Here is a 65,291-nt window from a genome sequence, read left to right as displayed (position 1 = left end):
AGACCCTGGCCATCTCTTGCTTCTCCTTCCAGCGTTTGGCAAATTGGTGTGCCCCTAGGCTCTTTCCGGATACGTTTGAAATGATGCTCATTGGCACAAACGGTTGGCACCCGATTGCGAGTTCAAATGGACTATGTCCGGTTAACTCGCTTTGCTGCAGGTTGTAGGAAAACTAGGCCACATCTAGCAGCTTTGGCCAGTTTTTCTGATTTGTATCAACAAAATGACGCAAATATTGCTCCAGCAAAGCATTCACACGCTCAGTTTGTTCGTCAGTCTGAGGGTGGAAGCTAGTAGAAAAATTCAAAGTTGTGCCCAACAACTTGAATAGTTCAATCCAGAATTTACCTATGAACCGTGGATCTCGGTCACTGATAATCGTGGTCGGCACTCCCCAATGCTTGACCACATGGGCCATGAAGGCCCGAGCAGCTTCTTCTGCGGTGCAATTGTTGGAGACTAGAATGAACGTCCCGTATTTGCTGAACTGGACTACCAAGACGAGAATCGAGCCTAAGCCATTTCTCTTGCGAAGGCCAGAAATGAAGTCCATGGAGACGGATTCCCATGGTCTTTCGGGTATCGGCAACGGATCCAGAAGTCCTCCGGGTCTTCTTTGCTCCACCTTGTCTTGTTGGCACACCAAGCAAGTGCGAATGAACTCATCCACATCTTGTTCCATGTCTGGCCAGAAGTACTGTCTAGACACCAGTGTTAGGGTTCGTTTTTTACCCAGATGGCCAGCCCAAAGGGTATCGTGGCACTCCCGCAATAGGTCCCTCCGCAGGTTGTCGTGCTTTGGAACATATAGTCTGCCCCCTTTGGTTTTGAGTAGACCATCCTCCAACCAAAACCGTCGAGTTTCGCCAAGTGCTGTTGATTGCACAAGATTATAGGCCTGCGTGTCCATCCGTGGGCCAACTCGAATTCGATCGAGGATAGAGATACTTACCTGGCTGATAGCTGCAACACCTTGCAAACGAGAAGAAGTGTTGGAGTTATTACTAAGTATTGTGTTCGCCTCCATAGGGGTTGTATGGTCTGCTCTCCGGCTCAAGGAGTCCTCCATCGCGTTCGTCTTTCCCAACTTATACAACATCTCGAAATTGAATTCTGCCAAGAAATCTTGCCATCTTGCCATCGTGCCTGCTTAGGGGATAACTTCTTCTGGGTGAGGAAGTAGCTAGACGCCACATTGTCCGTTCGAACAACGAACCTTGACCCGAGCAAGTAGTGGCACCAGGTGCGCAAGCAATGCACCACAGCGGTCATCTCCCTCTCTTGGACTGTGTACCGTTGTTCTATCTCGTTCAGCTTCTGACTCTTGTAGGCAATGGGATGGCCATCCTGCTCCAAGACACCTCGAATTGCGAAGTCGGATGCGTCTGTGTGCACCTCGAACGCTTTGCTGAAATCCGCAAGCTGCAAGACGGGTCCCTCCATCATGGCTTGCTTGAGTGACTCGAAAGCACGTTGGCACTTGCCCGTCCAGTGCCACTTTTGCGCCTTCTTCAGGAGGTCCGTTAAGGGAGCCGCTAAGGCTGAGAACCCCTTGATGAACCTGCGGTAGTAGCTAGCCAAACCAAGAAAACTACGAAGTTCTCTTACCTTGGTTGGCTCGGTCCATTCTCGAATGGCTTGTAGCTTTGTCTCGTCCATCCAAATGCGACCTCCTCCAATCCAATGGCCAAGGAATGATACCTCCTTTAGGCCAAAGGTGCGCTTCTCCTTCTTCACGAACAAGGAGTTCTCCCGTAGGACTCGAAACACTTGACGCAAGTGCTGCAAGTGCTCCTCCATTGTGCGGCTATAGATGACAATGTCATCCAAATACACCACCACGAACTTGTCCAGGAACGGTTTGAAGACCTCATCCATAAGCATACAAAATGTGGCTGGTGCGTTAGTTAAACCGAATGGCATCACAAGGAACTCGTATGATCCGTACCTAGTGACGCATGCTGTCTTCGGTTCGTCTCCTTCCGTAATCCTGACTTGATAGTAGCCGCTCCTCAAGTCGAGTTTTGTGAAGACTCGGGCATCTCTGAGCTGGTCGAACAGATCGGCAATCAATGGTATGGGGTACTTGTTCTTGATAGTGATCTTGTTCAAAGCTCTGTAGTCGATGCATAGGCGCATAGAACCATCTTTCTTGCATTGGAATAAGACCGGTGCCCCGTAAGGAGCTTTGGATGGCTGAATGAACCCCGCTTCAAGCAGTTCGCCTAGTTGCTTCCTCAACTCCTCCAACTCCTTAGGCGCCATGCGGTAAGGGGCTTTTGAGGGCGGTTGCACTCCAGGTTCCAATTCGATCTTATGATCCACTCCCCTTCTTGGTGGCAGACAAGGGGGTAGCTCTTTTGGCATGACATCCCTGAACTTGTTCAGGACTTCTGTCATCTCCTTGGGAATCACTTGGGCCATGTCTTCTTTCACCTCACAGAAGACCGCTAAGTAGGAGGAATAGCCCTGCTTAAGACCCCGCTTAAGCTAGAGGGTGCTAATTGATTCACTATTTTTGGTTACATTGGCTTTGAAACCATTGATCATACAAACCCCTCCCTCGTCGAGAATACCTACTACGCCTAATGATGGTAAAATGAAAGCCTTACAAGTTGTGAGGAAGTCCATGCCGAGAATGACCTTGAAGTCATCCATGGGTACGATGGTGAAGTCCAACTTCCCACCCCATTCTCCAACGTTGGCAAACACAGCCTTGGCTACCTCTGAGACTTCCCTGGCTGCAAAATTTACGGCTTTCATTTTGCTGCTATCTCTTGTAGCCTTGAGCTTCAGACGCCTCGCTTCCTCTTCCGAGACAAAATTGTGAGTAGCCCTTGTGTCTACCATGGCCTTAACTTGGAATCCATTGATGATGACATCCAAGTAGAGAAGATTGCGGTTCGGCCTTGCCTCTTTGACACTCGCTTTTGGCTCCTTCGAACGAACAACATTGAGCAAGGATAGTGCCCCTATCCGCGGTTCCTCTTTTTCGCTCTCGAATTGGGCAACATTTAACAATTTCTTCTTGGGGCAATTTCTTGCCATGTGCTCCCCTTCGCAAATGAAACATTTAAAAGGGCGTTTGAAGGAGTTACCTTTGTCATCCTTCTTCTTGCTGTTGGTATGGCGGGTGTCACTGGGTTCGGTCCTTTCCCTTTCTTTCTTTGGCTTCTTCTTCTTTTTCTGGCTGTTGTAGTTGTTGTCCTTGCTTGGCCGAGTAGCATTGTCCTTCGACTTTCGCTCGTACTCGGTCAACTTTTCAGCCGTGGCTATGGCTGCAGCCAAGGACTTTACCTCCCTTCTACGAAGTTCGGTCTTGGCCCAAGGCTTTAGCCCGGCCAGAAAGGAAAAGAACCTATCCTCGTTGGACATACGAGGAATGCAAAGCATAAGAGAAGTGAAAGCTTGGACGTATTCTCGGATCGTACCTTTTTGTCTGAGGGCACGCAACTCCTTCCGAGCTTGGTAGTCTACGTCCTCCGGAAAGAAATGGCGTCAGAGTTCTCTCTTGAAGTCTTCCCATGTTTCCACCGGTGCTTCATCTCCTTGCTCGCCCGAAGTCCTTCTCCTCCACCAAAGTACAACATCTTCCGCAAGTAACATAGATGCAGTGCTGACTTTGGCTTCTTCACTGGTTAACTTTGAAGCGTTGAAATATTGTTCCACTTGCCAAAGGAAATTGTCTATTACCTTTGGGTCGCGTTTTCCAGTGAAGGCTTTCGGCTCCGGTATCTTGATCTTTGCACCTCCTTGCGAACCTCCTCCATTCGCAAGGGCTCTTTCGCATAAGGTGAGTCTCACCCGAACTTCTCCCGCAATGGTCTTGACCTCTTCGTCGACCCTCCTGATTTCTGTTCGCATCACGGCCATAGCACTGTGCACGTCGTCCTCGTATCCTTGCAACCATTCCGGGATAGGTGACCGTGCATGTGCAATGTCGTTCACAAACTCCTCCAGTCTTGAAAACTGATCCTCCATGCTAGCAAGTCTGGACTCGAAATCGTAAAAACGTACATTGTTTTCAGAGGGTGACTCCATACCTCTTGCTGCTACATCACCACTTGTGGATGCCATGGTTGGAAATTTTGCTTTGATACCAGTTGTCACGCGGTTAGATTTTGGCTAAGTCCGTCTAGCCAAGCAGAATATCTACCCCGTGCGGCCTAGCTCTTCCCAAGAACTAGTCAGCCTCCTCGTGCCTCAGATCTTCTTCCCAACCTCCCACACTCAATGTTGCAAGACAAAGGGACAATGGAAAGACCAAAGAGATGGAAGAGAAAAGCTCAACTCTATTGAAGGCTAAAACTCTCTATACACTTGGAGAGCAATGAATGCAAAGAATGCTCAAGAATGCTTTACAATGGAAGAGGCCCCTCCTATTTATAAGCTTCCTCTCTGGCCTTGGAAGGCTCTAGAAACTCTCAGAATCGTGCCAGCTGTCCTTGGCCTTTAGAAATTTCTAGAGAGGCCCAGAAAACCCGTCAGATCTGGAGATTTCCGCTTCTGGCGCCTTCGGGAGTCTTCTGGAGTCTTCTGGCGCCTGGCCACGTGCGCCCCACCCGCCCCGCCTGGAGTCTGTGCGCGCGGGCGCCCTGCCTGGAGTCTTGCGTGCGGGCGCCTCGCCTAGAGTCCTGCACGCGGGTGCCCCGCCTGGAGTCCTGCGCGCGGGCACCCTGCTTGGAGTCTGGGGCGTGCGCAACCCCGCTTCGCCTACCTGGAGTCCTGGTCGCGTGCGCTTGGAGTCCTGGTTTGCGTGCGACTTGTCTAGCCTTGGGTGTGTTGCGCCAAGGCATGTGCTAGGCTTGCCGGCGTCGCACCCCAAACTTGAATGGCTGCCATACGCGCTTCCTCTGCCGTATGCCCATTGCCTTTCCTTGTGCTGGAGCAGTGTGGTGGGCATGTGGGCATGCCGTCTGGTCGCCCCTCGTCTCACTTGTACACCATTTTTTAACAAGTTAGTTGAGATAAACTGAAATTGAAAACTTTAGAAACTTGTAGGAGTATGTTGCTTTATTTAAGATGCATACTTAAAAAGAGGAGTAATTGTTCTTACAAAAGAAAGGTAATGATGTCCATACCCAAGTTAAGCCTGACAAACATTCCCAGAAGTTTGCAAAAACTATTCAAACCTGGCCTTTAACTACATATTGGTAATAACCGATTGGAATAGCCTTCTCACCAGCACCCCAGCAACCTTTGAGCAATAAAACACGTAAATGGAAGTGACAGTTACAACTTCCAATACCTAACCGGAATTCATAGATCTGCAATGTTCCAATGCTTATTAACAAACTATGTAAAAATTAGGTAGATGGATTTTTTTCATCATATAGGATGACTTACTCTACCACTTTATCGAGTTCCTCTTTGGCATTGCCTCCATTAATTGTTTCTTTTCTGTATAAGAGGGATGAATGAATCTGAATCAGCTAGAGGTGTGAGGTCTTGTTGACTGGTGTATGGCATGGAGAATAACGTTAATAATGGGAGGTTCAGGCTGGCGTAAATGGAGAAAAAAATAATCTAATATGGTTGGCAGCATGATAATATTATGGCTATTTGTTACTTGTAAAGTAATTTTTTGGGGATGATCTATATCTTCAGAATCCCTATAATAAGATTGTAATAGCAGGCAACATCCAATTCTTTATTTGGGTTTCTAGATTTATTTTCGGTTTTTAAATTTTATCCCACTAACTTGATATTTCTTATTATTTTTTATTTTTAATTCCGGTTCCCATCCATTAGACAGCTACTGTCAGTAGTTTTTAATAGAAAATATACCTCAGGAAAAGACTTTGAATTTCTCCATAGTATTCCTACATAGGGAGAAATGAGTTTGAAGAGCCTTTTGGCATCAGCTGCGGTGAAAGGGGTGACAGAGGCTCGTGCGGCAATCTTTGGGCATGTGCTGAATCCTACAGGCCAGCGTTCTGCACACAAAATTCTCAGGAAAAAGCTCATTGGTGAGAAAGTTGCTTCCTGGTATCCCTTTGACATCAAGAAGGCTGACCCCCATGTCATGGCACGTCAAGAGCAAGAGTATGATTTTTCAATCTTATTTCTTATGTGAAATTAGTGTTTCTGACATGGTTTAGATCCATGCATTTCTTGCATTTGTTTAAATTCCTGTACAATCTTCCAATTAGGAGTGTGTGTTATGTCTTAGTTTCTGTTAATTGGCCATGTTGTTGTGGGGTGAGCTTTTAGACTGATCGATGAAGTATCTGTTACTTATAAAATTTTTGGTTGCTGACTTGGGTATTGCTTCATTAAGAAATTGAAGGTTAGTTGTGGACACCAAAACATGGCTTCGTAAGAAACTACAGTTTCCTTTTTCCACACTGAGGCATTATTTTGGTGGAATTTTCATGTCTGGTAGTTGGAATTAGCCTTGCTTGAGCAGTGGAACTATGAAAGTTACAAGTCTAGTCAAATGTCATTACCATTTTAGATCTTGATAATACTTAAAGAGCTTAACTAACACATCATGTTTTAGATCATGAACATTAAAAGTTTTGAAAGCGATGTGTTATCGTTAAAAAAAAACTGAAAAAAGTTTTGAAATCAAATTTCTTTCCCAATTTATGATGTCATTTCACCTGTTGGATATTTTCAATGCTTTATGTTGAAAAATATGAAATTGAAGTAATAGAGGAAAAGAGAAGAAAGAAGAAGAGAGAAAGAGAGAATGAAGGGAATGAAGAAGCGCAGCTAGGAGGCTGCACATGTTAGGGTGAGAACTCAACTCTAAATCAATAATGCCCCAGATTACATGAGTTCATGATACATCCACTTTAAAACTAAAGGAAGTTTAGAAAACAAGATATACTAGGGGACTGACTTCCTAAAGTACTATGTGGCTCTTGGAGTAAATATTACATAGGTAAAATGACCAAAAGACCCCTGAAACACATTATCTAACACTTTAACTGTACAGTCTTATTTGATACAGTGTTAAGATTACTCTGAAACTGGAATCAACATTGATTCCTCTAGCAATTTATTTCCATTTTGGAAATTGTCTCTAAGTGAACAATAATGTTTTCACATGTGGTAGGCATATAAGTCAAAGACTGGTCACCTATCAGCATTGCAAATAGTGGGTGCAGCGCACTTATTTGGTTGCCTGTTTAGATGTTTGCGTATTTTCAGGCTATAACTGCCTCAAGCAGACAGTAAGCCAGTCACTTAGAGGCTTGCTTTGATTAAAAAAGTTGTTCTATTTCTATAAAAAAAGTTGATTTATTTTAGTTCTACTTTTTAACAGTTCTTTGGAACCTTCAACATAAAGAAAAAAAAACGAATATTACTCCAAGTAGCATTATGGCTTCATTGAGGGATTAAGTGAAGTGCTAATGGCTAACATGAGTGGCTACCTTAGGCAAATTGGAGAAGCTTGAAATGTTCTTCAAGTGTTCAAGCATCCACAAGGGTTACATCCTCCAAACCTTAGTGAAATTCCTTATTTTAGACCTGGAAAAGTTGATGTGTAATAAACTGAGTTATCGATTCTGTTATTTTCAGGCGTCTGTCAAAGCTGGAGATGTTGAAGCGTCGTGGCAAGGGTCCACCGAAGAAAGGACAAGGAAGGCGGGCTGTTAAGAGAAGCAAGTAGAAACAGCACTCTTCGATATTCTCAAGTAGGAAGAACACGCTTAGATGTTTATTAAACATAAGTATCTTCTTTTGCTTCTCTTCTTTTTTGTCATGGCATAGATTGAAGATGTTTATTAACAAATGTTAGTAGTGGTGAGTTGTCTTATTTGTAGTTAGTAGTGGTAACAAATGTTTTAGTTTCAAATCACCTTTGTTGATCTTAGGTGAAAGGAAAATGGAAGAAAGATGTTTGTGACCTCTTTTCAGTCTTTCACTGTTTGGAATCTGTAATTATGCACTCATAGGTTCAAAAGAGTAAGGAAGGAATTCTTAGTCACTTACCCTATGAAAATGAAGCAACAATGCAGGCTGCTACAGATGATAGGGTAGTTTTTGTGGATCATACTCAATAATATTTCTGGGATTTCAGGGACAATAATACTATTGTCCAAGAAACGTTTTGAGCACAGCTTGAAGAAAATTTATTTATTTGATGTACTTGTTTTAGTTGATTACTTTTCCTGCTGATTTTGTTCTAAGAATTTGTGCTAAGACGTTTGTCTAAGAAAATAAGCTAGGCCCAACAGTCATTGTTGGACAGTCCTCAGGTGTGCAGAATTCAGCAAGAGTGCCATAGAGCAGATTCACCTGGTTGAAGAAATCCACGGCTGAAAATAAAAAAAAAGTCCAACAACTTCAATTCGGCTTTCAGTTCAGCATTAAAATCATAGGGGGCAACCAGGATGAGATGAGATAAATTAGGGCTATAGAGAGGGGCGGTGAGATTGAGATGATAGAAATTTAGGGGAGGCAGCTAGAGAAACTGAGAGGGATGATGGCTGGGAAAAACAGAGAAAAGAGAGACGGAGGGAAAAGAAGCAGGTTGAAGCAGAGAGGAAGAGAAGCCGATTGAAGCAGAGGGGAAAAGAAGCCGAGGAGGGACGAGGACACAGAGGAGAACCATCGAGCGGAGAGCAAGTGCAGGTAAGAGGAGAGTGGAGAGCATGAGCCAGAACAAAAGTCGAACGGAGATCAAAACAAGCCGAGGAGGGACGAGGAGACGGAGGAGAACCATCGAGCGGAGAGCAAGTGCAGGTAAGAGGAGAGTGGAGAGCGAGAGCCAGAACAAAAGTCGAACGGAGAGCAAAACAAGCCGAGGAGGGACGAGGAGACAGAGGAGAACCATCGAGCGGAGAGCAAGTGCAGGTAAGAGGAGAGTGGAGAGCGAGAGCCAGAACAAAAGTCGAACGGAGAGCAAAACAACGAGTGAAAGTGAATCCACTGGTCTCATGGAGTGAATTCACTTTCACTCTCTACTTTCACAGTGCACTAACGATTTTTGGGCCACTTTCCCTAATGGAAGTAATCACTTTCACTTACAGAGTGCACTAATAGGTATTTAAGCATATATAAATAGGAAATAGGAATGACCAATAAAACAGTTCCGCTGCTTCCTCCTGAGCTCGTTTCCTACCAAGGTAGTTCATCATTCTTTCACCTTCTCTAATGCATTTTCTTTCTCAACTAATTCTTTATTTTACTAGGGAAGAGGGTTGAAGGTACTATACACTGTAGTACTACAACTTTGCAAAACTTCAAAAATTCCATAAGAAGTAACATTTTCACAGTGAACAGAACACACTTCTGCAAAGAAAAAAGAAAAAAAGAGAGTATACCTGCAAAGCTTTTGAAAACTAAAGCCTAATTTTGAGCAGCATAATATTGAGGAGCCAACTCAGGTAACCATACCGGGTCAATTCTTGTTATATTATGGATATAGTTGTGATTTGTCCGAACAAGTTCATTAAAAATGATGCATTCTGGCTTTGCCCTGAATAATACTGAAGAAGGATGGATCTGAACCATCTGACTGCTTGCCAGAGCCCTGGAAAATGATCAAAAGCAATTACCTAAACGTATCGCAGTTCAACTTCTATAAGCCAGTGGGTAATAAAATAAGAAAGCATCAACAAGCGTGACACTTAGCATCACTGATCCAGAAGAAGAAAAAGAAAAAGAATATAATGATGATGACAATGCAAGCATTTCATTTACGAAGTTATGTAACAACATTATTTGGTATTTCTTTTTTATGATGTTCACCTACAATCCACAAGAAAATAAATTCAAAGACTCTAATATACTTCAGTAACTCTAGGGTTGATGGCTCCTACTGCCTATTGAACAATTCTAAAACTATTTAATGATCTCAGAATCTCTTAACCTCCAACAAAATTCTAGACACCAAATCTGGTAGGAAGCTGAAATCGCCTCCTAGAATCTGCAATAGATATTTCTATATCTAGCCAAGAAAAATAAACTTGGAAAAGCAGCATTAAAGGAGGAAAAACCCAGCCAACAATCCCGCCAAAACCTTACATAAACATTATTCTAAGCATGAATTCAGCCAAGACATCTTTTAGCAATTTTATCAGGAAGAGAAAATTACCAAATATGTCATCACTTGTGTTAGACTCCACAAAGGTTTCAAGGATCTTTGAGGTGAAATGATTATTACTAATTGGAACCTGGTCAATACCCTCTCCATCCAATCATGGGTGATTGTTTCTTGCAACACATCCTCCAAGAAGAATTGAGCTCAATTTGATGGTTATCCTCTTGAGAAAACAGGATCTGCTGAGGGTAATTCGTTCTCAAAGTTGTCCATCATCTCTTAGCATCTTGGATTCCATGACTGCTACATTCATGCATTGTCACAGGATCATAAAATCTTCCATAGGTGTGATGCTTGAAGTTCAAGGAAACTCTAAAACCATAATTAGCTTGTGTGAGAATGGCCTCAAATCCCCACCTCCCCTCTCTCATGATTGTGCTTCCCTTTGGAATCATGTATCCCATCCTGCAAATTCAGTTACTGATTCTTTAGGGAAGAAAGGAGTCAACCACCAATTCCTTTTTGCAAGCAGCTGCTGACCAAGCTGATGCTGTTGTAATCTTTTTGCCCTTGGATAATAGAACCATCACCACTTAAAGAATAACAATAGTATGATAATACGAATACTAATACTAATAAAATTTAATTTATCTGTAGAATCAGACTAATCTCTTGAATTAATTGTTTTTCATGCAGAAAACAGCTGAAGCAATTGCTGATTTCTGTTGCCTTTCTCCTCTTAAGGGACCATTAAGCACAAGCTACCTCTGCTCTTTTAAAATAGGTGAGGAAACTACTGTGAAAATATGTAGTGCTGCATTTGTAGTATAGGTAGGAAGGAATTGCCTGATAGGAAGGGACTGCCTGCATTTCAAGCAAAACACTATCAAAATTGACATGTTTGATGAAGGGTCAACAGAGTAGCAATATTTTGAAACCCTCTCCTGAACCCTCCACCTCTCAATACTAAAAGTAAATGTTTGATATTTCTATGGCAGTCTTCAGACAATCTGCTCTTCGAGGTTATAAACATTCTTCTCGTGTGAATGTTTCCAGCCCTTGAGAACGTTTGATTCTACTAAGCCAGAGGGTATGATGCTCTTCAATGGCCTAAACCCATGCACTCAGCATTTATAGGCCCTTGATTGACAACAGTAGTTCCTCAAACATTACATATGTGTGCCAAAAGCTGAAGTCCTCAGCACACAAGAGCAGCTGAAAGGATGATACTTCTGGGAATACAAATATTGGATAAGATACGCGAGTCAATATACATATTACCACATCAAGTGGACCAGCTAACATCAATTCATCTCTTTTTTTTTTCTATAACTCTCACTCTCAAACAACTAGCTTGAGACATCTAAAACTAAAGATTGGACTTTCTTTTACCCATCTCATCTATTATTAAATTATTTTCTCTTGTCAATACTTCCCCTTCCATCCAAAGCCTAAACTAACAACCCAAATCAGGACATTGAGAACAAACACACAGACCATAGAGAACAATAACAAAAGCCACAATGAGCGCAAACAATTGCTTGAGTTGGCTTCAATACCATGATAAGTGGTGCTGACTCCTCTCAAAATGACCATTAAGAGAACTTGTTATTCAACATACCTCTCCATTCATTACTTTATACCAATTGGAATGACTTATTGAAATTCTGTTCCGAAAATTAGAGACATTGTCTCAACTCAAATTCCTAGATGTCTGAACAAATAGGAACAAAATGTACTTTTCTCCAAAACAATGTTCATACACATCATGAAACACAGGGAGAATACGAAGAACATCCAAATCTTATGCAGGATGGACAATAAGTATCCCTAGGATAATTGAAGTCTACAATAAAGATTGGATTGAGTTCCAAAAGAAATCCTTCATCTTCCAGAAGGAACTATCTGTAGACATACAGGATACCGACTCAGGTACTTTTTGCTACAGATTGTTAAGTGAATCAGATTTAGCAGAGCTAAAACAATTCAAATATGTCCATTATGGACTAGTTCGTATAGGATTAGACCCCTTAACACGAATCAACTAAAATTTACCCTTCATAGCTATCGTAGATAACTCAGTGAAGAATAATTTTGAAAAAGCCCTACTCGGAGGAGTTAGAGCAAATTTTGGATTAGGTCCAGTTTCTTTTACAACCTAGCCCAATCTACAAATAGATTTAGATGACAAGCATATCCAAGATACCTTGTCCCTAAAAATCTACACAGACAATTGGTCGAAAAATGGAATTCAACCAGGAAGATGAGTTATGCGCATACTCATATGCGTAGTAGCCAGAGGAATCAACACTGGAAAGGTTCTAGTTAAAGATTCAAAGAAAATCACAGAATTAGTCAAAAACATTGAAAACTTAACCATAGAAGAACTCGACCCTCGAGAGTTAACTTGGCCAACTGAGTGGGTAGTCCAACTTTGGCACCCAAACACCTTCCACTCTCCCAAAAAACCATAAAGGAGATAGAAGGAAAACTAGTGATTACAAACGCTAGGCCCAACTTTTCCCTCGAATAGGATAGGCCCTCTACCTCTATTAGTAGAGCCTCAACAAGTTCCCATTTTGAAGGAATAGGAAACCCAAGGCCCAATGCCTACGTTCCACTTCATATCGAAGATGGCACATAGCCCATATAAAGCCTTGGGCCCATCTATAGGAAACAGTGACATCGTCACTTATTCCAATCAAACCTTAGAGTCTTATGGAAATACCCTTAATAGGTTAGAAAATGTTGTTGACAATCTACAACAGAAATTTGATTTCCTCTATGATGAACATAAACATAGAGAAATAATAAAATGTCAAAACATCCTAGAAAATATTCTAGAAAAAATTGACGATGGAAATAGTCATGTTTTCTTTAAAGAATTAATAGAACTAAAACAAAGTTTAGATAATCTAAACAAAGATAAAATGCACGAACTTCTCACCGAAGTCTTAGCATTAAAAGAACGTTTAGGTTCTCCTAGTCCCTCAAGGTATAAAAGCCCTTTTACACCTTGGACTCCAGAATAATCTACAAGAAGAAACTTTTAGATCGTCTACAAAGAAAGAGAGATGGCCTTGTCTTTACTCTCTTACTAAGAAAATTCTTCAACCTGAAGATGACACAATCCCATCAATGGTGATGTATCATTACCATTGGGAAAGACATACTGATCGCATCCACAAATTAAGATGCAAGATCAAAAGAATTAAACAAAAGCTAAACCTTTTAGCTTTATAAAAATGATCTATAGAGAAAGACTATTAGATCGAATACTTCTAGTACGCATAACCAGAGAAAGAACCCTGCAAGCCAGAGAAAATCTCAGACCAGCAAATGAAATTAAGATAGCTTATAATGAGTATCAGGTTGCATGGTGGAGATTAAACCGTAGAGCAATTCTACTACGGTGCATGCTAAGAAGACTTCAAAGGAAGCTTCAAGAATTAGCAATATGAATGAGTTTTTCTATTTAATGGCTATGGAAACTCCATTACCTTTAGGCCTTCCAGACATTACCGGATGGCTTAAGAACCTAGTGTACATAGCATCTTGCCTAACACCTAGGAAAAAAGATCTAGAACACTATGCTTTTAGGATCACTTAAAAAACATCATCCTCAACAAATGATGAAGTTTACGCAGAATATAATACTTTCGATCACCAACCGATTTATTATGTTCAAGAGGAAAAACCTTCCTCTAGTAAACAAAAAGAGCAACAAGACAGTGAGCCAGAGGCATGGGAATCTGACGAAGTTGCAATAGAAAATGCCAAGAACACAGACTACTCTGCTAAAGACAAAAAGGTAGATGATCTTGGTAGAAGATTCAAAATGTTTCATGGTAGTAACCAACATGAAGCAGAAACTTCAAGGGTATGAGATACCCACATGGAAGACAACTTTCGAGACAATTTCCGCGATCGCATAGCGGATAACTCTCAAGAAAGAGAAAGTTTCTCCCACTCCAAAATATCACTAAGAGGAAAAAGGTATTCGACAAAATACACAAATGTCGATCTGTCACATGCTACTAAGGGACACCAATCCATAGATAGCATCAACCCTTTTGGATTTTATCTCAACTTGGATTGCCCCAAGGATGGAGAAAAAGTCCTTAAAGAATGGGAAAGAAGCATGAGAAATGAGAGTACTAAACAATTCTGCATTTAACTTCTTTACCCATGTTTTACAGGGTAATGTAGCTCATTGGTGGGACAACCTTCCCGAAGACCAAAAACAAGTTACCTCAACATCTATAGCCTATATACTAAAAGGATTAGTGGCTAAAATATCAAAATAATTTCTAGGAATCCATCCCAACCCTAGAAGCTCACAATGAGAGTACTAAAAAAAGAAAACGTTTAGAAACTCTTAAAAAATTAAACAAGTTACAAATATGTAACATTTTTTTATGAGAAGTATTATTGCGAATTTGCAAGTTACGTCTATAAATTACAAAAAGCTGATCAGAAACCTTATCTGCCCATCTTTTATTCAAAATAGCCAAAACCTTTTGCAACTGTAGCCGAAAAAGACTACATTTTAAAATATTGGCAAAATAATCCAGAGTATGGTACTCTAACCATGGATAATTTCCTAAATTTTGATACTTTAGGAAGAAGACAGATTTGTACAAGACTTGTTGGCAAATCTCTGTGAATCCCAAAGACTACAAAAGAAAAGTAGTAAGGCATATAAACAAACATTATGTTGTTCTAACCAGAACAAAAATGTAGGAGCTTATGGTTGTAAAACCAACTCCCATAGGCAAAGAAAATATCCTAAAAAATTCCATAAGAAAAAATTTAGGATACAACAAAGTTCTAAAAATAGGTATACTCCTCGAAAGAGATACTTTAGAAAAAGAACAAATTTTGGCCTTACCACATCCAATAAAGGGTCAAATGCATATTGCCCAACGGGAAAACCCCCAAGCAAATGCAAGTTCTGGATATGCCAGAAAGAAGGACATTTTGCACGCGATTGTCCAAATGAACAAAAAAAAGGGCAGTACAACACCTACCTGATACTAGCCGAAGAAAAAGGATTGAAAATCATCCATCATGATGAAATCCAGTTAGCCAATGAAGTATATGAACTTCATCTTGAAACGGAGTCTTCCCCTTCGGAAAACTCAGAAAATATGTCGAACTCTTCAGGCACCTTCTCTGATTGAATCTCTGCCTACATACAAAGCTTGTAGCCTCTGGAATTTCTTACCCCGGGATAGGCTTTCACCTTCCCGATATACATCACCGCAGCAAGGGTGGTGATATAGTATTTACCTGATACTCTTACTCGAGAATTTTCTTGTGTTACAGATAGATACAATGGATCCCCTCAACAACATATTGACGGACCTAGCAGCAGCAATTGCCACTCTTACAGTATTGCTCTCTCCTACAGTCTCTTTTTTACAGTCTTTTAGTTCTTTCAAAATGAGGAGACTTATCCAAGAACTGTGCCCGCTACGGGTTAAGTGGAGACGTCTTACAACTCAAGGTTAAAGAATTAACCGAAGAGTTAAAAGAACTCACCAAAAGGCATGATATGTCAAGCTCCTCCGGGACTTCTACCGGATCTCCATTGCGAGAAAAGGAAGCCTCAACGTCAGCTAACAAGCAGACGGATGACTGTAGTGTTTTGATAAACACAGGTCGACCCGGGATTTCTATTGGTCATGCCAAGCATGAGAAGGAAATCACAACCCGGTCTTCTTTGAAGATAGGGAAATCATGGATTTCTACCTGCCAGTCTAGAGTTGGAAATGAAATCTTAACGATTTCATCGAAATCGGAAACAGGGACTTCTACCTGCCAGTCTTGAGCTGGAAAGGAAGTCACAACGGATCCCTCTTTGATGGAAACAAACTTGTCTAGAAATGAATTTTCATTCAAGACAAAATTGGTTACCCCGTCTGAGTTTACAAGGTTGCAAAGCCTCAATATGCCAAACAAAACAAGTTTTAATGAGTTTGAGTTTTTGAAGAAAATTCAACCTTTGAAACTATCGAACATCTTGTCTAAGGAACCCCCTCGCTACGCCCTCAAAAGGTGGACAATGTTCGTTCAAAAATAGAATTCGATCACATGGTTCAATTCCAAAGGTGGAATGAGAAAATCAGACAAGGGATGAACACTCCCTTCTGTTATGGTCCTGGGTTAAGTACTTATGTCTTCCGCTCCTAATAGGCCGGTCTTTTGGGTAGTATTGGCTAGGTGCTTAACATTTGGTATCAGAGTGGGCTCCCATGTCGCGAGTTCGAATCCTGGAGGGGGCGACCTAGAGGCCAGATTAAAATTACTGGTAGGCCGTAGGAACTTAACCCGGGTCCGGCCAGTGTCGCTAGAGTGGGCCGCCGTGGTCGTCGGCTCGCGAAGGTGGGGTGTGATGTTATGGTCCTGGGTTAAGTACCTATGTCTTCCGCTCCTAATAGGCCGGTCTTTTGGGTAATATTGGCTAGGTGCTTAACACCTTCTTCACGACTGAATCCAGCAACAGTTGGAATCAAGTGAAGTTGAGTCAAGAAATAGACTCTAAATATGCGTCCATACTTTATTCCTATGGATTCATAAAGCAGATAATGCTTCACTCCACCGATTTATCGGTTTTGGAGAACTTCCCAAAAGAGATTATGGAGGCTTGTCTCCATAACAAAAAGTAAAGGAATTCGGATTAATTTTGTTTCCTGCATTGCTGAGATCGTTAAGGACATCAAGATGTTTCCAAGCATCTCTGTCGTAACTCTTGAAGCCATCAAAGAAGGTGAAACTACACAGGAATATGATCCCAGACATATTCCAAAGGCAAAGCCATGCCCCGAAGCAGTCTGGCCAACCAGACGTATACAAAGGGCTCTAGCTTCTGACACAACTCATACAACAACTAGTTCAGAGGAAGAAAAACTTTATTTATAAGACATCCGTCCCATTGACGATTGTCGCAAAGAGCTATAAGGAGACACCTGCACCTGTTCAGAAAAGTCTCGAAGAAACACTGAAGAAACTCCTCAAAGAAAATATTCCCTTCAAAAAAAATACAAAAGAAGGTTTCTACAAGATGATCCAAAATTCTTTTCCAAAAGAGCACACCTGTTGACTGTGCACAGAACGACAGCTGTCAGAATGAAGGACAGTCAGCAGTCACGCCAGCCGACAAGTCAGCAGCCACCAAGGCAGAAGACAAAATCCAAGTCAGCAAAGGCGATAAAGAAAAAAGATTCTTGTACGTCAGGAAGATGACGTCAAAAGAAGAAAAATTATTAATACCCCTGCTTTCGGTGCCGAAAGGTAATACTACAAGGGCAAAAATGAAAAGACAAAAAGACAAAAGATACCCTTTGTCTTTAAACACGCATCCTTCGATCGAGGGTAAAGGGGGAAGAAAAAGAGAACCCCTCGGCTATAAAATCGAAGCTCCACCAGAGGTTCAGGCATTCGAAAAACAATCTACTCATTTCTGAAAGAAGAAGCGAAGATCTGAAGGTGATTTCCGGCGAGCATCCTCCGGCAAAGTCCTTAAAGCACGGTATGTGCAAAATAACTGTAATGGCTGAGTAGTAAAGAGGGAGCCGACTGGTACGGTCGGTAACTTCGGGAGCTATGTAGATATGTAGTTTGTTTTCGTTTTTAATTTTCTGCTTGTTTGTAATATTTCAATTCGTACAGTGTTTGTTTTTACTGTTCAGTTTCTGCATATATATATGAATCTCCATAGTAGTTGTTTTTACTATTCTAAAGTTATTGTTCAAAAGTTACTGTTCATGTTTACTGTTCACTCGCAATAGTAATAGTGCCAAATAGGACCAAGTTAGATACTTAGAATTATTCGGCTACATTCCGAGGTAGAAAACGAAATAGAGTTGTGCTCTACCCTACTAAAACAACCATAGAGCCGCATCAGTTGACATGTACGGCTTGGGGACCTCTGAAAACCGCGAGGTCGTATAACGATTTAGCCCACGTGGTGGTAAGCCGGTAGGAATAGGGTCAAACCCCGAGTAAGACTGAGTAGCAGCAGAAGTCATGTTGGGCCTATTAGATAGCTATTAGATGTCATTGATGAATTGAGACTCTTGTTATATCGGCTGGAATACCCGAGGCTGCAGGACTACTAGTCCGAAGAGACTCACTCGCCAAAAGGGTCGTTGCCACTGGTTTAACAATGCCACGTTACAGTATCTCAGTAAATCAGTAAATATCGACACAAATGAGTAAATAGCAGTAATATGTGATAGTAACCAACAATAATGTCAATAGGAAATGACTGTAATGTATGAATAATAATGTATATAGGAATAGTTATTTTTGTGTTGTCTGTGCATCTAGAGGTTCATAGACTGTTATAGTCATGTGTTTAGAAATGTGTTTATAAATGGTATCAGAACCAAGGATTAGGTTTGGTTCTTTTCGTTGATTTTTTGCAAAAGCTATTTTACAAATGACTTCCTGTAATTCTTTTCTAGTTGGTTTGTTATTAACCATTTTAATTTTCATCTCTCGGATAGGTGCTAATATCCTTGAGTGATTTATTTCTTGATCTACAAAACTTTGTCGGTCTGTAAGGAATTTTACTGTCTCTTGAGTATTTCCTGTTTTTAGTACCTCAAGGTGGGCATTGATTCCTCTGTTGAGTTTTTGTACTAATTCATTTACGTCGCTTTCTATTCCTACGTATTCTGCGGTGTATTTTTCACATCAACTTTTCATAAAGAAACTGTGATGCATATCACCAACTAAATCCATTATATTATTTAATATTGGATTAGTTTTGTTATACCATCCATGTGGATAACCTATTATTGGACAAACATGTGTATGTCCAGTTTTTAACATTGTATCGTATGAATGACCGTTAAGTTCCTTCTGACCGACCAATTGTGGTCTTTGGTACATTTGTAGATTACAAATGTACCAAAGATGTGACCGAGTTTGGGTCGTAACTATTTTGGGAGTATGTAAACCTAAACAGAAAGAATCAAAGTTAATCCTTGGCTCTGATACCATTTATAAACACATTTCTAAACACACCGCTATAACAGCCTATGAACCTCTAGATACACAGACAACACAGAAATAACTATTCCTACATACATTACAACCATTTCCTATTGACAGTATTGCTGGTTACTATCACATATTACTACTATTTACTCATTTGTGTCGATAGTTACTGATTTATTGAGATACTTGTATGTGGCATTGTTAAACCAGTGGCAGCGACCCTTTTGGCGAGTGAGTCTCTTCGGACCAGTAGCCCTGCAGCCTCGGGTATTCCAGCCGATATAACAAGAGTCTCAATTCATCAGTGACGCCTAATAGCTATCTAATAGGCCCAACATGACTTCTGCTACTACTCGGTCTTACTCGGGGTTTTACCCTATTCCTGCCGGCTTACCACCATGTGGGCTAAATCGTTATACGACCTCGCGGTTTTTAGAGGTCCCCAAGCCGTACATGTCAACCGATACGGCTCCATGGCTGCTTCAGCAGGGTAGAGCATAGCTCCGTTTCGTTTTCTACTTCGAAGCGTAACCGAATAATTCTAAGTATCTAGTTTGGTCCTATTTGGCATTATTTCGATACTATTACTATTACGAGTAAACGGTAAACATGAATAGAAAGCATGAACAGTAAACATGAACAGTAAAAATGAACAATAAAAACAACTACTGTGGAGATTTATATATATGTGGAAGTTGAACAGTAAAAACAAACCGTACAAATTGAAATATTACAAACATGCGGAAAATTAAAATAATGTTTCAAAAAAAAAAAAACAAACTACATATCTACATATCTCCCGAAGTTACAGGTCGTGCTATTGGTCGGCTCCCTCTTTACTACTCAGCCATTACAACTGTTTTGCACGTACCGTGCTTTAAGGACTTTGCTGGAGGATGCTCGCCGAAAATCGCCTTCTTCAGATCTTCAATTCTTCTTTCAGAAAAGAGTGAATTGATATTTGAATGTCCCAACCTCTGGTGGAGCTTCGATTTTATAGCCGAGGGGTTCTCTTTTTCTTCCCCCTTTACCCTTGATCGAAGGGTGCGTGTTTAAAGACAAAGGGTATCTTTTGTCTTTTTGTCTTTTCATTTTTTCCCTTGCATTATTACCTTTCGGCACCGAAAGCAGGGGTGTTAATAATTTTTCTTCTTTTGACGTCATCTTCCTGACCTACAAGAATCTTTTTTCTTTATCGCCTTTGCTGACTTGGATTTTGTCTTCTGCCTTGGTGCCTGCTGACTGTCCTTCATTCTAACAGCTGCCATTCTGTGCATAGTCGATAGGTGTGCTCTTTTGGAAAAGACTTCTAGGCCATCTTGTAGAAACCTTCTTTAGTATTTTTTTTAAGGGAATATTTCCTTTGAGGAGTTTTTTCAACGTTTCTTCGAGACTTTTCTGAACAGGTGCAGGAGTCTCCTTTTAGCTCTTTGCGACAATCGTCAGTGGGACGGATGTCTTATAAATAAAGTTTTTCTTCCTCTGAACTAGCTGTTGTATGAGCTGTGTCAGAAGCTTGAGCCCTTGTATACGTCTGGTTGGCCAGACTGCTTCGGGGCATAGCTTTGCCTTTGGAATATGTCTGGGATCATATTCCTGTGTAGCTTCACCTTCTTTGATGGCTTCAAAAGTTACGACAAAGATACTTGGAAACATCTTGATGTCATTAACGATCTCAGTAATGCAGGAAACGAAATTAATCCGAATTCCTTTACTTTTTGTTATGGAGATAAAACCTTTGCAAGCCTCCATAATCTCTTTTGACAACTTTTCCAAAACCGATAAATCGGTGGAGTGAAACATTATCTGCTTTATGAATCCATAGGAATAAAGTATGGACACATATTTAGAGTCTATTTCTTGACTCCGCTTCACTTGATTCCAACTGTTGCTGGATTCGGTTGTGAAGAAGGGAGTGTTTATCTCTTGTCCGATTTGCTCATTCCACCTTTGGAATTGAACAGTGTGATCAGATTCTATTTTTGAACTAACGTTGTCCACCTTTTGAGGGTGTAGCGAGGGTTCCTCAGACATGATGTCCGATAGTTTCAAATGTTGAATTTTCTTTAAAAACTCAAACTCATTAAAACTTGTTTTGTTTGGCTTATTGAGGCTTTGCAACCTTGTAAACTTAGATGGGGTAACCAATTTTGTCTTGAATGAAAATTCATTTCTAGACAAGTCCATTTCCATCAGAGATGGATCCGTTGTGACTTCCTTTCCAGCTCGAGACTAGCAGGTAGAAGTCCCTGTTTCTGATTTCAATGAAATCGTTAAGGTTTCCTTTCCAGCTCTAGACTGGCATGTAAAAATCCCTGATTTCCCTATCTTCAAAGAAGACTGGGTTGTGATTTCCTTCTCTTGCCTAGCATGACCGGTAGAAATCCCGGGTCACCTGTGTTTATCAAAACACTACAGTCATCCGTCTGCTTGTTAGTTGACATTGATCCTTTTCTCGCGACGGAGATCCGGAGAAGTCCCGAAGGAGCTTGGCATATCATGCCTTTTGGTGAGTTCTTTTAACTCTTCGGTTAATTCCTTAACCCTGAGTTGTAAGAGGTCTCCACTTAACCCGTAACGGGTACAGTTCTCAGATAAGTCTCCTCGTTCTGAAAGAACTAAAAGACTGTCAAAAAAAGACTGTAGGGTAGAAAGAAATACCGTAAGAGTGGCAATTGTTGCTGCTAGGTCCGTCAGTGTGTTGTTGAGAGGATCCATTGTATCTGTCTGTAACACAAGAAAATTCTCGAGTAAGAGTATCAGGTAAATACTATATCACCACGCTTGTTGCGATGTTGTATATCGGAAAGGTGAAAGAATATCCCGGTATAAAAAATTCCAGAGGCTACATGATTTGTATGTAGGTGGAGATTCAGTCAGAGAAGGTGCCTGAAGAGTCCGATATATTTTCAGAGTTTTTCGAAGTGGAAGACTCCATTTCAAGATGAAGTTCATATACTTCACCAGCTGACTGGATTTCATCATGATGGATGATTTCCAATCCTTTTTCTTCGGCTAGTATCAGGTAGGTATTGTACTGCCGTTTTTTCTGTTCATTTGGACAATCGCGTGCGAAATGTCCTTTTTCTGGCATATCCAGCACTTGCATTTACTTGGGGTTTTTCCCATTGGGCAATATGCATTTGACCCTTTACTGGATGTCGTAGGGCCAGAGTTTGTTCTTTTTCTAAAGTATCTCTTTCAATGAGTATACTTATTTGTAGAACTTTGTTGTATCCTAAATTTTTTCTTATGAAATTTTTAAGGATATTTTCTTTGCCTATGGGAGTTGGTTTTACAACCATAAGCTCCTACATTTTTGTTTTGGTTAGAACAACATAATGTTTGTTTATATTGACAAAGTTTCTGAAGAATTGTTTTTACTTTTCGAAACGAAGAATCGAAGAAGCCCTTCGATTTTCTTTTCGATATATAGGTATAGAGATTTAAAACAGAAATTACACTAATACCCTTAGAAATATAGATATTTACAACCTCGTCCCTTATATACGATAACATCCCCCCTCAAATTGATGCTGGGAAATCAACCAACAACAATTTGCCAACCAAAAATTGATGCCGATGCCGAGTCATTGCTTTAGTGAAGACATGGGCCACGTGGAGATCCGAAGAAATGTAAGGAAGAGAAATCACCCGACTATCCAAGCTATCGTGGATAGAATGACAATCAACCTCAATATGCTTAGTGTGTTCATGGAAAATAGGGTTGGTGGCAATCTGAATAGCACTAGTGTTGTTAGCATGAAGAGGGATAGAAGTAGTCTGAGGGCAAGCTCCGCAAGAAGACTGCGTAGCCATACAATCTCAGAATAAGCAGTAGACATGGCACGATACTCAGCTTCAATAGAAGATTTAGAAACACGATCATGTTTCTTACATTGCCAAGAAATTAAGGCATCACCTAAAAACATACACCAACCCGTAGTAGAGCGACGGGTATCCGGACACCCAGCCCAATCAGCATCACTATAACCAATAAGTTGAAGGGAGGAGCCTGTAGGAAAGAATAACCCGCGAGTAGGAGAACCTCGAAGATAGCGGATGATACGTCAAACTGCAGGAATATGGAGATGACGAGGAGAGGACATAAACTGACTGACCTGATGAACGACATAGGAGATGTCGAGGCGAGTAGTGGTCAAGTAGATGAGACTCCCAACCAAGCGCCGATAGATAGTAGGGTCATCGAGAAGGTCTCCTTCATCTTTCTTGTACCTGACATTGACCTCCATAGGAGTAGCAACAGAAGAAGTGTCCTCCAAACCGGCTAAGGTAATAATATCTTGAAGATACTTATGCTGGTTTAAGAAAATACTAGTGGCCCGATGATGGACTTCCAGGCCTAAGAAGTACGTGAGCTGGCCAAGATCTTTCATATGGAAAGTGGCATGTAACACCTACTGCAACTTGGTAAGCAGGCCAGAGTCAGTGCCAGTAATAATGATGTCATCCACATAAACCAAGAGAATGACCATGCCCGCAGTAGACTTATGATAGAATAGAGATGAATCATACTGACTCTGTGTAAACCGGTGGAGAATCAGGGTGCCACGAAATTTCTCAAACCAAGCCTAGGGGGCTTGCTTAAGCCCATACAGAGGACGATGAAGCTTGCAAACCTAATCAGGAGAGGAGGTAGGCATACCCGAGGGGAGCTTCATGTATACATCTTCCTGGAGGTCACCGTGGAGAAAGGCATTCTGCACATCCATCTGATGCAGCGGCCAAGACTGAGAGGCTGCAATCGTGAATATAGTACGGACTGTGGTCATCTTGGCAACTGGTGCAAATGTCTCCTCATAGTCACTCCCATATTCTTGTTTGTTGCCCAGAGCTATTAGGCGAGCTTTGTACCGATCCAAAGAGCCATCAGAGCGAAGTTTAACCGAGAAAACCCATTTACTGCCAAGAGGCTTAATCGGAGGAGGGCAAGGAACACTATCCCAAGTGTGATTCTCCTCAAGTGCTTGAATTTCTGTTTGCATTGCATGCTGCTAACACTCATGTACCATAGCCTGTTTGTAACAAGTGGGAATGGAAATAGAGGATAAAGGAGTGACAGGAGATACAATGGAGGAGAAACCATACCGATGAGGAGGCCGAGAAGGGCAAGTAGACCGGCGAAGAGCGGGGGAAGCTAGAGCAGGAGGAGGATCAGGCGCCAGGACAAGATCAGGAGGGGGCACAGAGGAAGTAGAACCAAGCTCATGGCCACGACGTCGGCCATACACAAAACCAGGTTTGAACCGTTCCACAACGAGTGGAGAATCATCAAAGCAAGGTAGAAGAGATAAAGAGGCAGACGGATGCTCAACATGAGATGGAAAAAAATATTGATTTTCAAAGAAAACCACATTCTGAGAAACACGTAGACGACGAGCAAGTGGATCATAACAAACATAACCCTTTTGAGGGATAGCATAACCAAGAAAATCACATTTAACTGATTGAGTTGTAAGTTTATGTCGTTCATGAGCAAGAAGATGCACAAAACAAACACAACCAAATGTCTGAAGAGCAGAATATGAAGGAGAACGGCCAAACAACTTAAAGAAGGGAGAACCATGATGTAATGTAGGAGAAAGTAAACGATTGATCAAATAAACCGAAGTAGAAAGCGTTTCACACCAAAAACGAGAAGGAATTAAGGATTCAAGTAAAAGGGTGCGGACCACATCAAGAAGATGACAATTTTTCCTCTCAGCAACACCATTTTGTTGCGGTGTCGAAGGACAGGAGCGCTGAGAGACGATCCCTGTGCTTTGAAGAAAGTCTTGAAACGCATGAGACATGTGTTCACCGCCAGAATCAGAGCGCAAGACCTTGATTTTGGCAGAGAATTGAGTCTCTAGAAGCGCAAGAAAACGCTTGAATGCTAAAAAAAGGTCGGCCTTAGCCCGTAGAAAGTAAACCCAAGTAAGCCAACTACAGTCATCAATAAAGGTGACAAAGTACTTGTAATGCGCATGAGAAACAACAAGAGCAATTCCCCAAACATCAGTATGAATAAAATCGAAACATTGTAAAGCATGAGAGGCATTATGAGGAAAAGGTAAAACTTTACTTTTGCCAAGTTTGCATGACAGACATTCAAAAGAAAGATCAAGAGAAGAACACACTTTATGTCCCAAAACACCTGAATTAAATAATTTTCGAAGTACATCAGAGTTGGGGTGGCCTAGACGTTTATGCCACATCTTAGGTCCAAAATTAACAACATGACAGGAAAAGAAAGGACAGGAAAACTAGGATAAAGAGGAAAGAGTCGTTCCACTTTAGGCCCCTTCACAATCATCGTCCCGGACACTTGATCCTGCACAGCACAACCAGATCGAGAGAAATGGACATTACAATTATTATCGACCAATTGACCAACAAAAATAAGATTTGTGGAGAGGTCAGGAGACACGAAAACATCAGTTAAAAAAGAGGAAAGATCACCAACAACACTGATAGGCAGAGAACTGCCATCAGCGGTGTTAATTTTCTGATGGCCATCATAATTGCGGACATTGGAAAGAGAAACAACAGTATTGGTCATGTGATTAGAAGCTCCGAAGTCAAAATACTATGGCTTAGAAGAAACTTTAGGATTACCTGAGAGCCCAAAAGTAGAGAAAGCAGAAATGATCATCTGTTGTACCATCTCAGGAGTGAGTGTGGGAGGTGGGGCGGAAGTTGTAGGTGTAACAGGAACAACCGGCGAGGCAGCAGACAATGCAAGAGGAACAACCGGCGAGGCGACAGGCAATGCCGTAGAACTAGAGGCACCAGCGTAGGCAGGATAAACAGTATCCGGCCTCCGTGCAGGTCGAATGGAGCAAGTAGTGATGATATGACCGGGTTTCCTGTAGTAGCTACAAAACTTTCTAGGGCAATCCCAAAAAACATGACCAAAAGCTTTACAACAATAGCACTGAAAAACACGCATGTCTCGTCCCTTATTCCTCGCCTGGGTTGCATAAGCCACAGTGACAGGGGCACTAACGTCAGCCCGATGTTCGATGCCCACCTGAGTGGCTAGACGCTGCTCCTCATGGAGGAGTTCACTGAAACAAGTAGCTAAAGAGGGGATAGGATGACGATTCATCAGATTAGACCGTGCAATGCCAAAATCGGAACGGAGCTTCATCAAGAATTGATCTCTCTTGCTTGTTTCATACACTGCTTGAATATCAGAGAGAGCTATAACGAGAACAGTAGAATGAACAATATCGGCGTAGTCAGCCCAAAGGTTTTGAAAACCTGAAAAATATTCCTCAATGGATAGACTGCCTTGTGTGAAATGAGCCATCTCATACTCCGATTGAAAACGCTGAGCCGAGTTGTCTTGATGATAAACTTGGGCGAGATAACACCACATGTCAGCCGCAGTTCGATAAGGCCGCAAATTGAGAACAAAGTGAGGCTCAACGGAGGCAAGGATCCAGGTCATGACCCTAGCATCCTTGACTGTCCACTTGGACAAAGCCTCGGCCTCCCGAGGTGAGGGAGCAGTCCCATCTATATGACCCCATAACTCCTTGCCATGACAAATAAACGAAACTGAAATTCCCAGGCACTGTAATTTTTACCCGTGAAACGGATAGGGAACTGGTCTACTTTATCAGATGACATGATGCCCCTACGTGAATATGAGCCACCCTTTAATGGCTGTAGCGGTAGAAAAGGGTCGCGGCAGATGCTGACACGTGTACCGAGTAAAAGAAACGTCGTGGAGTGCGTCGCACACCAAAAAAAAAAAAACGAAGCCAATGACCCCGTCGAACACCAAAAACGAACCGTCCAATACCAAAAACGTAGATGGTCCTGTTGAACACCAAAAACCAAAATGCCCGAGAGAGGAGCTGCCGAAATTCGCTAAATCCGAGAGAGGAACCTCCGAAATCCAAAAGAAAAACCCACAAGACCCTCCAAAATCCACTACAAATCAAGAACTGAGAAAGAGGGAAAGATAACGCACCTCTGAGAGCACAACACCGAGCCGATTTCTCCACCACCGAACCGAGACCGCCGAAGGCACCGAAAAAGCTCAGAAAAACAAAAAATCAGGGCGCGGAACAAAGCTCTGATACCATGACAAAGTTTCTGAAGAATTGTTTTAACTTTCCGAAATGAAGAATCGAAGAAGCCCTTCGATTTTCTGTTCGATACATAGGTATAGAGATTTAAAACAGAAATTACACTAATACCCTTAGAAATATAGATATTTACAATCTTGTCCCTTATATACGATAACATATATGCCTTACTACTTTTCTTTTGTAGTCTTTGGGCTTCGCAGAGATTTGCCAACAAGTCTTGTACAAATCCGTGTCTTCTTCCTAAAGTATCAAAATTTAGGAAATAATCCATAGTTACCGAAGATAGGAGGGTTTTTTCCAACTAATAAACATAGGATCTTTTCAAGATCAATTCAATGAGAGACTGTTCTCCCACAAACAACAACTCTCACTCTTAGACAACTAGCCTCAAACATGCAGAGCATACACAAACCATAGAGTTGTGGACTTTTCTTTACCCACCAACTTCTATCAATAAATTCTTTTCTTTTCTTTGTGTTTCCTTTTTTTAAATTGCCTCTTCTTACTATATCATGTAAGAAAATGTTATAAGTTCTCTCCTTTGTATATTATGTAAGAATATTTTCTATTTGATGATTATTTGTTTGATGCTAGAAGGAGTTGAGCCATGCATAAATGCATGGCAATGTATTATGATGCATGTACATGCATTTTTTTTTTTGGAGAAACATAAAGATTCCTTCCCAACAATAGAAAAAGGAAAATGGAAATAAAAAAAGATTGTGACCATTGTCATGATGAGAAATTCAAAAAGGAAGAAAGGCAATCCATCTTTCTGAAGTTTCAAACCTGTATGATCCATCAGGTTGCTTCATTGCTGCATTCAAGAAGAAGGATGCAGCGAGGCATTTGCGAAACTGAAGCATGTCATCTCCACATGAAGAAATACGTAGACCTATCTGTCGGACGTGGCCTTGAATTTGGCTGAAAAAAAGACAATGAACCACAAATGAATTGGATATATCATATGAAAGATGCTGTTTATCCCAAAAGCACAATTAGGGGAAGCTTGGTGCAAGGAACTTGATTACATGGGAAAGCAAGAAACAAATCATAAAGACTAGAGTCAGTGTAGAAGTAGAGCAAAGGAAAGATGTTTGGTTTCTCGGCTACACATCTTAATGAACTGACTAGTAAGAATCAGACAAATATCTTTATGGCAAGTAATCTAGTATTCCATGAAAGAACAAGATATTAAATAGATCACCATCTTATAAAAAAAAACAATAATCAGTGGAAAGACATGCTTGCATATTCACTTCAAACACCAGTCAAGAGATAATCCCAATAAAGTTTTGTCTCCTAACCTGTTTTCTCCACTTTATAGAAAGTAGGACACATTGGAAAACTATGTGCAACTTGAAGGAGAGTCAAAAGCTATAGAATAGGGTATTGATTTTTTTTTAAATGAAAGTAGGGTCTTTCTTCAGTTAATTATACATTTCTTACATTTCATAATTATGTATTGTTTAAACACTTCAAGTAATCATATTAGTAATGGTAAGAGGCTATTCTCAAAAAAATAAAAGTAATGGTCAGAAGTTCAACAACCTTATCTTCTTGTACAAGTTGACGTCTCTTCTTTCTTTTACTTTCCATTCATGAAAACGATTGAGCATGCCTCTTACCACCCACAACGATTGAGTAAGGAAAATCATGACCACCCAAAACATTGAGCAAAATCTAGTCACACCAACCTGTGAACATCTCGAGCATGCCTCAGAGAACGATTATTGATGAAATTTTCCCAGCACCATTTACTCAAGTTTTTCTCTATTGATTTCTCTTTCATATTTGCCTTCTTACTTTCTCCAAACACTCTGTGCAGATGCCCTAAATACATTTACCTAGGTTATATGATCACCCTCTAGACTAGCAAAGGACTTCCTCGCAGCTCTTGCCTATTATCCAAGTAAAATCATTGTAAGCCATTAAAGATTCAAATCAACGAGTTACAATTCCTTTTTTTATCAAAATGTATTAGAGCATGAGGAAAGAAGAGTGCTCAAAGAATTTAAAAGCATGCACCTAAGAATATTCATTAGTTGAGGCACGTTACAGATATAGTGCAAAAAAAGAGGCAATGACTACCATTGTAATTACACCTTTTTATTTAATCCAGTGAAAAATGAGACATTCATGACAAGAGATATGGAGGGGCTTCTTTATTTTTTTCTTCTTAAAGCCCTTGATATTTTTGTAAATGCAACAAGTTCTCTTCAAAAGACTCAGCTGGTTTGTGAAGCTACCAAAGATCAGTATTGTCTTATACTGTAGAAAAGTCATCTTCAGCCATAAGAGGACTTTTAAAGTGCTGAACATACAGCTGCAACCACTTCAGAAGCACCTTAATTTCTGAGAAAATTCAGAAGCTAAAAAGGGGTCTCCCCTTTAGTTCAAGATCAACACACTCAATGGCAAAACTTGAAGAAAGATCATCCCAAACATCTTGTCGTCTTAAATTTCCTTCCAATACCCTCTGCTTAGCTACTCTGCTTTTCCTGTCGAATGATGAGGCTCTCTCCATGCCAAAACCTCCTCTCCACAGGATCCATCTCTTTTCTATTAATAAAATCACCTTTCATCATCATTGTCATCTGAGCTCATGAAGTTGATTAATATTTCAAAACTGACAGCTACTGCTAAGTTAAATTAATACCCTGGGGATACCAAGGGATGGTCCATGCTAGGCTTGAAAATACAGATTGGTACAAACCACTCAAATAAATTGGCTCTCTTTTCTCATTGACTTGTCCTGGGCAATGGTCTAACCGCCTACATAATTCATGCAGGTGTACTTGACAAGCATATATGTTAGATAAGACTTTACGACATTCCATTTCACCACCTTGAGAAACAATGATAGGCACATGAATCACTTCATAACACTTCCTATGCAAACATTAAGGATGATGAAAGACAGGTAATATACACGCGCAATATATGCAATACGTCCACAAGATTATCAATTATAGATATGGCAGTAGCAGTCGAGCTTTTCCCGAGGCACATAAAATATAGACTCCATAGATAACATTGCAACAGTTATCAGCATTTCTTCCAAGCAGTTGAACTCACTAGCTAAGATGAGTGCTTTTGCATAAATAGGATCCAGGGGCAACCGGGCCATCTGACGTCCAACCGGATCTGACAATTTATAATCATCAGTCAGTGCTCCTAGCACAAGTAATTGCTCCAGTGACTTTACAATGGCCATCCTGTTGCAGGTCATTGATGCATTAGATACCATAACGAACAAATTATGACAAGTGTTTCTACAGCTTTAAAACTCCTTTTAGTCAATGTTATGGCCAAACATACTGTAAGAGAAAATCTTCTAAATCAATTGAAAAAGGGAAATTACAATATCAGCCCTTTCAAAACAAGAACACAAACAAGAAAAAACTACAACAAGGCCCTTTATTTTTTCTTAGATGAAAATAACTATGTATTTAGTTAATAAATAAACACCCTTGTGAAAAGAGAAGTACATGGGGGTTTATGGAACAAAGTCAATATACATCAACCCAGAATGCCAAAAATACAAACTAAGAAAGATGAGTTTACTGATTACTGAAATATAAACTTTTTGTTTTCTCTCCCACTGATTAATGAAATTGGTTAATAAACCCAATCACGGGAAGCCTTCAATATAGACATACTATAAAAACATTTGTTTCCATCAAGATACACTTCTCACAGCTTAAACATTAAAAACAACTTAACATTGTAGTGAATTTTCAAATATGAACATTAAATACACCTTCAAGGTCTCTCCTGTTTACTGTAAAAAATTAGGAGTTCATTCTCTTACCTTGAAGGTTTTTCCATAAAATCAAACCCAATAACGTCATCAACACCGAGAGCCTTAAGTTGTAGAGCAACATTTGATCTCAGGAACTGTAGAATCCATTAGTTTGCCAAACTCAGACTCAGGGTACAACCGGAAGCATTTGCCAGGACCTTCACGCCCTGCACGACCACTATAACAAATATTTTCATTCAGTAACAGTTACACCATGAATGGTCCAGCAAGAGATATTATAAACTAGACATGGACTAAGATATGGCAAATCTCAGTGCTGCCTGATTTGCTTTTTTTGAAAGCAAGAATTGAGGAAATTGAAGCATCATAACATAAGTAAGGAATTTAAGAAAAGAAGGAGCAAAACAATTTAATTGAAGAAACAAAACACAAAAAACAGCCCTGAAAGAAAAATTTCATGTGATGTAGGATGAAAGAGCAAAATTAGTGTAGGCTATATAGCGGTTGCTTTCTCTACCTTCTGACCTAGAGAGTTTTGTATATAATTCTAGCCAGCATTTTGAACCAATCAAACACAACTCCATTAGAGTTTGGCAAACGAAGATAACAATCTTCATTTAGAATATCATAAATTACAGGAAGAGAAGCCAACTTGCTGAGATTCAATTTCCAATTCTCCACAATCAGTAACTCGCCCCTCCAATAAAAATAATAGGTTGTCCAGTAGCAAGTTGGCAAATGTGATACCACATTCTGTCTGCTCCTAACTACACATAGGATTTTACATCTATTCTAAATCTTTTCTTCCTAATAGAAAAGAAAAAAGAAGAGAGCTTCAGAAGTATAATTCGTAACATCTTTTCCAAAAAGATATAAGAACGGTTATACAAATATGGTTCCAACCTAGAAATAGTAACCAAGATGACAATACTTGACCGAGAATCACACAGGCCAGAATGTCAAGGACCATTCTGGTCTGGATCAGTACCCTCCCTGAATTTGACAGTCTTCAACGGGGTGTTATAAAGGACAATTGGAAACTTGTAACTTGGCATTCAGTGCCCTGGAGAATTTACTGCCAGATGGACTCCCCCACATGGTGTAATAAAGCGTGATATTTATGGTTGTGTGTTGGGCTCTGTGGCATTCAAGTTGACACCAATTTTTTCACTGAGTGGTGCTCCAGGGCAGCTGATCCTCCTTGGCAGCTTTTGAAATCTTTTCATGATGTTTCCTCCTTTTCTATTTTTACTTGAAACCATGTACAGAGATCAGCCATTCATTTGGCTGACTCGCTTGCTAAGCAAAGACTGTCCCTCCAATCAAGCGTCATAAATGGGACACACTCAAGGACTATGAAGGATACCTCCTTTGAAGAACCTGTGCTTTTGAAGTAGGAATGATAATTAGTGACTCCATTCCTGTAACTGGATTGTAAGCACGAGCTTTTACCAACCCTGGATCTATCACATATTTGATTCCAGAAATTGTTACAGACGTCTCTGCAATATTTGTAGCCAATATGACCTGCAGAAACACATAAACAAACCATTAATTTGCCATGATCAGCTTTGACCAACCTGGCATTATGATATCAATATCTTTTCTTGTCAAATCGTTAAAATATTTATTATGTTGGGTGAAGGTCCATCCCACAATAACTTGCTACCTTAAGAGGCTTATTATCCCACTTATAAAGTGAATAAAATCTCTGCCACTCAGACATGCACAAGTCAGTCTTGCACCAAGCTCCCACACCATGTCTAGTTGGGCCCAAGTCCATCCCAGAATGACTAGCCAATTTAGGAGTGTTTTTTTACCCTAGCCTACAAGACGTTGAACTTTGCTTTTACCCACGGTAACAATCAAAAATCTCAACAAAAGCTTTTTGTACCTCTGCTTTTTAAGTTTGCTAGCATATATTCAACATTGTATGCATCAAATTTTAGTGTATGACAATTTTTTTTCTATTTCAAATGTTTATGTCCTGTTGGTCTTGCTAGATAAAAGTTCCACCATTTTCTGTCTTGAATGTATACTCCAAATCTCAAGATGGTTCACTAGACACGAGAGGTGTCATCATGGAGCTCATGTTCTGGCCCATTGTGTTCTCCATATTTTTATATACACATGAGAAAAACACTGTCAATGGACAAAAGTCTCACCTTATGTATCCTGTACTTGAACCCATCAAGTAAGTTGATCAAGAATGAGGCGCATTTTTGTAGTAGAGTAAGTGAAGTAGACTAAGTGTCAAGTGGGAAAAGTCCCACATTGAGAAGTGTTAACAAAAATTATTTAATTATAAAGTTGAGCAATAGGCCTCCTAAGTGACTAGTCATTTTGGGATGGAATCGGGCTCAACCAAACAATGGTATCAAAGCAAGTTGTGTGTGAGAAGCTGACGCCCAATTAATGCTCGCCCAGGTCATTGTGTTGTGTGGGCTCTATGAGGTGAGAATTAGGTTGTTTGTGTGTTGTGGACACGTCAAAACCCATTATGTGTAAGCCAGGATGTGAGGGAAAGTATTGAGTGGGAAAAAGTCCCACAGTGAGAAGTGTTACAATTTAATTATAAGGTTGAGCCATATGCTTCCTAAGTGGCTACTTTTTTTGGAATGGAACCAAACTCAACCTATTACTAGGCATGAAAAGTATTTTTGTGGGACAAAAGTCCTACATCAGTTAAAACTAGGAAGATCTCAGCTTATTAGTGGGGAAGGTATACTAATTTTGACAAGACATTTTGGGCAAGACCAGGTCCACCTTCAGTATAAATGCTTTATGTTGCAAAGAAACAGACAAACACGCACAAATACTGAATTCTAGAGAGTTTTTGCTGATAGCAGAATTGAAGTTATAGTTAATATACCTTGCGAGAGCCAGGAGGAGCTGGCCTAAATACTTGCATTTGCTGATCTGATGGAAGAGCTGAATATATAGGAACAGTTAAGATTTTTTGACTGCCTTCAGGCAACTGCCTGACTCTTTCTTGCACAAGCCTTTCAACGGATTCTATTTCCTCCTGCCCTGTTAAAAATACAAGTATATCACCAGGTCCCTCCTCCACATGTATCTGACATAGAAAGGAAGACTTGCAATTAATCCATTTCACTGACAAATATACTACACTTACCTATTATATATATATATATATATATATATATAGAGAGAGAGAGAGAGAGAGAGAGAGAGAGAGTATGTCAAACAAACAAACAGGATGCCCAAAATTTAATCAAGTTCATGAATGGAACCAAACTAAAGCAGGCTGAATTGAAGCTCAAACCCATGCCACTAAATCTAGTGATACCCACTGAAAAGTTCAGGTTACAGAATAAGACCAAAAGAAAGTACGCCTGAAAGTTTCTGCCAAGTATTCATACATTTCTCTTATAAACAAATAAATAAATAAATAATCTTTTATAGATTGCTTCTTGAAAGTCAACAGACAATCAAAAGAGAAGATTACAACAAAAAACAAAGACTGGGAGCCTCCAAGTACTCTGTAAAATTTTGGTTTACAGCTACAATGGTACAAGCAATGCCTTCATAGAGAAGGAAGAACTAGAAACAGGAGCAGCAGAGGGGAGAAAGCAACAAGCTAAAGAGGGAAGAGAAATTGCAATAACTAGTGGAGGCCATCAGTCCTCAATTGTCTATAAGCCAATTTGACGTTTGGCATTCATGAATTTGAAAAATTATCTAGATAAATGTTTCCAAAACCATATAAGTCATTGAAACAATATTAGGCAGGTTTGACTTCAACCCAGTTGAACTGGTGTGTCATAAGGAGTAACATATTCGTATAATACATAAATTATTTTCTCCTTTTTTCAGAAACCAAACATTAGTAGTTAGCAACCTGGTTAGAAGTTTGAAAATTCGAATCCCACTTAATGCACTTCACTTTTAGCTTCAAAAATCAAGAAACATCAATACATATAAAGCTGGAACCACATTGATAGCAAAACAGAGCCCGTTCAGCCATCCGGTTTATCGGTCAACCAGTTCACTCAGCTGCCAACTCATTGGATTTTTGTATGCCAAAGCAGTTTCTGCTGAAGAGCTGGACAAGACTTTGGTTTTGGTGCAACCAAAATGAACTGGCTAATCCAGTCCAGTTCTTACAATTTTTTTTTTACACAACACTGTCCGGTTCTCATGACATGAATCAATGAAATTCATGCCTTTCTGATTTCTGTTGTCAGCTCTTCCTTTTACAACAAGCTCAATTTGTAATTTTGTTATCACAATAGTAACATTCAATTGATAAAATCATGCCTTTCCTACATTTTCCGGTTGCATTCAAAGAGAAATTAGTCAGACCACAGCAAATTCTGCTTTACTTGATATGAAACAGCTTGACATCAGAGCAACAACTCCAACATATAGAAATATTGAAGGAATTAATTTAAGATGCCTATTACCTGGAAAATAGTAATCAAGGCAGCATCCAGATAGTCTGGTTCAGCATGGTAAGTATAAAAGTATATCCACTGGGTATTGTCGCCCTTGGATGTGAACAGCTCTTGCCCCACCAAAGAACTCAGAAAATCCCCTCGCATCCAAACCTGCAGACATAATAATCACCTTCAAAGGAGATATCTTTGCACCCTGACAAGGTTTCAGATAACTAATAGATAGAAATTCATCTTTTTCATTAGATGCTTCACCACCGGTTTTAATTTTATTGAAGATATTTTGCTGGATGGTAGGCCTTGACCTGGCGATTTGCACACCTTTCAACAAGCCTAGCAGTACATCTGTGTGAACTGTTCTCTCATGAGCTTCATCAACAATTATGACTGAATATTTGGATAATAATGGATCCAATAAAGCTTCCCTGTAAGGCGTATTGAGCTATAATCTGGCTAGAGATGTTAGAGACGGTACAAGGAAAATCTCTGTTTTCTTCAAGATTCAATTATCATCTATCAAACATAATTAGTTGGAAACAAAAAAACTTCTGGATAACTAATCACTACACAATAAACAAATCCAAATTCTTATATATCGAAGAAAACAATATTCATATGCTTTATATATAGTTAAATAACTTCCTTCATACAAAGGCATGTACTGGACCCATGCAGCAATGAAGTAAAGATACAAAAGAATACCAATTTTAAGACTGTGCCACATGTTCTTTGATAAGATTGAACTTGTCTAACAAATTCCTCACATTTTTTTATCGGTCAAAACAAAAAAACAAATGCTTTGGGATGACAAGGACACAAAATTTATTGTAACAAAACAAAAAATTTATAGGTATTATATACGTAGATTATGCTCAATTTTAAGTAGAGGTTATGCCCAATCTTATACATGTATTATATATATATAGGTATGCCAAATTTTATACAGAGGTCATGCCCAATTTTATGTAAAATGTATGCATAATTTTAGATACAATTTATTTTTTATATATTTTTTGAAAAGTTTTAAATGTATGTTGAAGCTCAAGCTCGGTTAAAAATTTTAGGTTTGAGCTCGATAACAATTTTGGGCTCAAGACGAGGTTCGGCTCGAAGGTCGGCTCGAAATATTTAAATCAAACTCAGCTCGAATATAGGTAGGTTCAGGCTCGGCTCGGCTCGATGCCACCCCTAGAAGCGATGTTTCAGAGGTTCGCCAACTAAGATTTGTTGATGTAGCGAGAGGCAGCTAGGGTGTTCGTAAATTTATAGTGCTAGTTAGAGTTGGCACTTCGACGTGGCAAAGCTACTTCTAGTAACTTCTACGGTAAAAATCGGATGAAGTAGGAGAAGAAGAACAACATACAAAGAAAATTGCCTTTGTACTTTGTGGCAAGTATCCAGTTTTAGATTCGTATTGGATCTTTATAATCCGAGTTGTATGGGTTTTATACATCCATATTAATTACATAAAATATAATATATAAAAATATAAACTTAAATTCATATAAGTTTAGGTCCACATACATTTCATTTTTACTACAATAATACATAATACTTAAAAATTAACTTTTCTTAATCCTTAGGATATAGGTCGATAAATGATGTATATGGGCCGATATTATGATGTGTATCACCCACCCCTTAAGGGCAGTATCGGATACAACATTAGAAGTTGGAATTTGGAACATACGTACTATGTAATAGATATATAAATTATATCTCTAAGTTTAAGCTTAAAAATTATTAAAGTTTGTATTCTGGATTTAAAATTATTAGATAATTAAAATATGAGACGTTACGATAATGTATCAATATCTAAAAAATCTAATGTGTATTTCTCGTGATACTTTCAAAACAAATTTTTTTCAAAAGGATATAAATAATTTTATTTTAAAAAATATATATAATAAATAAATAAAATTTTACTTTAATAGAGTTTTCCACTGGATAAATAATTAATTTTTTCCCATAACTAAGAGGATGAGAGATTTTGATTTACATATATATATGCATGACATATATACGCACAAAACATAATATTTTCTTTTAGCTAAAACTAGTCAATAAATTATAAATTCAAAGGATTGAGGGGTATAAATAAGCAAAGTTTTATGTAGCAAAGGTATGAGCAATAATTGAAAATTTGAGAATGCATAATTCTAAATCATTATTTATATGAAACACTTAACAAAAAAAAAACAAATTGATTCATTATTTCACAATAAAATTGTACAAATACATCAAACACTTTGATCTTATGGGGGGGTTAGTGCACATGACTCAGGACATGATCTTCATGCGCATTACGCAGTTCATGTCCTGAGGTCGTTAGGGAGCACCGAAATTCATGTCATGTATATGATCATCCATGACTCAGGAGTTCATGTCCCAAGAGTAAACGACAGAAAGTGCTTTCCACCCAATTTTGAGAATCATCTACATGACTCATGCGCGGGGCTCTCTCTGGCTCACACCGTCTCGCTCATTTCTCCTCATTTCATTCCCACACCTCTCTCTCGTTCCCGCAGCCCCTCTGTCGTCTCCCTGAACCCCAAGCTCTCTTGCTCCCTCTCTCGTCTCCGCCATCCCTCTCCGGTCTCCCTCTCTATTGCCTCCATCTCTCGCTGCGAATGTCCTTCCGACGTCCTTCTCCATCTCGGACTCGCTCTCCCTCTAAACCTCCCTATCGCTTCTCCCTCTCTCTTATCCCTCTCGGCCTCCCTCTCGTCTCTCTGTCTCTTCGCCCTCTTTTCTCCCTTGTGGCATCTCACTCCCTTCTCCCTCTCGCTCTTTGCTTTTCCCCCAAAATCCCCTCCGATTTCCTGCGATTTCTCCTATTTTAGTTTTGGTTTTCTTCGATTTTGACATTTGGGCTTAGATTTCTTAATTTCTACTTCGATTCAGCATCGATTTCCCCATTCGGCTTTGATTTCAGCCATCGGCTTCGGTTTTCCCCAAATTTCAGAAGGTATGACTAAACCCTAATTTTTTTCTGATTAAATGAGTGTTGTATTTGATTTAATTTTAGTTTCAGTGCCTAATTTGGGATTATTTGTGCATAATTGTGGGATTTAGTGTTACGGATTAGGGTCTAAATTTTTTATTAGGGTTATGGTTTAGTGTTTTTAGGGTTTGGTGCTCTGTATTTAGGGGTTAAGTTTTTAGGGTTATGGATTTATGGTATTGTTAGGGTTTAGGTTCTGGAATTAGGGTTTAGTTTTTTTTTCAATTTTTTTCAGTTAAGGTTTATTTGGTGATAGGGTTTAGGGTTTTAGGGTTTGGGGCTTTAAGGGTTTTTAAGATCTAGGGTTTTTTGTTTAACTTTTGGAATTAGGGTTTAGGGTATAGGGTTTAGGAGGTTTTAGAGGTATGGGGTCTAGGGTTAGGGTTTAGGGTCTAGGGTTTTTTTAAGGTTCTCAATTACGGTTTACGGTGTTTAGTCCAATTCAAACAAGGTTGAGTCGTCTACACGGGCGTCCATTAGCCAACGAAACCCGACCCCCATCACTGACGAGGTACAATTCGTAGTGACTATGAAGTCATATGGGGCTCTACCAGGGGTGTTCAGTGATTTTGGACTTGATGTGTGTGTGTGTGTGTGTGTGTGTGTGTGTGTGTGTTTGCATTGTTTAGTGCATCTCCAATGGAAATAGTTGATTAATTTTGAAATGTTGTTTAAAAAATTTGAAGTGCTATGGAATGTTTTTGTCATGTGGTGAGGAGATTTGGGTGTTATAAATATCCACCACATGGTATTTTCTTATTTGTGATTTTTGTTTCGTGACGGGTAATGGTTGTCTAACAAAGTTTTTTCCATGAGGACAATCTCGGATTTAGATTGAAAATGGCTGCAAGAAAACAACCAAGTGGTCGACCATATGACTTTTGGAGCTTTGAAGAACATAACAAAATGTTCGATCTTTTAGTCGAGCAGGTATATATGGGGAACAAGTTGCCCAATGGGGTTTGGAAGCACGAGGTATATACGGAATTTGTCAATAAGTTCAATGAAGACGCAATCAATAAAAAAACTGTTGAGCAACTTAAGAATCGAACAAGATCATGGAAGAAAACATACCAAACGGTAATGAGCTGTCTCAACACTAAGAACAGTTTGGGATGCAACCACACAACGAGTTCGGTTGGGATGCAACCACACAACGAGTTACTGCATGTCATTCTGTATGGCAAGACTACATTAAGGTCAGTAAATCATGATATATTGTAAAACAGTTTGTATTGTTTCGCATTACTAAGAACTCTATTCCATTATAAATGATGTTTTATTCTTGTAGGAGCATAAAGAGGCTGGTTGCCCCCTTTACGACAAATTGGCTATGGTAGTCGAAAACACAATAGCCTTAGGGAATAGTAGTACAACTCCTATAGATCTGGGTGATGAAATTATCCATAATGTGTCGGCTCCTATCCCGGTGGATGAGCCTGACAATGTTGACATAGTTATGGGAACTCCACCGCAATTCATTAGCGGAAATGATTCGACAGCGGATCAATCTCGTGGAAGTAAAGGGTCATCTTCACGTCGTAGAAAGAGAAGCAAATTGCCCACTGAAGACAATAGACAATTAATTGATGCAGTTGGCTAAATCGCTGAAGCTATGAAATGTGTTATGAAGTATAAGGAACGCGATGTCGAAGAACCTTGGATCAATGCCCTAATGGAAATTTCAGACATGTCAAAAGCACTAAAGTATGGCGCTCCTAGATGGTTAGATACGCCAAGTATGAAGGCCTTGTTTGTAAAAATGACAGTGGGGGAGCGGGTCGAGTGGCTTAATTATTGTGCAAACAACTAATTGTAATGCGTTTTAAGTACAATGTCTTTTTTGAGAAGATTGTTATGTATTAAAGACGATGTTTGAATTATAACATTGCTAGACTTATTAGTATGGTTAAGGTTTCTATTTTATATGTTTTTTATCTTAATATATTATGTGCATAACATGGTGGATGAGTATGGATGTGAATATGATTGTTGAGTTTGGATGAATAGGTTATGATTGAAGATTAGCCATTATTTTTGTTTATGACTATTTAGAAGTTTAAATTTGCATATTCTCATGGATGTTATGACAGAAGAAGATATGGATGTAATTATGGTTGGATTGGCATGTATTATTGTCGTCATAGTAAGATATTATCTATGCCATGGCAATAGAGGTGTACCACATTCTTACGGGATTAATGGTTCGTTGTATTTGCAAAAGGCCTTAGACAAATCTCCTGTTAAATTTTGAAAAGTTTACAGGATGAATCAAATTGTATTTCACAAATTGGCAACAATACTTAATAGCAGAGGGTTTTTATCAGCGACAAAGACCATCTCAATGGAAGAACAACTTGCCTATTTTCTCTTAACTGTTGGTCAACAACAAGCCTATAGTGTCACAACAAAGATGTTTGATAGATCGAACTGGTCCATACGTAAATATTGCAACAAGGTGTTGGATACTATCCTCAAACTTCACTCTGTTTACATCAAACAGCCTTAAGAACGCACACACTCGAGGATTTTAAACAATTCAATGTTTTATCCATACTTCAAGGTAACATCACTTGCCCTCTATTAAGATTACTATACAAATTTAGTCAATACTAATTGAAATTATATAATTAGGATTGTACTGGGGCTATTGATGGAACACATATCAAAGCGAACATCCCACTTGAAGAACAACCAAGGTTCTAGAACAGAAAGGGTTATCTCTCACAAAATGTGATGGCAGCATGTACATTCAACATGCAATTCACTTATGTACTAGCTGGATGGGAGGGATCAGCAGCTGATTCTCGTGTACTGAAGGACGCATTGACTCGTCGAAATAGAATATTTGTACCTGAAGGTAAATAATATATTTTTATGTGGTAATCTTTTATCTATTTTATCTTTAATTGTTTAATATAGAAAATATTTTGTATTGTAGGTAAATATTATCTAGTCGATGTTGGTTATGCAAATCTACCAGGATTTTTGGTTCCATATCGAGGAACTCGGTATCATTTGCAAGAATTTGGAGATAATATTCCTAAGAATGAAAAAGAATTATTCAATCGAAGACACTCGTATTTGCGGAATACTATTGAGAGAACTTTTGGTGCTTTAAAAGCTCGATTTCAAATGTTGAAAGACACTCCATTTTCTTTTAAGATGCAGACAAAAATTGTCATTGCTTGTAGGATATTGCACAATTATATACGTAGAGAGGATTACAATGATATATTTGATTTAGAAGATGATGATTCAGATGACGAGTTTGGTGGAGGAGGTGATGGGGTCCAATTATGTGCAACGGACGATACAGACAACGATGATAACGATGGTCTTGTGGAAGAGGATACCCAAGTAACAAGCTTTCAGAGGCAGCGTGCATTAGAATCCACAAGAGCCGCACAATTTCGAGATGACATAATGACTTGCATGTGGAATGATAACTGACGATTGTATCTTTTATTGTATTTGAACATGTGTTGTTCTTATGTACTAAACTTGTAATTTGATGATTTTAATATTAATCACGAACTGCTTATTACAATAAAACTCTATTACATTAGTAATAAAGTTGTATTTATTTATATATTATATTTATTAAATTTTATTACTATATTAAACTAGATATTTAAGTCTGATAAATAAAATATAGTTATAATATGCATTTGATCAATTGATTAATTTTAATTTTTTGGAAATATATTATTAATTAATACTAAGCATATTACGTTTTTAATAAAATAATTCTTTATTTACTCATTATATTTATTTTTATTTATTGTATTATATTAGTGATTTAATAGTGGTAATATTACGTACAAATATATACTGTATTAAAGTTATGATTAGATCAATTTTTCCCCTTAAATCATTCATTTTTAGGCTATAGTATATCATATGTTATTAATAAATTAATAGCTAAACATATTACTTTCGTTTTTGTTATTTGTAACGTTATTTATTTATTACGTGTAATTAATCATGTGTGTATTTCATTGGCTCACGTAATTACCATATTAATGCAGCATAACATAACTAATTTAATTAATAAATATATTAATATATTTTAATTATACATTATATAAGTTATTCGTGTAGTAATAATTATTGTTTTACCTAATTTGGGGTTCGAGGATTATGTTGTAGTTATAAGTGTATTGTACAGGTTTAGAGATTCTCTTGTTTTTTATATTTTTCTAATGAGTGGGCATTATTCATTAGAAACTGTTTTCCTGTACATGAAGGCATCAACACTAACACTAAATGCGAAGATGATCTTCATGTACATGACTGACATGATCTTCATGTTGGACATGAACTTGATCTTCAAAAATCCATTTGGGGCACTAATCCCCCCTATCTTTCGACAAATAAACTCAAATTACTTTAACAAAACCATCCACAAATGTCACAAAACAAGAGTAACTAGACACATCGTGAATCGGACATAGAACGATGAACTAAATTAAACTAATATCGACTTCTTTTATTTTCACAACTAGGATACGAGGAACGGTGATGTTCTCCCAACTGGCATTGTTCACGCTCAATCCTGAGAGATGATGAAATAGACAGAAACAATAGATGAAGTTTTTCTACAAACGGATGTCCCAGATGAAGATGTCAGTTGTATGCTTATGTAAAATTAGCTAATACCATGCGATGGAGACACAACCTCATATTAATGTAATATAAGCCACCACACTCATATCTTCTACCAATCATCTACTTCAATTACGTACCCTGAAAAAACACAATACGAGGAAAGAATGTAATTGATTAATTCAATTGAGAAGTAATTTCACTAATAGATAACAAATTACCAAGAAATTTATGAACATAATAAACACTAAGGAATTATAAAGAGGATGACACTAGAACGACTCCCTCACCGCTTACTTGAGATAGTGATCTTTCAACAAAAAAAACAAAGACAAATTAAAGAAGAACAATGAAAGGAAAAAAAATATAGATTTCTTACATGTCATATGTGCCGAAGCACCAAAGTTTGGAACCCAACTATGGGTAGAGGCAACTTGGAAAGTTCTTAAACCTGGAAGGAGAAGAGAAGTATAGGCTATGACAATGGTGTCAGAGTAATTCAATGAACTACTCAACACTCATAATAGATGGATCAATCATCCACTTCTCAATCAACTTAGATAATTCACCTACAAAGGTAGCATGACCACCACTGTTGGAATGTTCTATACAACAAACTATTCTATTGTTTGCTACAACTGGTTTACCAATCCTTTTCTAAAAGTGGGTAGAAATATGTCACAACTAGTTTACCAATCCTTTTCTAAAAGTGGGTAGAAATATGTCCCACCTTCCCACAATGAATGCAAGGCCGATTATAAAATATGTCCCACCTTCCCACAATGAATGCAAGACCGATTATCACCGCCACAACCTCATCCACCATCTCTACCCCAACTTTAACTTCTTCTACTTCCATATTGCAAGACGTTTCAATATTTTATCTACTGCTAGTAGGGGCACTAAATAAAGTTGAATCCTCTTGAGACTGAGCCTGTGAACCAACATCACTAGCTCTAGTCAAAGTATACTCTATTAATTTGTGGAGCCTAATCAACACCCTCTTTAAGGGGGGGGGGGGGCGTTTATCATTCATCCGAGGAGCATCATAAGTTGCAGCGTGAGAGGTTAGAGAAAAAATACCTGTAAAAGTGTGCAATACTCTTATAAACTATTTCATCTTCATAGTGGATTATTGCAACAACGGAAGACAAGACGTAGTCTCACCTTGAGGCGAACCTGCATAAATCTTGTTGTTTGTTCTCGTGCTTGCTTTTCCTTTTTTTTTTTGCAATTATTATTATTATTCTTGTTAGTTTTGAATTAGGGCATCTAATTTCTAACAAGTGATATCAGAGCTTTTGTTTGTGTTTGAGAGCAATGACTTGTGGAGATCGAAGATTATCAGTACAGTAAAAAGCTACATGTACCACTTCTGGATATGAAACCAGAAGGTATAAAAGATTATGAGAGGAATCTCCTTCATAGACAAGTGTTGGGAGTAGTCTAGTTAACACTGTCGAAGAATGTTGCTCACAACATGGCGTCAGAGAAAACCACAGAGGGGATGATGAAGATTTTGTCCGACATGTATGAGAAATCTTCCGCAAATAATACGGTACATCTCATGAAAAACTTTTCAATTTAAAGATGATAAAAAATACATTAGTGGCATCGCATTTGAACGAGTTTAGCACAATTGTCAATCAATTGACCTCCGTTCAAATTAAATTTGATGATGAGGTTCGTGCTTTAATTCTTTTGCCGTCTCTGCCAAATTGTTCGAAGCCTATGAGGGTTGCGGTCAACAACTCTCTAGGCAATGGGAAGTTGATCTTTAATGATGTTCGGGATACCATTCTTACAGAGGAAGTTCGTAGAAAGGGCTGAGAATCATCTATGTTTAATTCTGCCCTAAATGTGGATACTAGGGGCAAGAACTTCAAGAGGAACTCCAACAAAACCAATGGTAGAGGGAATTCAAGGAATGGTAGAAGCAAAACCTAATTCGGAAGGAATGTGGAATGCTAGAATTGTGGCAAGTTGGTCACACAAAGAAAAACTGCAAAACACCAAAGAAGGGTGAAAAGAAAAGAAATGCTACAAATGCAATAACTGAAGAGGTACAATATGGTTGATGGCCCTTTCTTCCGCTATTATTATTATTGCTCTCATTAGTTAGGGTGTCTAATTCCTAACAAGTGGTATCAAAATTGGTTCATGATTGAGAGCAATGACTGGCAGAGAAGGATCATCACATGGAATCAACAAGTTCGATGGTATGGATTTTGTGTTCTGGAAGATGCATATCAAATATCATCTGTATAGTAAAAACCACAATGGATATGAAATCATAAGGTATAAAAGATTATGAGTGGAATCTCCTCGATAGACAGGTGTTGAGAGTAGTCTGGTTAACACTGTCGAAGAACATTGCTCACAACATGGCGTCGGAGAAAACCACAACGGGAATGATGAAGATTCTCTCTGACATGTATGAGAAGCCTTCCGCAAATAATAAGGTGCATCTCATGAAAAAACTCTTCAATTTAAAGATGACAAAAAATACATTAGTGGCATCGCATTTGAATGATTTTAGCACAATTGTTAATCAATTGACCTCCGTTCAAATTAAATTTGATGATGAGGTTCGTACTTTAATTCTTTTAGCATCTCTGGCAAATTGTTTGGAGTCTATGAGGGTTGCGGTCAACAACTCTATAGGCAATGGGAAGTTGATCTTTAATGATGTTTGGGATACCATTCGCGCGGAGGAAGTTCTTAGAAAGGACTCCAGAGAATCGTTGACATCTAATTCAACCCTAAATGTCGATACTAGGGGCAAGTACTTTGAGAGGAATTCCAACAAGGGCAATGGTAGATGGAAGTCAAGGAATGGTAGAAGTAAGTCCTTATTCAGAAAGAATGTTGGAATTGTGGCAAGTTTGGTCACATGAAGAAAAATATCAAAGCACCGAAGAAGGATGAAAAGAAAAGAGATGCTACAAATGCGGTGACTGAAGAGGTACAAGATGATTTACTCTTGTCGGTTGATAGCCCTACTAACTCGTAGATATTAGATTCAGGATCTTCTTTTGTCATCACCGTAAATCATGAGATCATGAAGAATTATATTACTACAGATCACTGGAAGGTGTATCTTGCAGATGGAGAAATTTTGGATATTGTTGGTATTGGTAATGTCAGTTTGAGGATACCAACGGGTTAGTGTGGAAAATTCACAAGGTGAGACATGTACCAAAATTGATGCATAATCTGATATCAATAGGGATGACCAAAGTCATAAGTTTATCAGGAGCAAGGATGTGATCTTCAATGAAGGTGCCTTGTATAAAGACAGGTTGATGATAGAGTTTGAGAGCACAAGTGATTAATGTAAGAAGTCAAAAGTGATTCAGTTGAGAGATCTTCCAGTTATTGAGACGGAGAATATTGCTCAGGAAGACCAGGAAGGCATACTCTCAAAAGTAAATCAGAACATTCTTATGACTGAACTCAAGAGATCTGCCAGACCACCACAGGGGTACTCCCTGCACTGAATTATATTTTGTTGACTGATAAAGGTGAACCAGAAAGTTAAGAGGAAGCCGTGCAAAGTTAATGAATCAACCAAGTGGGAGTTGGCCATGAGGGATGAGATGGGCTCACTGTTATCCAATCAGACATGGCAGTTGATCGAGTTACCAAAAGGGAAGAAGGCCTTACATAACAAATGGGTGTACCGAATAAAAGATGAACATGATGGCAGCAAGTGTCACAGGGCAAGATTGGTGCTAAAGAGCTTTCAACAAAAAGAATGCATTGACTACACTAAGATTTTTTCTCCAGTACTGAAATTGACTACCACTAGAAGAGTACTTGGACTAGTGGCAAATGAAGATTTTCACTTAGAGCAGTTGAATGTAAAGACAACCTTTCTTCACGGTGATTTGGAGGGAGAAATTTACATGATGTAGCCACAGGGTTTCAAAGCATAAAGAAATGAGAAAATGATGTGCAAACTTCAATAGAGCTTGTATGGTCTTAAACAAGCTCCAAGACAAATGGTATAAGAAGTTTGATATATTTATAACTAGTAATGGTTTCTTGGGTTCTAGAGGATGCTGATCGAAGATTATCAGTACAGTAAAAAGCTGTACGTACCACTTCTTGATATGAAACCAGAAGGTATGAAAGATGGTGAAAGGAATCTCCTTGATAGACAAGTGTTGGGAGTAGTCCGGTTAACACTGTCGAAGAACGTTGTTCACAACATGGCGTCGGAGAAAACCACCGTGGGGATGATGAAGATTCTGTCCGACATGTATGAGAAATCTTCTGCAAATAATAAGGTACATCTCATGAAAAAACTCTTCAATTTAAAGATGACAGAAAATACATTTGTGGCATCGTATTTGAATGAGTTTAGCACGATTGTCAATCAATTGACCTCCGTTCAAATTAAATTTGATGATAAGGTTCATCCTTCAATTCTTTTGGCATCTCTGCCAAATTATTCGGAGCCTATGAGGGCTGTGGTCAGCAACTCTATAGGCAATGGGAAGTTGATCTTTAATGATGTTCGGGATACCATTCTTGTGGAGGAAGTTTGTAGAAAGGACTGAGAATCATTTATGACACTTGTAATCAACAAGTTCAATGGTATGAAATTTGTGTTCTGGAGGATGCAGATCGAAGGTTATCAGTACAGTAAAAAGCTGCACACACCACTTCTGAATATGAAACCAGAAGGTATGAAAGATGATGAGAGGAATCTTCTTTATAGACAAGTGGTTGGAGTAGTCCGGTTAACACTATCGAAGAACATTGCTCACAACATGGCATAAGAGAAAACCACAGTGGAGATGATGAAGATTTTGTTTGACATGTATGAGAAATCTTTCGCAAATAATAAGGTACGTCTCATGAAAAAACTCTTCAATTTAAAGATGATAGAAAATACATTAGTGACATCGCATTTGAATGAGTTTAGTACGATTGTCAATCAATTGATCTCCATTCAAATTAAATTTGATGATGAGGTTCATGCTTTAATTCTTTTGGTATCTCTGCCAAATTGTTCGAAGCCTATGAGGGTTGCGGTCAACAACTCTATAGGCAATGGGAAGTTGATCTTTAATGATGTTCGGGATACCATTCTTGTGGAGGAAGTTCGTAGAAAGGGTTGAGAATCATCTACGTCTAATTTTGCCTTAAATGTTGATACTAGGGGCAGGAACTTCAAGAGGAATTCCAACAAAACCAATGGTAGAGAGAAGTCAAGGAATGGTAGAAACAAGTCCTACTTTGGAAGGAATGTGGAATGCTAAAATTGTGGCAAGTTGGTTACTCTAAGAAAAACTGCAAAACATCGAAGAAGGATGAAAAGAAAAGCGATGCTACAAACGCGGTGACTGAAGAGGTACAATATGGTTGATGGCCCTATTTACTCTTGGGTGTTAGATTCATGATCTTCTTTTCACACCACCGCACATCGTGAGATCATGGAGAATTATATTGTTGGAGATAACAAGGTGTATCTTGTTGATGAAGAACTTTTGGATATTATCAATTTGAGGATGTCAAATGGGTCAGTGTGGAAAAATCACAAGGTGAGACATGTACCAAAACTGATGCCTAATCTGATCTCAGTAGGGCAACTTGATGATGAAGGTCATAATGTGACTTTCAATGGTGTTTCCTGGAAAGTCACTAAGGGAGCCATGGTGAAGGATGAAAAGAAAAGCGATGCTATAAATGCGGTGATTGAAGAGGTACAATATGGTTGATGGCCCTATTGACTCTTGGGTGTTAGATTCATGATCTTCTTTTCATACCACCGCACATCGTGAGATCATGGAGAATTATGTTGTTGGAGATCACAGGACGGTGTATCTTTCTGATGAAGAACCTTTGGATATTGTCAATTTGAGGATGTCAAATGGGTCAGTGTGGAAAATTCACAAGGTGAGACATGTACCAAAATTGATGCATAATCTGATATCATTAGGGGTGACCAAAGTCATAAGTTTATCAGGAGCAAGGATGTGATCTTCAATGAAGGTGCCTTGTATAAAGACAGGTTCAGGATAGAGTTTGAGAGCACAAGTGATGAATGTAAGAAGTCAAAAGTGATTCAGTTGAGAGATCTTCCAGTTATTGAGACGGAGAATATTGCTCAGGAAGACTAGGAAAGCATACTCTTAAAAGTAAATCAGAACATTCTTGTGACTGAACTCAAGAGATCTACCAGACCACCACAGAGGTACTCCCCTGCACTAAATTATATTTTGTTGACTGATAAAGGTGAACCAAAAAGTTATGAGGAAGACGTGCAAAGTTGATGAATCAACCAAGTGGGAGTTGGCCATGAGGGATGAGATGGGCTCACTGTTATCCAATCAGACATGGCAGTTGATCGAGTTACCAAAAGGGAAGAAGGCCTTACATAACAAATGGGTGTACCGAATAAAAGACAAATATGATGGCAGCAAGCGACACAAGGCAAGACTAGTGCTAAAGAGCTTTCAACAAAAAGAATGCATTGACTACACTAAGATTTTCTCTCCAGTAGAGAAATTGACTACCACTAGAAGAGTACTTGGACTAGTGGAAAATGAAGATTTGCACTTAAGAGCAGTTGAATGTAAAGACAACCTTTCTTCATGGTGATTTGGAGGGAGAAATTTACATGATGTAGCCATAGGGTTTCAAAGCATAAAGAATTGAGAAAATGGTGTACAAACATCAAAAGAGCTTGTATGGTCTTTAACAAGCTCCAAGACAGTATAAGAAGTTTGACACATTTATGAGTAGTAATGGTTTCTTGGAGTACCAAATGGATCATTGCTATTATGTGAAGAATTTTGATGACTCTTATATCATACTATTGCTATATGTTGATGACATGTTGATAGAAGGTGCTTGAAAATAAGAAATAGATATGTTGAAAAGGGATTTGTCCAAGAAGTCTGCAATGAAGGATTTGGGTGCTACAAAATAAATTCTTGGGATGAGGATTACTAGAGATATTGATGTCTTGAAACTGTCACAAGAAATATATGTGAAGAAGATGCTAAGCAGGTTCAACATGAATGATGCAAAACCAGTGAGTACTCTTTTGGCTAGTCACTTTAGGCTATCTAAGGAGCAGTCACCTTCTACAGAGTAGAAATGAGCCTACATGGCCAATGTGCCTTATGCTTCAGCTATTGGTAGTCTCATGTATGCCACGGTGTGCACTAAACCAGACATAGCTCATGCAGTGAGAGTTGTGAGTAGATATATGAGTAATCTGGGTAAATAACATTGGAAAATAGTGAAGTCGATTCTCAGGTATTTGAGAGGCACTGTAGACTCAACCTTATGTTTTAGAAAGTCAGACTTGGGATTATAGGGTTATATAGATGTTGACATGGCTGGAGACATTGATGGCAGGAAGAGTATCACTAGATATGTATACACATTGGGTAGTACAACAGTTAGTTGGGTCTCTAAGTTGCAAAAGATAGTTGTTATTTTCACTACTAAAGTAGAATATGTTGTCGTGACCGAAGCCAGCAAAGAGATGGTATGGTTGCAGTTTTTTGGGAAGAATTAAGTCTCAAGCATAAGAAGAATGTGTTGTATTATGACAGTTAGAGTGTTATTTTTGTAGCAAAGAACTTTGTTCATCATGCCAAAACAAAGCACATACAAGTGCGTTATCGCTTCAATAGATATTAACACTTGAGAAGATTCAAGGGAGTCAGAATCTAGCTAATATTTTGACAAACAACTATTACGATTGAGAAACTGAAGTTGTGTGCAACTTCAATTGGACTTCTCTCTGAGGATAGAGAAGTTGTTGCCGTTGTAGAGGAGATATTGATGATGAATTAGTCTCCAAGTGGGAGATTGTTAAGTTGTGGAGTCTAATCAACGTCGTACACTGAGTCGATATGCAGATCGACCTTCAGTCGTCGTGGCTGTTGGAAGGGGGATAGGAAGCCCTCATCAGATCCACGATATATTAACTATTGTTTCATTAAGGGCAGTTCGGAAATTCATCCGAGGAGCATCATAAGTTGCAATCCGAGAGGTTAGAAAAAACACCTGTAAGTGTGTGCAATTTCTCTTATATACTATTTCATTTTCATAGTAGATTACTGCAGCAGCGGAAGACAAGACATAGTCTCACCTTGAGGCGAACCTATATATATCTTATTTTTTCTTTCTTCTGCGATTATTATTATTGCTCTCGTTAGTTTGGAATTAGGGCTATAAGCACTTATTAGGGTAGGAATGTCGACACTCAATAACATTTGTGCATGTACATTTTCATATTTTAGTCCAAGCCCATACAAAACCTAGCAATCTCTAATTCGACATGTTGCCATTGTAAGGTTGGGCCATCAATGGCATGGGTTTGATACATCTAAAGCTCCTAATTAAAATGTTGAATTCACTGAAATATTTTGTCACACATTGTCCCCATAAAACTGTGGACAATTTTGAGTATATCTTATATACTTTTGACATATTATTTTTATGTGAATAAAGAGTCGTCAAAACTTCTCAAATATCTTTAGTTATAAAACAAAAGACCATTTGATTCTATATAGAAACTTCCATGCAGTTTATCAACTAAGTCCACAACCACAACCATAACATTATGTTTCTTCCATGCTTTTGAAATAGGAAAATGTGGTTCTTTTGTCAAGACATAATCTTTGTCCTAAGCCTCAAGAAATATCTTTACCAACTGAGACCAAACCAAAAAGCTCTTCTCATTCAACTTAGGAGTAGTAATCTCAATATGGGTAACACGCTTCTCATCACCATCCACCTGAGTGCTCCTAGAAACAACCTTTATAAAACCTGTTGAATTTAGGACCCCATGATTGAAACCTCGAGCAAGATGAGAGAGGAAGAAGAAAAAGAGCAAAGAGAGAGAGAGAGAACTCAAGTAGAGAGGAGAGAAGAGAAAAGAAAGAGAAAAAGTTTAGGCTAGAGAGAGATTCTTCACAGGTTGAGAAGTGGAGAGCTTCATTGACTTCTCTTTCAACAAGTACAAAAAGTTTAAGGTGCCTTGTGTCCACTATAGCAGCTTTTAAAGTGCTAAAAATGATTGATCATGTTGAATTTATGGAAAAGAGAAATAGTTCATTTACTTGATGTAATAAGAGTACATGAACCCCTATTTATAACAGAGGAAAGTAGTAGAGTCCAATTACAATTAAACTACCCTTACCCAATTACACCCAAACTCTAACACTTAAAGATAAGTCTTAGCATAATTAAATAACTCAACATAAATAGAAGACTAACATAACTAAAACATATTTAAACTGAAACTCTTTTGTGAGACCTGCTTCCATAATAATTTTGGCTCTATAAGACTTCTTATTGTGAGAGTCATCATGCCACCTCATGTGATTATGGTGGGTCCCACCAGCTCGTGTGATCATGGTGGGTCCCAACTTGTAACAAAACCCAACGAAGCCATGACAAATATTCTTTGATCGATCAACCTCTTGCAACAATTGATCAACCATTCAACTCATTTTCTGTCTAATTGATAAAATTTGTCGTCCTCAACTCAATTGTATGATCAATCATTCAACAAGTGCTCGAACTCATTAAGAATTTTTTTTATCAAATGCTCACGCCAGAGACTTGGAACATTCTCGCAAGAGGGTAGCGAGAAGCAACCTCTACATCGAGTATTTAGAATTGGATCTTTTTTAAACCCTTTATTAGAAGACTTTTTAAAATTTGAATGGTAGTGTGCGTGAGAGTGGCTTGGGCACGCGTAGGGGTAGCATCGAATCGAGCCAAGCCCAAACCTGCCTATGTTTTAGCCGAGTTTGATTTAAATATTTTGAACTCGAGTTCGAACTCAGCTTAGCCTCGAGCCTAAAATTGTAATCGAGCTTGAGTCCAATAATCTTAATCGAGTTCGAACTCCAACCTACATTTAAAACTTTGCATAAAATACAAGTCAAATAAATTGTATATAAAATTATGCATATATTTTACATAAAATTGGGCATAACCTCTACTTAAAATTGGAGACAACCTCTGTATATTAACCATGCATAAAATTATTTATACACTACGCATAAAATTATTCATAAAATCTGCATAATTATGCATAAACTTTATTCAATAATCACAAAAATATTCCTTTGAAAAGCAACCCTAGTTTGTCCATAGGTACTCAATCAAATCGTTTTGATTCAAGGACAGGAAAACCAGATCATTGAGACATAGAAAAATTTTAAGAAAAATGGTTTTGGATGACTTAATCGTATGCCCATTTTTCGTTTTTTCTTCGGAGCATGGATTCATACTGTAACAGTTCTGAAATGCTACCAATTTGTTCTTCTAAAAAACTTGAGTGGAGTTAGCATTAAGGTTTTATGATTCATCTGAGAAGCATCATAAGTTGCAATCCGAGAGGTTAGAAAAAACACTTGTAAGTGTGTGCAATTTTTCTTGTATACTATTTCATCTTCATAGTGGATTACTGGAGCAGCAGAAGACAAGACATAATCTCATCTTGAGACGAACCTATATAAATCTTATTGTTTGTTCACATGCTTTCTTTTCCTTTCTTTCGTGATTATTATTATTGCTCTTGTTAGTTTGGAATTAGGGCAATAAGCACTTATTAGGGTAGGCATGTAGACACTCGATAACATTTGTGCATGTACACTTTCATATTTTAGTCCAAGCCCGTACAAAACCTAGCAATCTCTAATTCGACATGTTGCCATTGTAAAGTTTGCTCAGCTCGTTAACTCAAACAAGCCTCATCTGGATCTTGAAATCGGTTCGAGATCCAGATAAATCAAATCGAACCAAGTTGGAGCCGAGCCGAGCCGAGTTCGAGCTGCTCGTGAACCGGCTCGGTTTGATGCTACCCCTAGGCACGTGTGACTTTCTTTCACTTATCATCTTTTAGTCCCACATCGTTCGTGCACAAGAGAGGCTCAACCCTCCTTCCATTTGACCTTGTGTAAGACACGCTTGCACAAGTGTGCGAGGCAATCAAGCATTCACACACGTGTGTGCATATGGGGCTTGTTTGTCAAATGTGTGACATATTTGGGCTAGGAAAGATTGATCTTTTATGATACAATTATAGCAATCCAACCGTTGGGATCAATTAAGATCAAAGTTTTTGGATAAACAATAGTTACAAATATAAACCATTAGATAGATGGTTATAGGCTTGAACCGTCAGGTTGAGTGGTTACATATCTGAACCGTCAAATCATTGTTTAGATTTTGTAGTTATAGATCTGAATCATAAGATCAAGTGGTTACAACTTTTACCCATCAAATCATTGTTCAGGTCATGTAGATGACCAGATCGAGTGGTTACAAACTTGAACGGTTAGATTTGGAGATTGATCTACACCGTCAGATCAAACCGCTACATATCTAGAGGACCAGGCTAGCGATCAAGGAGTGGATTTTCTTTAAAGGGTTAGAAAGCTCTATAAATAGAGCTACAAAATGTGAAAGAAAAATGAAAAATTATGAGCTCTCAAAGTGTTCTAGAAAGAAGGAAATGTTAGAAAACCTTAATCTTAAATCCTAATCTAGAATTTACATCATGCCAAAATATTAGGATTGGAATACATACCTGGATCCATTATGAAATTTTGTCTTTCTGTTGTGGAATCACTATGACGAACGATAAGAATGGATAATTGGTTTTGTGATCTTCCTCAACTAAATCTCCTTATTCCTCAATGGGACCTTCGTCTATCTTCCAAATGGGGAGAAGAGAAATTGTGTGTGATTTAGTATATTGGGGACCATAACCATAATGTGTCTCCTTATATAGCGTTCCCATAATTCCCTATGGTATCTACTCAATAGAGCCATATTCATGGCCCATATTCCTTAATGGGCTTAACAAAATTAGACCACTTAATTCAGCCCATTCCATTAAACTTGAGCGTACATTAAACTCCCTACTAATGATGCATATGGAATTTTCTGCATTTCTTTTCTTTCAAGATTTTTAGGGCATTGTTTGAGACTAAACTTGTCTCCTTTAGTGACGGGTGTGTCTCCTGGTTTACTACCTTTCATGTCGAATCTGCTCAAAACCTTATCGATATAGCTCTTTTGTGACAACCTAAGGATACCTTGAGAATGATCTCTAAGTATTTGCATACCTAATACAAAAGAGGCATCAACAAGATTTTTCATTTCGAATTTCTTCGTCAGAAATTTCTTAGTTTCGTGCAGTAAGCCTATAATGCTACTAGCAAGCAGAGTATTATCGACATATAATATCAGGAAAATGTATTTACTCCCACTGAACTTATGATATACACATTCATCAACAACATGGCAGCGCGCCCCGCTGCAGTGAACAGGCGTTGCTTTTGTCCAACGGGCATGGCAGCTTGCCCGCTGCAGTAAACGAGCGCTGCAGCCCACTTAATGGGCGCTGCAGTGCACCCTACTATCACCCGCCTAGCTGCAGCGGATGTCCTTCGTCGCATCTCCCCTTTTCTCTCTACGAACGTCACTGTAGCGTCCGACGCTGCGAACGTTGTAGCGCAAGCTTTTTTCGTCGCCCCTTTCTTCCCGCCGGACATTGCTGCAATGTTTCCCAGCGGACGTTGCAGCCATGCGCAAAGAGGGTGGAGATGAGGATATTCGAGGACTTCCACCAGTGGCCTCGGACTTCGCTGCAGCGTGGGCCTCCACCATTAGATGTCGCCCTCCATCTTCCAAAGGCGACAAAGGTCGATGCACAACGAGAAAAAACAAACAAACCGAGTTCCGTGGAGAAGTATGCAGAGCGCCGGTGCTCTGGATCTCGATTTCCACCAAATTAATCCAAAAAATCCTAATAATCTAACAGTAATGTACCGCTTTGATACCACTTGTTAGAAAACTTAATCTTAAATCTTAATCCAGAATTTACATCACGCCAAAATATTAAGATTGGAATACATACCTGGATCCATTCCGAAAATTCGTCTTTCTGTTGCAGAATCACTATGACGAACGATAAGAATGGATAATTGGTTTTGTGATCTTCCTCAACTAAATCTCCTTATTCCTCAATGAGACCTTTTTTTCTCTTCCAAATGGAGAGAAGAGAAATTGTGTATGATTTAGTATATTGGGGACCATAACTATAATGTGTCTCCTTATATAGGGTTCCCATAATTCCCTATAGTATCTACTCAATTGGCTCATATTCATGACCCATATTCCTTAATGGGCTTAACAAAATTAAACCACTTAATTCAGCTCATTCTATAAAAAATAGAAAATATAATTATATAATAAATATGTTACCCAAATTAGAATAAAAAACGTGAATTTCCTAACAAGAAAGTATTCTTTATATTCTTGAGAGAAAAATGAGAAAAAATCCTCCGTTCTACCAATCTGGTTCAAGTAGTTAAAAAAAATCTTACACATCTTAGTATTATGTAAGGCTAAGTGGGCCAAACATTATATCTAGTGGAGGAATAACTATGTATTCTAAGCGTTAGATCTCATTCGAAGACTGTCCATAGAGTTCATTATTATTTTTCCAACAACCTTTTGGACACATATTTATGGGGTTCACGTCCTTATTGGAATTTGATAAGACAGTGAGGACAGAGCCCCGGTCCAGAGGCACTTCACACTCGAATTTGAAACGATAATCAGGACAAATTATGTCTAACATTCACGTGTTAATGTTCTTTGCGTGTTTGTGCATCTTGGAGAAGTCTACAATTTTTACCAAACCTATGTCAAACATTTACCATGATGCCATTCAAAGTTTTGGGGCCAATTATTACAAGTTCACACCGAGTAAATCCAACAAAAAGAAGAGTATTAGTCACCACTACTGTCCTTCATAAAATCAAATCGCAGTGACATAACCTCTCTGCTCATCCCAATCCTCAATACCATCAAATTCCTTCTCTCTATGCGCGAATCACCGTCGATGCCCACAACAGCACCACTCCCGTCAAAGTCGAAGCACCTGCAACTCCTACTCTTCCTGCCTTGTTCTCCCCTCCCGGCGTACCTGAACAGTGAGCAATTCTCAATTAGCAAACCAAGTGGAAATTGTAAATGCGGCGTCACCGCCATTGGAAGAATTGGTTTCTTCATCTGGGTTGAGATTCGAGACGGTGGAAGTTCCAACTGCTCCGAATGACAAAAATAGGTGACCCGTGGCGTCATCACAGACCTGGTTTTGTTATCCCGGTGACACGGCTGTACCAGACGCATTTAATTCCATTGCCTGTACCGATGGTTCTATTAAATGAACGTCAATGGCACTTTCGGTAGGAACTATAAGGTGATGAGGACACATCATTCCCAGGGGGGACGTTACGATAGAACACAATGGAGACATGGGTGGTCTGGAAACTGAGATTTTTTAGGCAGTTACGGGCAAGTTCGGGCGTCTTTTGGAGAAACACTCCTGTTCTCGTCCAACAGTTTCGTTCAATTTTCAAATAAATTAGCGGAATTGACAGTGATAAGGATTTTTTTAAGACAAGAAAGCTTCTATTCTTTTGATTTGATAGTTCCTTCGATGATCAGAACGATGTTTGCGGGGCTTTCGTGGATTTTGAGTTTATAGGCGAAAGGAAGAAGAACACTGGAAAGAAAAGAAGAGGTAGACAGAGAGACCCAGAATCTTCGAGAAGTTTCAGCTTGAACGTAAAACCAAGAAACCCAATAAATGATTCACACAAGCAAGTTCTGTAAATAATGAAGAGTGCAAGAGAAAGGTTCATACTCGGAGGATGAACACCGCCGGTTGGAGCTGGAGCAGAGGCTGTGAACCAGAGAGTTACAATAATCAGCTAAAAATGAATTAAATTTCATGTTTGATCTTTCCTGAAATGCCAAAACAAACAAGAAAATTTAAAAAATAAAATAAGAAGAAAAAAAAGAAAAAACCCAAGATCTCTGCTGATAAAAAAACTACAAACAAGAGAAAAGTTTCTAAAGGAAAAAAAGAGAAAGAAACTCTCCTCTCCTTAACCGAAGAATCAAATTCCCACTTTTTAAAAAGTAACAACAGAGCGTACGCAAAATGCCCAAGATTTCAACCGATCAAAAACAACAAAAGAAAAAGAAACCAACTTCTCCTCTCCTTCACAGTAGAATCATCAAATTCCCTCACTAAATAACCAAAAAACAAAACGTACGAAAAATGCCTAACATTTCAACCGATTAAAAAACCACAACCAAGTCGAGATCTCTTCCCATACCAGTTTTACAAGCGCCGATGCCATCAGTAATCCCACAGTGCTTCGGCAACTCAAGCGCCTGAGTAATATTGATATTGAACGCCTTAAAAAGTTCGGACTGCCGGAAGAGGTTGCAGAGGCATGCCAGATCATTCTTTACGGCATCACGCATCGGACCGCAGCATGAGCTCGGCGGCGAGGTGGAGTTGAGGAAATCCTGGCACGGAATGAGCTTCGACGCACACTCCGGCATCTGCTGGCCCCAGGCGCCGGTAGCCAACGCCGCCATTAAAGCCACCACGATCAAATTCTTTAAGAAAGACTTCATGTTTTTCTCTCTTTCACCCTCTCTTTAGTGGCTTCTGCAAGTGAAAGCTAGTTTCCGGAATTTCGCCCTTCAGCGGGCGCTCCCGGAATTTATAGAGACGACGGAGCAGAGGATTAGCTGCATAATTTAATAATATTAAGTGTAAAGACTGTTGACTACAGTTGCCTTTAAATTTATGACCGTTGTGTCCAGCTAGCTTCTTCCACATGGAACACTTCATTCATCTTTTTATCATCGACGGAGTCAAAATTAAGATTCAAAATGAGTGCCCACAGACTCTGACGTGTTCTTCCTTTGAATTTTCCGGTTTCTTTCCTGGGCATTCAGATGAGAAATCGTGTAAACAAGGCAAGTGCCGTCTGCGATTTTCTTCCAACATCCACTATAACTATCTGGTTTGCCGAGTGAAGATGCTTATTCATATTCTTATTGTCAAGAGTTGATTGTCATTCTTTGATGACATTGATTGCCTTAATGTTGATATCAATCAGAGATAAGTTGATAAATTGACAATTTGGTTGCAACTCAGAATTCAACAAGGGATTGCCTTAGGATTGAGTGAGCAGTGGAGCTATTTCCTAGGGACTCTGTCCGTGGGTGAAACCTGGAAGAAATTGCAAAGTAGCTGTCAGCATTGTTTTGAGGATTTGATGATCTCATCTGGGTTTATTGATTAATACTCTTCGTCTTTGAGCAAAATCCCTGAACTGCTGTGTGGAATGGGCACTTGAGGCATTCAGTACTCTCCTCCTTGTCGAGATTGATTAGTTTTTTTATCTGACAGACGTCCAAATACCTCGTTCACAAGAAAACCCATCTTGATGGCGATTGTTATCCGAAAGAGAAGAAACCCACCATCTAGAAGATGAGGCGGAGAGAATTGATCAAACATCGTAGACCAGTTTTGGTACAGTATTTGCTTAGACATCTTAGTAACAATTACTTTTGTCTTGCAGTCTACCTGTTCGATAAATTAACCCACAGAGCAAACAAACGAGGATTTTTAAAATTAAGTGGAGTTTCAGGCTTCTTGTGAATGTGACGCAGAATTTTCTTGGGGATATATCTTTCTATGATGCGGAGAGCGCTGGGTCCCTTGGGGAAATTCCGCTTTCCGCCGTCTGCATCCGGCGCTGGACGCCGCTTTCGACGCGGGCGGTGCGTTCAAAACCTCAAAAAGGGGTCTCGTTCACATGGGCGCCTGTCCCCGCAGTCACGGGCGTTAATCATCCGCCCTCGCGTGATTCTCAACCCAGATAATGGCGTCAATCTAGCAATTGGGAGGTCCCTACAGCTTGACGAAGAGACGTCATGCCGTCAATCTGATCGGAACCCTTGATTATTCAGATGTCTGGAAATTGAAATCTTCCCGGTCAAAGACTGTCGATTGATTTAGTGTTTAGTGGTTTTCACATGGGGGATTCAGAAAGGCAGGGAGCTGCTCCTCCAAGCTAATGATTAGAGAAAGCAGATGGCCACTACTCGTCACGTTTAACTGAGAGATACGATCGTCCTGTAGGCTTTGCAGCTTCTTTAATCGATGAGACCAAGATATGATTCCTCCACGTGCTTTCTTCTATAATTGCTGGAGAAGGGCTGCCCTGCATGGTGAGAGGCTGCTCTTCTCTCTTTTTTTTTTGAGAGAGAGAGCTTGAGAGCTTTACTTATGAGGGTTCATCTTTAAGCTTACAAAAAGGGTGTGAACTGGATTACATGTCGATAAAAAGGGAAAGAGTGATGGAAGTTGCTGGGCGAGGCGTTGGAGGTGGTAGTGGGGAGGCGAGGGGACGCATATGTGTTTTCCACTTGTTTCCCTGTAATGAATAATGATGAGGACTGGGTGGTGAGTGTGGTGTGGTGGGTGGCGTGGCTGCTGGATTGGAGTGATTGACTAGGGCCGAAAGGTTAGAGAGGAGGAAGGGAGATTTTGTCGAACAAATTGACTCCTGCTGCTTTCTTTCAGAAAAAAAAGCAAGCGTAAAAGTGCATACATAAGCGTAAAAGTACAACAAAATATAGGTAGATTGTGACCGTTTTAACTCAGATAGGTCTTTTCTTTCGGCCATGGCTTAATAATTTTTTTTTTTACATTTGTGCCATCATAAACATAAACAGCTACAAAATAAAGAGGGTCAGTCCACCTTGAAAACCTTAAAAACAGTGAGAATGATAATTTAAGTGAATTATGTTTTTTTGTGTTAGTGTTATCAATAAAATTACAGTGTAAAATACTTTCTTATGTTAGTATACACATGAAAAGTTTAGTAGAAAGTGAAGAATGAGCTTATTTATAAAATACTCAGTAAATTTAACTTTATTAAGATAGTTTTATTTAATTTTTAATTAAAAAATCAGATAAAAATAAAATTAATTAAATATAAAAAATAATATACCTAAACAAACATGGTTACTTTTATAATGTCCAAATTACCACTCTTAAATTAATTATTTAATATATTGTTAAAACTCCTTGATATAATAAATAAATAAGGTATTTTATTAATAAAATAAGATAAATATTTGTTTAGTCTAAATTAATAAAATAATTACAAATTATTAATTTAACTAATTATAAAAAATAGAATACTTAAACAAAAATGTTTACCCTAGATAGTTGATCATATTCTTATTTTTATAATATCTTAATTATCACTCTTAAATTAGTAATCTAATATAATACTAAAAGTCATAAATATACTAAACCAATAAATAAGATATTCTGTTAATAAGAAATAAGTATTTCCATTAAAATTCATTAATAAAAATCCACCTGCGAGCGTTGAAGAGAAAAATCTAGGCGTCGTTAGCGAAAAAATCCAGGCATCGTGGGCGAGAAAAATCTATCGACGAGTGTCGACAAGAAAAATCCAGGCGTCGTCAGCGAGAAAAATCCATTGACGAGAGTCAAGAGAAAAGGGCTATTGATAGGGATGCTCGCACTGCCGGAGAATGGATTCAACCGCTTTGTGGAAGTTTCTTGTGGCTAAACGAAAGGAATTGTCGGTTTTGAGGACGGAGATTGGTTCTGGACACTTTGGAGGATTTTGTCTTGCAGAAGGATGGAAAGGTGGGGACCTCTGACCAACGCTAGATTTGTGGGGTTCCTTTGCGAGAGTTGTTTCCAACGTAGATGCAGGGGCTCGTTGAGCATCGAGTGAAAATTTTACGATCCCGGATGTAACACAACGATTCGTAGGGAGGAAGGGAGAAGAGAAGAAAATCAAGTGGAAGGGAAGCGTGAAAACCTTAGGTTATTTGAGGATGAGGCACACCTTGAGCTTGTTGAGGAGAACTCAAAACCGTTATTTATTCTAAATCAATACTTGTTTTTTTTCATTACTATTACTCCTTAAATAGGGTTCGCTCTTTCAATATTTAAGATAAAATATTATAAAAATGCCCCTATGGCCTATTAATTCTTTAATTGAAATAAAATAAAGTAAATTAAAGAAAATAATTAATTAGACTCTAAATAACTTAATAATATTATTGCGTGCATAACATTACACCCTCCCCTTGGAGAAAGAGTCTGTCCTCAAGCTCGAAGGTAGGGTCTACTTGCCGACGTCTTTGACAAATCAAGGATCTGACGGGAACTAACGATCCAACAAAACTTACAGGACAGACGGAACAGTCCAAACACCAACAAGAGAGAGCGTTGAGCTCTCTGGTTTCACGGCGAAGATGAAGCAGATGAACGACTAATAAAAATGTTTCCGTTGGGGATTTTCCCCCTTTCATTAGGTATTTAAGCTTTAGGTTTTCCTGTTACAAAATGGTCCATGGGCCCAATGCAATACCACCCATCCCATTAAGCCTAATCAAATAACCCTATATACACAACCCAAATTATATAACAATTATGAACATAAATTATATTTAATATACCTTTTAACATATCGTAACATCTCCCCTCAAATTGATGATGGTGAGTCAACCAGCAACAATTTGCCAACCAAAAAATTATGTTGGGATTGAGACAATGCTTTGGTAAAGACATCCGCCACTTGAAGATCTGAAGAAATGGGAAGAGATATTACCCGGCGCTCCAAAGTGTCGCGGATGAAGTGACAGTCAACCTCAATATGCTTGGTACGCTCATGAAAAACCGGATTGGCTGCAATCTGTATAGCACTTGTATTATCTGCATGAAGTGGTGTACATGAGGGCTGAGGAAACTGGAGCTCAGCAAGAAGACCACGGAGCCAAATAACTTCAGAACACGTAGTAGACATAGCACGATACTCGACCTCAGTAGATGACTTGGACACTCGGTCTTGTATCTTACATTTCCAAGAAATCAGTGCATCGCCTAAAAACATACACCAACCTGTAGTAAAGCGATGGGTATCGGGGCACCCTGCCCAATCAGCATCACTGTAGGCAACCAGATGTAGCGCGGAGCCGGTAGGAAAGAATAAGCCACGAGCAGGGGAGCCGCGCAGATACCGGATGATGCGCTGAACTGCCGCAAGATGAAGGTGTCGAGGAGATGTCATAAACTGATTGACTTTATGAACAACATAGGAAATGTTCGGGCGAGTAGTAGTCAAGTATATGAGACTCCCGACCAGTCGTCGATAGATAGTCGAATCATCAAGGAGAGTCCCTTCATCTTTCCGATATTTGACATTGACCTCCATAGGGGTAGCCACAGAAGATGTGTCCTCCAACCCAGCGAGTGTGATAAAATCTTGAATATACTTATGTTGGTTTAAGAAAATACCTTTGGGTGTGTGATGTACCTCCAACCCTATGAAGTATCTGAGGTGTCCAAGATCCTTCATATGAAAAGTAGCATGCAACACCTTCTGAAGCTTGGTAATCAGTCCAGAGTCAATGCCAGTAATGATGAAGTCATCCACATAAACCAAGAGAATGACCATGCCTGCAGCAGACTTATGATAAAAGAGAGATGAATCATACTGACTCTGGGTAAACCGGTGGAGGATAAGTGTGCTGCGAAATTTCTCAAACCAAACCCGGGGGGCTTGTTTAAACCCAAAGGACGTCGTAGTTTGCAGACATGATCAGGAGAGGATGTAGACATACTCGAGGGAAGCTTCATATAGACTTCTTCCTACAGATCACCATGGAGAAAGGCATTCTTCACATCCATCGGATGCAATGGCCAAGATTGAGAGGCTGTAATGGCTAAGATAGTACCGACTGTGGTCATCTTGGCAACTGGGGCAAAAGTTTTCTCTTAATCAATCCTATATCCCCTGTTCCCCAGGGTCACAAGGCGGGCTTTGTACCGATCCAAAGATCCATCTGAACGCAACATGACAGAGAAGATCCACTTACTTCTAAGAAGCCGAATAGTAGGAGGGCAAACCAAAATGTCCTAGGTGTGATTCTCCTCTAACGCTTATAGTTCAGTTTGCATTGTATTTTGTCAACACTCATGTGTCATAGCCTGTTTATAGCCAGAAGGAATGGAAATAGAAGACAAAGTAGCTACCAAAGATACATGGGAGGGAAAACCATACCGGTCAGGAGGGTGAGAACTACGTGTGGATCTGCGAAGATTGAGGGGAGCAGGAGTAGAGGGAGGATCAGAAGCAAGCGCTAGGTCAGGATGAGGAGAGGGCAGCGAGGCAGTGGGTTGAGGCTCATCAAAGCTTGACAAACTAGACAAAGAGGTAGACGGAAGTGTAAATTAAGATAGAAAGAAATATTGGTTTTCAAAGAAGACCACATTCTGAGAAACACGGACTCGACGCGCCTAAGGATCATAGCACACATAACGGATTGAGAACTGGCATACCCAAGAAATGCACACATAACGGATTGAGCTGTAAGTTTATGTCGTTCATGATCAGGTAAATGAACGAAACAAACACAACTGAACGTCCGAAGATCTGTGTAGGATAGAGAATAATCGAATAATTTAACAAAGGGAGAGACATGATGCAAGACAGGTGAGGGTAGGTGGTTGATTAAATGGATGGAGGTAGAGAGAGCTTCACACCAAAACCTAGGAGGAACGGATGATTCAATGAGAAGGGTGCAGACCATATCAATAAGGTGACGATTTTTGCGCTCAACAACACCATTTTGTTGGGGTGTCGAGGGACAAGAACGTTAAGAGATAATGCCTTTGCTTTGAAGAAATTCCTAGAATTCTGGCGACATGTACTCGCCTCTAGAGTCAGAGCAGAACTTTAAGGTGAGCGGAGAACTATGTTTCAATGAGTACAAGAAACCTCTTAAAAACGACAAAAACTTCAGACTTAGCCCGTAAGAAGTAGACCCAGGTCAATCAACTACAGTCATCAATAAAGGTGACAAAGTACTTAATTTGTGCATGCAAGACAACATGAACAATTCCCCAAACATCACTATGAATAAGGTCAAAGCAGTGGGAGGCATGCGAGGCATGATGCGAAAAAGATAGAGTTTTACTTTTGCCAAGTTTACATGATGAACAGTCAAAAGACGTATCATGAGAAGTATAATCTTGATTGCGTAATAAAACCAATTTAAATAATGTACGAAGTACAATCGAGTTTGGGTGGCCTAGACGTCTATGCCACAACTTAGTGCCAGATCGAACAACATTACAAGCAAAAGAAATTACAGGAGAACGTGGAATAACAGTGGATAGAAAGACTTAACGTGGAAATAGCCTGCCCACTTTAGGCCCCTTCGCAATCACCTTCCCCGATGCTTGATCCTGCGCAGCACAGCCAAAGCGAGAAAACTGAACATTACAGTTTTTATCAACCAATTGACCAACAGACAAAAGGTTTGTTGACAGGTCAGGAGACACAAAGACATCAACTAAAGATGGAGAGAGATCACCAATAACACTGATAGGCAGAGTGCTGCCACAAGCAGTGTTGATGTGCAGGTTGCCATCATACTTTCTGACATTCGAAAGAGATAC

The 65,291-nt window shown here is 39.2% G+C and overlaps 2 protein-coding genes and 1 pseudogene across 2 annotated transcripts; 1 reads left to right on the top strand and 2 right to left on the bottom strand.

Annotated features, from left to right (window-relative positions):
- Positions 1–5,836: 5,836 nt before the first annotated feature.
- Positions 5,837–7,778, top strand: LOC137947619 (small ribosomal subunit protein mS33-like). The gene is made up of 2 exons (XM_068793417.1): positions 5,837–6,045; positions 7,531–7,778. Exons 1-2 carry the CDS (start codon positions 5,837–5,839, stop codon positions 7,619–7,621), a joined length of 300 nt encoding a protein of 99 aa, XP_068649518.1. The 3' UTR covers positions 7,622–7,778.
- A 1,525-nt stretch (positions 7,779–9,303) lies between these two features.
- On the bottom strand, positions 9,304–37,950 carry LOC137947618 (pre-mRNA-splicing factor ATP-dependent RNA helicase DEAH10-like; annotated as a pseudogene).
- An 18,643-nt stretch (positions 37,951–56,593) lies between these two features.
- On the bottom strand, positions 56,594–58,480 carry LOC137948967 (non-specific lipid transfer protein GPI-anchored 9-like). The gene is made up of 3 exons (XM_068795204.1): positions 58,093–58,480; positions 57,615–57,653; positions 56,594–56,891 (listed from the first exon to the last, which is right to left on the bottom strand). Exons 1-3 carry the CDS (start codon positions 58,397–58,399, stop codon positions 56,788–56,790), a joined length of 450 nt encoding a protein of 149 aa, XP_068651305.1. The 5' UTR covers positions 58,400–58,480; the 3' UTR covers positions 56,594–56,787.
- Positions 58,481–65,291: the final 6,811 nt, after the last annotated feature.

Source organism: Aristolochia californica, unplaced genomic scaffold (genome assembly GCF_029961685.1).
Source record: "Aristolochia californica isolate CCGP_79_NKW_82.1479 unplaced genomic scaffold, dmAriCali1.0.hap1 SCAF_13, whole genome shotgun sequence".
Taxonomy (NCBI): Eukaryota; Viridiplantae; Streptophyta; class Magnoliopsida; order Piperales; family Aristolochiaceae; genus Aristolochia; species Aristolochia californica.
This window is presented reverse-complemented; position numbering and strand designations above follow the sequence as displayed.

Bases quoted from the DNA above. Each gene is read 5' to 3' on its own strand.
- LOC137947619 (XM_068793417.1), top strand. From the start codon at position 5,837: ATGAGTTTGAAGAGCCTTTTGGCATCAGCTGCGGTGAAAGGGGTGACA. The intron at 6,046-7,530 runs GTATGATTTTTC...TGTTATTTTCAG, and splicing joins ATGGCACGTCAAGAGCAAGA to GCGTCTGTCAAAGCTGGAGA.
- LOC137948967 (XM_068795204.1), bottom strand. From the start codon at position 58,399: ATGAAGTCTTTCTTAAAGAATTTGATCGTGGTGGCTTTAATGGCGGCG. The intron at 57,654-58,092 runs GTATGGGAAGAG...TCTGGTTCACAG, and splicing joins CATCGGCGCTTGTAAAACTG to CCTCTGCTCCAGCTCCAACC. The intron at 56,892-57,614 runs GTATGAACCTTT...CTCACTGTTCAG, and splicing joins CGGCGGTGTTCATCCTCCGA to GTACGCCGGGAGGGGAGAAC.